At 42.0% G+C, this 68380-nt stretch overlaps 10 protein-coding genes and 2 non-coding genes across 14 annotated transcripts; 5 read left to right on the forward strand and 7 right to left on the reverse strand.

Moving 5' to 3' along the window:
* Positions 1-7391: 7391 nt before the first annotated feature.
* LOC4344010 (IQ domain-containing protein IQM2) lies at positions 7392-11049 on the forward strand. The gene is made up of 10 exons (XM_015790179.3): positions 7392-7502; positions 7622-8024; positions 8110-8224; positions 8343-8408; positions 8629-8717; positions 8827-8917; positions 9027-9173; positions 9270-9362; positions 9483-9584; positions 9691-11049. Exons 2-10 carry the CDS (start codon positions 7645-7647, stop codon positions 10363-10365), a joined length of 1758 nt encoding a protein of 585 aa, XP_015645665.1. The 5' UTR covers positions 7392-7502; positions 7622-7644; the 3' UTR covers positions 10366-11049.
* LOC112939752 (U5 spliceosomal RNA) lies at positions 10927-11045 on the reverse strand. Its single transcript, XR_003243622.1, has one exon. It is a non-coding gene; the product is annotated as a U5 spliceosomal RNA (small nuclear RNA).
* Positions 11050-11736: 687 nt separating the features above from the next.
* Positions 11737-15822, reverse strand: LOC4344011 (DEAD-box ATP-dependent RNA helicase 36). The gene is made up of 6 exons (NM_001422983.1): positions 15014-15822; positions 13470-13792; positions 12935-13138; positions 12746-12830; positions 12247-12345; positions 11737-12117 (listed from the first exon to the last, which is right to left on the reverse strand). The coding sequence occupies exons 1-6, from the start codon at positions 15683-15685 to the stop codon at positions 11995-11997; spliced, it is 1506 nt and encodes a 501-aa protein (NP_001409912.1). The 5' UTR covers positions 15686-15822; the 3' UTR covers positions 11737-11994.
* Positions 15823-17829: 2007 nt separating this feature from the next.
* Positions 17830-20071, reverse strand: LOC4344012 (uncharacterized). The gene has a single exon (NM_001422982.1). It carries the CDS (start codon positions 19970-19972, stop codon positions 18215-18217), a length of 1758 nt encoding a protein of 585 aa, NP_001409911.1. The 5' UTR covers positions 19973-20071; the 3' UTR covers positions 17830-18214.
* Positions 20072-21995: 1924 nt separating this feature from the next.
* LOC4344013 (anaphase-promoting complex subunit 13) lies at positions 21996-25553 on the forward strand. Of its 2 annotated transcripts, none has more exons than XM_015789607.3 (4): positions 21996-22170; positions 22258-22320; positions 22834-22916; positions 25278-25553. In XM_015789607.3, exons 1-3 carry the CDS (start codon positions 22077-22079, stop codon positions 22896-22898), a joined length of 222 nt encoding a protein of 73 aa, XP_015645093.1. In that variant the 5' UTR covers positions 21996-22076; the 3' UTR covers positions 22899-22916; positions 25278-25553. The 2 variants fall into 2 exon arrangements, with proteins under 2 accessions (XP_015645093.1, XP_015645094.1); XM_015789608.3 differs by having other exon boundaries at positions 22837-22916.
* Positions 25554-28536: 2983 nt separating this feature from the next.
* LOC4344014 (uncharacterized) lies at positions 28537-31035 on the reverse strand. The gene is made up of 5 exons (XM_066312130.1): positions 30973-31035; positions 30586-30886; positions 29660-29896; positions 29304-29524; positions 28537-29153 (listed from the first exon to the last, which is right to left on the reverse strand). The coding sequence occupies exons 1-5, from the start codon at positions 30978-30980 to the stop codon at positions 28886-28888; spliced, it is 1035 nt and encodes a 344-aa protein (XP_066168227.1). The 5' UTR covers positions 30981-31035; the 3' UTR covers positions 28537-28885.
* A 1309-nt stretch (positions 31036-32344) lies between these two features.
* Positions 32345-35863, reverse strand: LOC4344015 (TSL-kinase interacting protein 1). Its single transcript, XM_015790788.3, has 8 exons — positions 35601-35863; positions 34665-34841; positions 34242-34444; positions 33904-34142; positions 33607-33802; positions 33142-33519; positions 32963-33049; positions 32345-32849 (listed from the first exon to the last, which is right to left on the reverse strand). The coding sequence occupies exons 2-8, from the start codon at positions 34771-34773 to the stop codon at positions 32724-32726; spliced, it is 1338 nt and encodes a 445-aa protein (XP_015646274.1). The 5' UTR covers positions 34774-34841; positions 35601-35863; the 3' UTR covers positions 32345-32723.
* A 4942-nt stretch (positions 35864-40805) lies between these two features.
* Positions 40806-43651, forward strand: LOC4344016 (ras-related protein RABA5a). The gene is made up of 4 exons (XM_015791781.3): positions 40806-41082; positions 42243-42635; positions 42837-43164; positions 43322-43651. The coding sequence occupies exons 2-3, from the start codon at positions 42296-42298 to the stop codon at positions 43157-43159; spliced, it is 663 nt and encodes a 220-aa protein (XP_015647267.1). The 5' UTR covers positions 40806-41082; positions 42243-42295; the 3' UTR covers positions 43160-43164; positions 43322-43651.
* A 1002-nt stretch (positions 43652-44653) lies between these two features.
* Positions 44654-46175, reverse strand: LOC4344017 (uncharacterized). Its single transcript, XM_015791780.3, has 3 exons — positions 45679-46175; positions 45214-45595; positions 44654-44938 (listed from the first exon to the last, which is right to left on the reverse strand). The coding sequence occupies exons 1-2, from the start codon at positions 46090-46092 to the stop codon at positions 45233-45235; spliced, it is 777 nt and encodes a 258-aa protein (XP_015647266.1). The 5' UTR covers positions 46093-46175; the 3' UTR covers positions 44654-44938; positions 45214-45232.
* Positions 46176-46930: 755 nt separating this feature from the next.
* LOC4344018 (uncharacterized protein C24B11.05) lies at positions 46931-49392 on the reverse strand. Of its 2 annotated transcripts, none has more exons than XM_015791779.3 (7): positions 49264-49392; positions 48460-48525; positions 48310-48375; positions 48122-48219; positions 47901-48026; positions 47505-47762; positions 46931-47413 (listed from the first exon to the last, which is right to left on the reverse strand). In XM_015791779.3, exons 2-7 carry the CDS (start codon positions 48503-48505, stop codon positions 47174-47176), a joined length of 834 nt encoding a protein of 277 aa, XP_015647265.1. In that variant the 5' UTR covers positions 48506-48525; positions 49264-49392; the 3' UTR covers positions 46931-47173. The 2 variants fall into 2 exon arrangements, with proteins under 2 accessions (XP_015647265.1, XP_066168581.1); XM_066312484.1 differs by having other exon boundaries at positions 49315-49389.
* Positions 49393-52768: 3376 nt separating this feature from the next.
* Positions 52769-52840, forward strand: TRNAH-GUG (transfer RNA histidin (anticodon GUG)). The gene has a single exon. It is a non-coding gene; the product is annotated as a tRNA-His (tRNA).
* A 7271-nt stretch (positions 52841-60111) lies between these two features.
* On the forward strand, positions 60112-63884 carry LOC4344020 (pectin acetylesterase 12). Its single transcript, XM_015789186.2, has 12 exons — positions 60112-60408; positions 61035-61117; positions 61251-61380; positions 61479-61552; positions 61907-61993; positions 62086-62210; positions 62342-62402; positions 62577-62630; positions 62716-62793; positions 62895-63000; positions 63088-63233; positions 63374-63884. Exons 1-12 carry the CDS (start codon positions 60234-60236, stop codon positions 63488-63490), a joined length of 1236 nt encoding a protein of 411 aa, XP_015644672.1. The 5' UTR covers positions 60112-60233; the 3' UTR covers positions 63491-63884.
* Positions 63885-68380: the final 4496 nt, after the last annotated feature.

Below are 68380 nucleotides of genomic sequence, written 5' to 3' on the forward strand. Positions count from 1 at the left end.
CACTGAAGATCCCCGAATCGCTCTGCATTCGTCGGCGCGGCCACCTGCAAGCAGTGCTCATCGCGGATCTTCTGCGCTCTATAAATTATGGCTGCAGATCGATCGATCGATCGATCGGTGGAGGCCACACGGAACGGCGTACTACTATACGTGTACGACAGTTTAAAACCTGGACCAATCACGCTGCACGGATACACAGCTCGACTGCATTTACGACGCATTATAGTATTGATCTACTACTGCCTGCCAGCTCCAATTTGATTTATTCATTTCACTCTAAATTTAGCTGGAGCACTTTGAATTTAGAGTTACAGAGGTGGAGTTGAGACAAACAGTTTCAGTTCTATCTAAAATAAGAGCGAAACTAAATGAATCGCTCTCACAAAATAAAATGGAAAGATGGATCGGAGCTGTGTTTAAGCTGCTCCATAACTTTATTTCAAACCTAACTTCTTAAGCTAAATTTAAAAGTTTAAGCTTTAACTTAGCGGTTTAATTAATTAGCACTGGTGTATATAAAGAGCATAATCAATAATTGCTGATACCGTGATACGATCCGTAGCATGGCACACAGTGCGTGCATGCATGCTGTTAGTTGCTCTCTTGACTCTTGACATCTCACCATCCAGCTCTCCTGGATCAGAGATGAAAAGGAATGATCAGCACATATCCATTAGTCCATCCATCTAGTGTGCATATTAATGCGTGGGTTTAATTCTGCATCTATCACTGTCAACCTAATCATTCATATATTGTTTGCAGCACAAGGCAGGATCACACCGCCCGCGCGCGCGTACGTGCACCAGCTTATTGTATCTGTGTTCTAACATGTAGTAGTGCAAGTTGTTTAGTTCATACTAAACATTTGCAAGTTGTTTAGTTCATATTAATGCATGTTAAAGGAAAATATTATATTTCAGTTATTTCATTGGTTAAATTTGAAATTGTTTGAATTCTTCTCATAAGCATCTGATTAGCTGAAAATATCTGGTTTCCCATGCAATGAAATTAGTGTTGTATAAATGTTTGTATTGTCATGGAATTTAAATCATAAAAATACTTATATTTGGAGTGTGGAAGTTTATAGCTGCAGGTTCAGACATGCCTAGCTAGGTCGAGGCAGAAAACAAGCTTATAGCTAAGATTTGCTGCGGTTTTCTGTGTCGCTTTGCAGTGGCAAGATATACACATGCATAGGCTCTGTATAGTTCCTATACAAAAATTTTACACCCTGTCACATGGAACATTTGAACACATGCATTAACTATTAAATATAGGCTAAAAAATAACTAATTGCACAGATTGTGACTAATTTACGAGACGAATCTTTTAAGCCTAATTGCTCCATGATTTGACAATGTGGTTCTACAGTAAACATTTGCGAATGACGGATTAATTAGGCTTAATAAATTCGTCTCGCTATTTATTGACGGATTATGTAATTAGTTTTTTTATTAGTGCTTGAACACCCCATACGACACCCTATATAATATTCAATGTGACATGACAAAACTTTACACCCTAAATCTAAACACCCTCATAGTATAATTATTCAGAAAAAAAATACAGTAACACTACTAGCTAGTATACAGTTAGCATAGGAAGCTTCCTAGAGAGTTTCTCGTCGAAATATATAAAAACTAATTCAAATATTTTGTGCAGGGCCGTGCGATCCAGTTGCATATGTACAGTTGTACCGTTTGTACGGTGGACGGATCGATCAGTTTCTCAGCACGCCGCATGATCCGTGAGCTGCACTAAACAATGCATCGCATGCTCGACTAGCTGCTAATTTAGCTCAACTAATCCTGATTTTATATATACATACGAAGTGATAGTTAATTAACCAAGCTCAACTCAATAATATGCGCGCATGTATATGCTGCAGAAAATATTAGCTTGTGGCTACAACCTTACGTACGTAAGTGTCTCTCAGCTAATTAGTACTCTCTGTGTCATGCAGGATGCTACTGATCAGATTATCAGCTGCTAATTAATCTATTTATACTCCCTCCTTTCATAAATATTTGACGCCGTTGACTTTTTTAAACATGTTTGACCGTTCGTCTTATTAAAAACTTTTGTGAAATATGTAAAACTATATGTATACATAAAAATATATTTAACAATAAATCAAATGATATGAAAAGAATTAATAATTACTTAAATTTTTTGAATAAGACGAACGATCAAACATTTAAAAAAAAAGTCAACGGCGTCAAACATTTTGGGATGGAGGGAGTAGTTAACTAGATGAAACCAGGGCGTTGCTACGGAAGTTTTGTATAATAATAGTATAAATAACACGTAAGATGGCTGGATGATGTAACTTTATTTACTTTATATGATTTTCATCTTTGATTGACCATTGAAAAAATTTATAAACAATTAAGATGACGTGGTTTATAACAATGTAAATCATTCAAAAGCAAAACTAATATGATGTTGCTCAATTAATAACAAAATAAAATGAAGGAAGATAATATATATTAACCATCTAAAGGCAAAACTAAAGTATAAAAGAAGAAAAGAATGAGATAATTTAAACCATAAATCAATTATTCAAGGACTAGAAATAATTGAAATGATATGATTTAACGAGAGAATAGAGATATAACACATTAACTATACCTAGTGAGACCTAGTGAGGATGAACTTCGTAGATATATAAGAATTTGATTCGTTGGATATATAATTATTGGGTACTAATGGGAATCTTTAATTTCTTCTTGCTCGAACGATTCGTTGTGTTCCTCGATCGCGATCGTTTTTTTTTTCAGGGGGCCATGCATGCATTGTGTCTCTGATTCTGGGGTATGGGTAGTTGATTAGGCGTCTTACTAGCCAGCAATCGTTGCTCCATGGCTGGGTAACACACTAGCAGAACATTACGTATGGTACATCATCATATGCATCTTTAATTTGCATATGACCTCTATTATTTTGCTGTTTAGTCAGAGCTTAGTATAATTTGTCTGCTTAATTATATGATTATATCTGTACACATGTACGGGAGCATAGTGTGTACGTGCAACTAATTATACAGTTTAGTCGTTTAGATGAATTAATGGTGTTGTTAGAGAGTGTGACTGATCTGACCATAATGCAAGCATATGTACACGAGCGTTGTGAATATGACCGATGATCCGATCAATCATCAGTGGAAATGATCGATCTCTATCAGCTATAATCAATAGTGTGTTGAACTATTTTGATGAAGTGATGAAGCATATGCAGTACACCTAGCTAACTTATCCTGGTCCTCCTCCTGCGGTCAAATCATATATATGCCATTCAATTCGCCGCATCTAAATCGGATTCATTCCGGCCTTGGCTTACACATAAACAGCGATATGCGAGACGAGTGAATTTTGCATGTATATATATGAATTGTTTGAGGAATGGAAACCATTTCATTAGCGCGCGCGGTACGCTCTATCGAGCACATAGACAATGCGGTTTTTGAAAAACTTTATGGATTTTCATGGCTCGAGATGACATCCCTCTTGTTTTATGCATGTTACCGAAATAGTTAATACACCTTTTAAAAAAATAGATTAATATAATATATATGACTCCACAAACATGTAATGTTAATTAAATTCAATTTCTACACAAATTAAACTGAAACTAGTACAAAGTATATTCATAATTATAGGCTTTATTTTGTTACAACTTATAGAAGACGACTTTAAACTTATATATTTACGGAGTAGCGATAAATCTTATATTATTTTATTTGGTCAAGTTGTTTTCAATCTTTTAATAATTATTCAAGTGACAAGTAAGAAATGAGAGAATGTCCTCGAGAAATGAAAACATTCATATGATTTTATTAGAGAACTATAGAATTCATTTTTAAAATTTATAATATTTAATTAATTTATTTGTATCTCAAATCATTATTATCACAAATTATTCGACTATTCATTGAAAAAAAACACCAATAGCTCCAAGCATGTATTTGGTCTATGCAGTCTCTGTGCGTGCGTATTTACCTACTACCTTCATCCAAAAATAACTTTATTTTCACTCATATCTCACACGTATCAATAGACAAAACAAAAGCACTAAAATATCCTCTAAAAATTGTCAACTTTCAATTTAATTGTTCCTACTTTATCTAACTCAATTGCATTTTATCTCTATTTCTACAAATTTAAATAAACATGGTTGTTCAAAAACTAATTTATTTTAAGATAAATAAGAGGGATAAAGATATTTTATTTTGATAGGGGGGAAACTACCACTGCATGTACCCCGTTATTATTGCACGTACGCGGGTTCACCAGGCCCCGACCGGCTGTAAGCAGGGGGCCAGGGGGGAGCAGTAGATCGCCGACCAGTGAAAAGAAAGATTCGATCTTCTCGAGGGAATTCAGGATTTGGCCGGAGGCGGCGGCGGCGCCGGGTGCGGTGGTCGTCGTCGTCGCAGCGATTACCCACGCGGCAGTCGGCGCGCGCACGCACGCACGTACGTGTACGTGTGTATGTACTTCCTCCGTTCCACGAAAAATAAATCAAAAATTGAACTCGACATATTCTAAAACAACAAATCTGAATAGATAAATGCTCAGATTCGTTATACGTACACATTCAGTATTAAGGCTGCGTTCCCAACCCTCGCTCTCTGGTACGGAAAACGAAGCAGTAATTAGCACGTGATTAATTAAGTGTATTTATTATTTTTTTAAAAATAGATTAATATAAATTTTTGAGCAACTTTCATATATAATTTTTTTAAAAAAACATACTCCCTCCGTACTCGTAAAGAAAATCATTTAGGACAATGTTTAAATCAAACCTTAGGAATATAAATCATGAATAACTCTCAAGTTGTTGAGTTTGAAAATATAAAAATTATATGAATAGATTTGTCTTGGAAAATACTTTCATAAAAGTAATATATATCACTTTTCAATAAATACTTTTATAGAAATAAGATGTCAAAGTTGTGTTTTGGAGACCGTGTCGCTGTCCAAAACGACTTCCTTTACGAGTACGGAGTCGTACCGTTTAGCAGTTTAAAAAGTGTGCGTGCGGAAAACAAAGAAGAGAACTCTATGCCGGGACTAAAGATCATATATGCTCGCTGTAGCCACCAATGGGGACTATTGTGGATTTCGGCCGACCTATCAAAGATGATTTCTCCACCAGTGTAAGTTAAAAATCTTTGATATCGAAAGCAGCCTAAGTTAATTTTTTATGGGGACGAAAAGAGTATATGTGTAAGGTGGACAGAAAATTAATCTCAAAACTAAGCCCAGGTATAGAGGATTTAGCCGGCGCCACATTCCATCATCGTCCGTCGACAAAGTCAAACAAATTCAGGCAGGAAGAAGCAGCAGTTTGATTTGCAGATGGATGGAAGGGATCCATATCAGACGGCCGGTGTGTGTGTGTGACGTACTGCCAGACTGTCGCTGCCCGAATCATCGTGTACCCATCCCATCCATGCGCCGATCCATCCATCCAACAGCTGCACACACATCTCCACATGCGTCATGCGTGCGGTTGACTATAGAGGTCCCGTGCGCGTTGAGACGGTCACCTAATGCTTTTGCTTGCGCCCGTTCCGGTGAACATTGCTGTCTCTGCACCCACAACTCTCTCTCTCTCTCTCTCTCTCTCTCTCTCTCTCCCTCCGGCTATAGAAATACTCTACTCTCTCCGTATTTCATATGCTTCGTGTCAAACATTTGAGCGGCGAACATAAACATCTTTTCGAATATTTCAGTTGGGTATATGAAAATTTTAAAACGATACCAGTATCCAAAATGGATATCACAAATATCACATATATATTTTTCAGATCCGATAATGGTTTCCAAATTTTCAGTACAATGTGGTTTACGCTGCATATTTTCCTAACTAATCTGCCAAGCTAAGTTGCTTACAGATATATAGGGATAATGGTGGGCATTCAGTTAGAACAAAAATTTTGGTCTTTCGATCAGTTCGTTCATTGAAAAATGAAGACCGAATAATAGTGTAAAATTATCAAAACCGGTAAATTTGGTCTCGGTCTGGTCTCGGTCATGACCGAAATAATCAGAAGACAAACTAAGAAAATCCTCATAAAACCACATGAAAATCATCCAAAAAAATCAGAGAGGATTGGAGGCTAGGTCGTATTCTCAGTCAATAGCCCCTCAGCTAATCTCCAATTATCGTCATCGTTGCTTGCGCCCTCCTGCTCCGCTGTCGCTAGAGGGGAGGGAAAGCCACCAGCATGAGTGCGACGTGGTGAGGGGAGGGAAGGCCGAAGTGGATGACTGAAGGGGGAGTCGGAGGCGGGCTATATGGTGGTGGCACGGTGCGAGTCTGCGAGGAGAAGACACAAGCATGACACAGTGCGAGGAGGGATGCGCGAGCGCGGTGCGAGGAGGAGCCGTGAGCACGGTGGCGTTGAAGCGCCGTGGGGTTTGTTGAAAAGGGAATGGGTAGGAAATTAGGTTTTCTTCGCTTGGAGGGTATTTCGGTTGTCCAGTTAACCAAAACCAATGACCAAATTGACCAAATAAATTACAGTTACTTTAGTATGAAGACCGAATTTATGATCAAAATTCTTGGTCTTCTTGGTCTCGGTTAGTTCGGTTCGATCTTTTTCTGCCCACCCTTAGTAAACGATATAACCAGGAGTAGGGTAGCTAGATCTAGAGCCATATTCCTAGCCCTAAATACTCATTGAAATAACACTAAATTTAAAAAGTTTAGAAGAAAAACAACAAACCTATAAAAATTACTTCGGTTGAGTGCTGGTTCGAGAAACTTTTAGTACCCCTTTGATTTGGAGGAAAAACATAGGAATTTTGGAGGATTTCAATTCTATAGAAAAATTTCCTATGAAGTCCTTTGAAATAAAGGATTGAATCCTATCCAATCATTTGAAATTCCTATGGAATGGACAATCCTATAGAGATTTTGGAGGAAATTTAGCAAGAGCTCCAACCTTCTGGAAATTTTCCTTTGAGTCTATCTCTTTCATCAAATTCCTGTGTTTTTCGTGCGGTTGAATCAAACGGTTATTCATGTTTTTCCAATCCAGATGCAATCAAACGGTCATCAAACGGCCCTACCACGGCATACAGATACAGTCGAGCTTCAGGGGCTCAGGGCTTCCAGCTAGCCAGCCAGGCTCACCTGCTCTTTACACGCTGAGTCCGAGACGGGTCAGCGTCGCCACCGCCACCGCGCGCAACACGAGCGCGCCACGTGTACCGCTGGATCTTCGCGCATACGGACCAGTACTACGCTTTTCCGCATCCGATGGCGCCCCGGGTGGGTCCCACCACCCCCCGACTACTCGGTCTCTCTCTCTCTCTCTCTCGCCGCCGACTCGCCTCACCCGCCGCTATATATATTGCCCCTCGCCTCCCCCCTGCCACCTTGTCTACTTACCTCATCTCATCTCACACCAAAAACAACCAATCCAAAGTTCCAAACCACCACGACGACGACGAGCTAGTTGTTAGCTACACCGATTTGGTGCCAGCGACAAGGTGAGTGAGCGTTGAAATGTTGCTGTTCGTGGTGATTGGATTGGAATGGTTTCTTGTTCTTGGTTGTTTTGGGTGTCGAGGATGATATTTTGGTTGGTTTGGTTTGGTTTGGTTTTCAGAGAAGATTTTTTGGATTGAGGTGATGGGGGTGCTCTTCTCGTGCCCGGTGGACGATGAGACCGCGGCGGTGGAGGACGCCGCTCCGGTGGCGGAGCAGGCGGTGCTGAAGGCGTCGCTGGGCTCCGGGGGGAGGCTGCGGATCGAGGGGTCGCTGAGCTTCAAGACGAGGGAGCAGCAGAGTCTCCAGGTGGAGACCAAGATCCCCGCCGTCACCTCGCCGCGCGCCGCGCCGGCGCCGATGCCGAGGGAGCTCCTCCGCACGCGCTTCGCTGATGCCGCCGCCGCCGCCGCGCCGGAGAGCCCCAAGCACGAGGCCGCGGCGGTGACGCTGCAGAAGGTGTACAAGAGCTTCCGCACCCGCCGCCGCCTCGCCGACTGCGCCGTCCTCGTCGAGCAGAGCTGGTGCGCCCCCCTCCCCCCAACCAAATCAGAAACCTCGCCGCCGCCGCCGCCGCCATTGCTGATCCGCCGCGTGTGGAATTCGCAGGTGGAAGCTGCTGGATTTCGCGCTGCTGAAGAGGAGCTCGGTGTCCTTCTTTGACATCGAGAAGCAAGAATCCGCGGTGTCCAAGTGGGCAAGGGCAAGAACACGAGCAGCCAAGGTGAGAGCATTTCATGGTTTCACACCTCAATTTGTTTATTGCAAATCTTGGTCAATGGCCAGCTCTTCCTCTCGTTTTATTTCAGCTCAATTAATTTCTGATTTCCACCCAAATTCAGGTTGGAAAGGGGTTGTCCAAGGATGATAAGGCTCAGAAACTCGCATTGCAGCACTGGCTTGAAGCTGTAAGTCGTCTTCTTTTTTTACAGATCCTGTAAATATATATATATATATATATATATATATATATATATATATATATATATATATATATATATATATATATATATATATATATATATATATATATATATATATATATATATATATATATATATATATATATATATATATATATATGTTGTGTGAAGCATGTGCTAATGGTGCTTAAATTCTGATGAACAGATTGACCCGAGGCACCGGTATGGACATAATCTTCACTACTACTATGACTGCTGGCTGCAGTGCGAAAGCAAGGAGCCATTCTTCTACTGGTGAGTGATATAATAAACTGAATAACTCACCTTGAATTTTTTAGCCTCTGAAGTTTTTGATCAGTCACTGAAATCTGAAGTTGTAATTACCTTGTTTTGGCTCTTTCAGGCTTGATGTTGGAGAAGGCAAGGAGATTAATCTTGAAGACCGGTGCCCGAGATGGAAGCTTCTAAGCCAGTGCATCAAATACCTTGGTCCCGTAAGTGTTTGCAACTTTTCAGTCAATCTACAGGGTTTATCTAAACTGCTGCATCAATCATAAGTACGTATATTCAGGACTAATGAAGTAAAAAATTGAATGCGTGCAGCAAGAAAGAGAAGACTACGAGGTTGTGATTGAGGATGGCAAGTTCATGTACAAGAACAGCCGGGAAATCCTTGACACATCTGGAGGGCCAAGAGATGACAAATGGATCTTTGTTCTGAGCACATCCAAGAATCTGTATGTTGGTCAGGTAAATAATGCAGATTCCCTCATGCTGCCAACAAGCTGCAGTTGCCTTCTGTGAAATGGTTCATCATGTAACATTGCCCATGAATCTCTATTGCAGAAGAAAAAGGGCAAATTTCAGCATTCCAGCTTCCTCGCTGGCGGCGCAACGTCTGCTGCTGGCCGACTAGTTGTCGAAGATGGAACACTGAAGGTAATTGATGATCTCCTCCTAAGCATCTACAGTCTTGTAATATTTTAGAACAATTTTGCATCATCTGGTATAGATTTGTCAAACATAATGCTGATGCAATCTTGTGATTGTTCTTGACAGGCAATCTGGCCTCACAGCGGGCACTACCGCCCGACAGAGGAGAACTTCCAGGAGTTCCAGGGCTTCCTCAAGGACAACAATGTCGACCTCACTGATGTCAAGGTGAGCATGCGTATGCTGATTGCTGAAACCACTGACATTGAAATGAGATGCCACCAATTGCTTCAAGATTGCATTCTGAAGTTTAACACTTCCAATTCTGTTGCAGATGAGCCCAACTGAAGAGGATGAGGAGTTCTGGAGCAGGCTGAGGAGTATCCCTTCTGACCGGTGCGCCGATGCCGCTGACAACACTGAAGAAGAGATGAACTCTTCTGAACAAACTGTCAATTGCCAAACGCCTGAAGCCACTGAAACCCCAACTGAAGAGATCTCATCACAACACATCCAAGAAACAATCAACAATCCTAGCACAACTCTGCCAAGGGTGGCTTCATCAGAAGGCCCCGCGACATCGAATGCCGGCGACAACGGCTCGTCTGAAGAAGGAGGAGAAGATCATCATCGTCAGGAAGAGGGCGATGAGCCATCATCGCCGTCGTCGTCGTCGTCTGTGCCGAGGGAGAAGATCCTTGAGAGGATCAACTCCAAGAAGGAGGCCAAGTCGTACCAGCTGGGGAAGCAGCTGTCGTTCAAGTGGACCACCGGCGCCGGGCCACGGATCGTGTGCGTCAGGGACTACCCGTCGGAGCTGCAGCTCCGGGCGCTGGAGCAGGTGCACCTGTCGCCGAGGAGCGCCGCCGCCGCCGCCGGCGGCAGGCCGTCGTCCCGGTTCGCGTCGCCGCAGAGGTCAAGCAGCCCGATGGCGAGAGGGTGCAGCGAGCCATTGACGCCGAGAGAGGCATTCCGCTCGCATCTGCAGCAGGGAGTGCTGATCAGGTGAACTGATCATCGCTGGATGGGGAGTGGAAAATTGTGATGATACAATTCACCTGTTCTTTGCCTTGAACAGGGTGATGATACAAATTGTGCATAGAAAGAATAAGGGGTGGGGGTAAAGAAAATCCTACCCATGTAGATCTTGTAGTAGAGTCTCAAAAAAGAGATCTTGTAGCAAGAGTGATATACACAAATCAAAGCAAATCAATACAAATTCTTTCATTCTTTGTTCTTAAATAGCACAATATTCTGACTGAAGCGAATGTTTCACAATAGTACCATTTGTACTAAAAACACTAGCAGCAAAATTGGTTCTGACAATTTCGTACTAGTTTTCCAATTTTTGAAAATAACACTTGGAGGAGAAAATTTCAAATCACACGAATATACAACTAGAACTTGAGAAACATTTCAACTCACAGAATTGAAACCCATGATAATTTAAGAAAATTAAATTTTGAGAATAACAGGGGTTAAAAATTCCGAATTGTAGCCGATACCAAAATTTTAAAGTTCAAAATTCCGAATTGTAGCTAACACCAAAATTTTAAATTCTGAATTGTGGGGCCCTCTCTGAGAGAGGGCGCCCTCCAAAAATTAGCGTATGCTGCTTAATGTGGCGCGCACACGGTATTCTTTAGTAAAAGGCGAAAGAATAGTTCGCTTTGTGCTCACCACGCAGCTGCGTGCCTTTCAACCGTAGCCCGCCGCCCTCTTATATAGCCGAGCTCACTGCCCCCTCCGACCTAGCCAGGCGAGGTGGTACTAAACTCGAGTAAACCACGCGCTTCGGCGCTTCACACCCACTACCACTAGGCCACTACCACCACCAGCCCAGCTCACCAAGGAAAGCCCAAGAGCTCTTGTGGGCTTCCAGCCTTTCACGCGTTCAGGCCCACGCGCTTTGTGTGCAACACGTCTACACTCCACAGTTCCACACCAGTATCAGATGGAAAGGCTGGAAGCCTTACATTTTCTTCCCAAATACCATACCTCTGACGCAATTTAGGAGTTGTTTGGTTTATTGTCCTCTAAAAATTTTTGGTAGCATTAAAATCTAAGCAAGTTATAGCACTACCGATGTTTTTGATAGGGTAGCAATTATAAATATTGGCGTTTGCATTGTTGTCAATTAGGAGGTAAATTTTATATTATAGTGAAGAAAGTTCTAAAATCATGCCAAATTAAATATGGGCATTACTAACCATTTGGCTTCAAACCAAACTAGAACATTTACTATTCAAATTACCAGGGTATGTTTTGGCATCAATCCGAGACAGCCCTTATAACCAGACTTTAGCTATTTTAAAAATAAAGTTCATAAATTCAAAAACATATCATACTATCGAGTGCACTTTCGTTCATCAAAATTTGATATTTAAAGGTTATTAGCCGTTAAGCTGAAATAAAGTAAGTCACTGGTCAATGGTGACAAATACCAAGTGCCACTGGTAAAGACCAGTAGTACATTTGATTTGAGAGATCTAGTGATTACATGTGATTGCACCTACCTACTCAATATTACATCCATCGCTACAAAATTTCATTTCACCGTTTCTTTCTGTGATCAACACAGGAGAAGAATCGTCGAGACGATGTCAAGAGCACAAGCCAAACCATTTTATAGCCAGCTTCACTCATCGTGTTTCCGCTTTCTTTCTTGAGCTCTTTTCTTCTGTTCTTTTCTGGCTTGTACCTTGTCTTCATGGCCCTCATCTGCCATCTTCATATTCGCAAGACGCCTCGCTTTGAATACCTGTATCATATGGACAGTTAATAGTTGAGTAAAACTCAGTTATCATGAGAAAAAAAAAGATGCAGTAATAGGTCAGACAATACTAATCTAGATGCAAAACGAAAAACAAGAGAAGACTTCCTGTCACACCTTTGTAGCATCTTTATTGACATCTCTCATCTCGCCATCATATGCACCTAATTGCTTCCCCACAACATCCTCTATCTCATGTAACAGACGTATATCTCTCTGCAAAGACATCAATGTCAGTATGCAAGTTCCATTAAGAACTGGGAGGTTGCAAAACTATGGAAAGGAAACCAAGCAATGTAAATGCACTACTGCCATGTAAAATTTCTGATTTGATTACTTCTAATATTCATGAGTCAGTATAAGATAGTTTGTTGGTAGCTACAATCCATACTACACAGACTAAGATTTCTGAGTCATTAGTGAGCATGCTTCGGTTAGTATACTTTTTCCATTGAATTTTTTTTTCTAATTTCAGTTTTCTTTACAGAAAGTTCCTAGCCCGTATTTTTTTTATCAATAAATACACACTAAACTGCAATCATAGATATGAAGAAATAAGGGGAAAACAGGATGGTTGCATCAGAAAAGAACATTATCTGAACTCAAGCATACAGACCTGGGTTGTGATAAAGCTTATCGAGAGCCCTCCCCTAGTAGCTCTTGCAGTTCGTCCAACTCTATGGATGTAATCTCGTGGGTACCTACAATAAGTAATCCAACATGCACCCACCAGGCATTAGCATTCGTCAAAATACATCAACAAGGTGTACGAAGTGATTATTGCATATAAAGCTAGTTGAAGCACCTTGGAACGTCATAGTTGATAACAAGATCAACTGTTTGGATATCCAAACCACGACTGGCTACATCAGTAGCAAGCAAAACTGGAACCTTACTGGATTTGAAATTATGCAATGCTGCCAGCCTTCTCGACTGAGGCTTATGAGAGTGCAAGGAAACAGCAGGATGACCAAGCTCTTCCAACAGAAAATCCAAATATTGGCATGTCCTGTGCAACAATAGATTTAAGTTAAGTTAACATCACAAGAAAGGATTGAACTTTAAATGGACAACAAATGATAATCACAGAAGGGGCATACATCAAGGATGCAGAGGCTACATAAATCTTTATCTAAAAAAAAGAGGCTACATAAAACTTGTGTGGAGGTGCATACAATAAAAAGTCATTTTCCACACATTTGTGATAGGACATGATTTAATAAAGGTTAACCAATATACAGGGAAAAAAATAAAACAAGAGATGTGTTTGAGAGATAACAGTTCTAAACCCTGCGCAACTACCCAAAGATCAGATGATTTATTGTGTAGGAGAGGTATACCTGCAGGTTGAGACAAACACAATCACCGAACGTATATTGTCTTCGTTCATTTTTGACAGAAGATAGAAAAGATAGAGCTCTTTAGCATCAGGAGGTACATGGATATACAGCTGCTTTAAGGTATCAACCGTTTTGAACCCTTCATATGCCTCAAAAAAGTATGAATTGTTGCCAGAAAGCTCAAGCAAAGATCGCAGGTTGTCTGAAATTGTTGCTGAGAACAAAAAAGTTTGGCGCTTCTTTGGTAAAGAGCCAAATATCACTCGCAGGTCCTCCTCAAAATTAATATCTAAAACTCTATCTGCCTCATCCAACACAAGGAACTGTGACAGAAAATATAATACAAGTTAGTTATCTGAAACTAGCACAGTAGGACTGTAAGAGTATGGAAAACACAGTGCACCTTAATAATCTGAAACTTGCAGCAGTGCAAATACGGAACATTGTTAGGTAAATCTATAGAGCAATAAACACAGATAATTCAGATAGGCACACCCCTCAACACTTGCTCATAATTCCATATCCAAAAGGCTTGTTTGGTTGGGACCATAGGAGGGAACTGAAGTGAGGGAATGGGAATCAAGGTGCGATAAGGATTAGGAACTTGAGGGTCCAAGTCCTATCCTTTTACACCCATGCACAAGGTGTTTAAGATATATCCCTTCATCATAATTACATGAGGATTTCTTAAATGCTACTACCTCCATCCTAAAATATAAGGATTTTTAGAGTTGGACATGGTTATTAAGAAAGTTGGTATAATTAAATGGAAGAAGGCTGTGATTGGATGAGAAGTGGAGGTAGGTGAGAAAATTGAATGGTGGAGGGTTGTGATTGGTTGGGAAGAGAATGTTGGTGAAGAAGTTGTTATAGTATTTTGGAACAAATCCTAAAAGCTAAAAGTTGTTATATTTTGGGATGGAGGGCGTATAAATTTATCTCTCGCATTTTTCCCATCCCTTCCGGCTTCCGCCAAACAAGAGAATAGACTACAAATCAAATTTCTATGGCCGAACCCACCAGAAATTCGTAACTATGAACTCATATTTCCCTGCTCAATTGTTATCAAACATTACCTTCTAATTTCTATGTTCTATGCAACCGATCTGATACCACAAACATGAGCACGCACGATAACTTGCTCATTTTTTCTGTGATAGCATATCAGTACTATAAGAAACAAATGGAAGTCTTAGCTTCTGCCCAGAACTCCACATATAACCAAACAATATGTTTCCATGTGACTATTTTTTCACCACCACCAAGGAACCATTTCAGGCATACATCAACTGATCACTAAAAACATCCTTCTGTTCATATGACCACTTGATTTGAGAACACAGAAACTACAATTCTTACACCACTACCCAACAGATAATTTCTCGAAACTAAAATACCGTTCTGTTCGGCTCTCGTACCATAAATCTCTCAAAAAACTATGTGTTTCCAGCAACAGAAAATGTACATACAGGGTTAAGAGAAGCAATGAAGAACGAGTAAAATCCTCCAGATTACAGCTGAAGGAGATAAGTTTAGGTGCCAACCTTGGTGCGAGCGAAGACTTTGGCGAGGTCGGGGTCGTCGTTGATGAGCGTGGCGATGCGGCCGGGGGTGGCGACGACGACGTGCGGCCGGCGCGCGAGGCCCTTGGCCTGCCCGAGCGAGTCGAACCCGCCGATGGCCGCGAGGCACCTGAGCCCCAGCGGCGCGCCGAGCGCGCGGAACTGCTCGGCGAGCTGCGCCGCCAGCTCCCGCGTGGGCGCGAGCGCGAGCGCCGCGACGCCGTATGGGTCCTCGCCGAGGCGGTGGAGGATGGGCAGCGCGAACGCGGCCGTCTTCCCGCTCCCCGTCTCCGCGATCCCCAGCACGTCCCTCCCCTCGAGCGCCCGCGGGATGCACCGCCGCTGCACCGCCGTGGGGACCCGCATCCCCAGCGAATCGCACACGTCGACCAGCCACTGCGACAGGCCGAGCTCCGCGAAGGTGGAGGGCACCGCGGCAGCGGCAGCATCATCGCCGGCGTGCTCGGTCACGGCGGCGGCGGGGGCCTCGTCGGAGTCGCGGAGGTCGGGCTCGATGGCGGGGGAGGGGCTAGGGTTTGGGGGTTCTTCTGGCTGGGTATGGACTTGGGGCTCGGCTTCCTGCTTGGGTTTCTTCTTGCTGGACTTGGGCTTGGAGAAGAGGAGGAAGGGGCGGGCTTCGCCGTCGACCTCCATTGCTCGCGAGCTTCGCGGCGGCGGCGGCGGCGGCGGCGGAAGGGTTTCGGTGAGGGGAGGAAGCGAAGCTCGCAGCGTGAGGGGACACGCCCGCTAGATTGGGTTGATCCTAGCCCTTCGGTTCAAATCTGACGCTTCACAGAAGCAAACAGGACAGGACACAACGTTGGGTCGCTCGCTCTACTCCCTTCTACTTCCATTTTATATTATAAGACTTTTCGCGTTCATATACCCCCTCCGTTTCAAAATATTTAACGCCGTTAATTTTTTTTAAGTACGTGTTTGACCATTCGTCTTATTAAAAAAATTAAGTAATTATTTATTCTTTTCATATCATTTGATTCATTGTTAAATATACTTTCATGTACACGTATAGTTTTACATATTTCAAGAATTTTTTTTAATAAGACGAACAGTCAAACATGTGCTAAAAAGTCAACGGTGTCAAATATTTTGACATGAAGGGAGTATGTGTTAACATCCATATATATATTAACATCCATATGAATATGAACAATGCTAGAAAGTCTTATAACCTGAAACAGAGGAAATATTATTTTAAAAACTTATATAAAAATTAAAAAAATAAGTTTCATGTTTATCATCTAATAACAATAAAAATACTGATAAAAAAATTCAAATAAAACGGAAAGTTAAACATTGGAAACGGAAATCTACAATTATACTTAAATGGGTCAGAGGAGTACTGACCAACTTGACACGGGATAAAAAAATGCTTTGCCATAGTATGAAAAAAATTACAATGATCTTGCAGACATACTTATTTGCATACACTAACAAAACCAAAAATTTGGTAACAGAACTGCAAGGAACACGTTAAAAATTTCCAAAGACAATGGCAGTAGTAGTACCAAGGGTGTGTTTAGTTCACACCAAAATTAGCAGTTTAGTTGAAATTAGAACGATGTGACGGAAAAGTTGGAAGTTTGTGTGTGTAGGAAAGTTTTGATGTGATGGAAAAGTTAGAAGTTTGAAGAAAAAGTTTATAACTAAACTCGGCCCAAGTAGATATCCATTTTCCTTGTTTGCCAGTCTAAAGATTTCAGTAAGGCCGAGTTTACTTCTAAACTATTTCTTCAAACTTTCAACTTTTTTATCACATCAAAACTTTTCTACACACATAAACTTCCAACTTTTCCGTCACATCATTCCAATTTCAACCAAACTTATAATTTTGGCGTGAACTAAACACACCCTAAATAACTTTGCGCTAGCAGATTGTCTGAACTGTGCCCATCGTTGAGATGACTGAACCAGCAATGTTACAGAATCCAGCTGTTTACAAGTCGAGGATCCAAACAAATTTGTTCAAAAATAACTGGTCCCTTCAAACCTATATTAACTTTGCGTTTAGTTAAACGTCTAAATTCAACTATGTGTCAATAAAAGAAAAAAAGACATGTTCAACAGCAAATTCTGTGTGTGAATTCTGAGCTCTGCTTTAAGCCATTTACCACATTATCGCAGAACTAACTTCCAGGCATGTTCAGGAATTAAGGAATGGAACACAATGCATCAGCACTACAGTTTTAACCAAATGTAATCTATTTTAATTACAATCACCATGATTAACTTATATATTCCATAACTGAAAACAGACCACTAGAAATCCCAGAATAGCCATTAAATCTAGTGTATGCCTGCCTGGAAAGAATGAACCCCTTGTTTTTCCCTTCAAATGATACAAGGTGACTAGCTGCCCAGCATCCAGTCGTCTATGAAGAGAAAAGTGTGACATTGCTTGTAGTTGCAGTGCTGCTGCTTGATGTTAACACACTGAAAATGACATCTGAACTAACTGATAGTGTGCTACAGATGTTTCTAGGCAGGGTTGTCACCAAAAACAAGAGCTGAACCGGAAATACGAACCAACCTACCTGGCAATATTATCCAGCGTCTGTAATTAAATCCATTTGAGCATGGTATGACATGTCTACTATTCTGACTGTTACATGAATTTAAAATTGTCAAAATTCTAGAACTATCAAGATAGAAAACTGAAAGCACAGTTCCCAATCCCCAGAGGTCGATCATTTGTTCAAGATGCTTAGGTAAACCACAATGATGGTAAAAAAGCAGCATGTGTCGCACTTGATATTCACAAATCACAATGTCCTTGATTTGATCTAGCAGTAAAATGCTCAAGTTTAATTACGACTGCATTTCTTACTTGAAAACATTTGGCATGAGAAATACATGTATAATAGCAGATAAGTGGCAAAACAGATGTTCCCGGCTAACTCCAAGGGAATAAAGATGGCAACATTTTGCGAAGGGGCCAGTAACAAGTTACAAGAAACTTCTCAAGAGTAATACATAAATTACACAAAAAGAATGGATGGCACATAATCCAGATCAACGTGTAATGAATTGAACATGGTACGGCAGGAAATACATTAAGATGATATGCCTAATGACAAACCCTGGATGAAGTTCCTCTGAATTCCAATGCGCCAGCCAAGGAAGAGTATATGGACATCGCTAATTATCACAACACGAACTCATGTGTCACAAGTTGCATGTATTGATTCCATCCTTGCAATCCCTCGTCAAGTTGTTGAAAGTTTCAACTTGAGTCTTTGCTCTATAGAATACCTCTGTGTCCACAATCACCCTCATATATGCATCGAACGGCACTGGCCTCCCACCACTTAGCGTTGTCGTTTCATTGTACCACTCACTTGTATTCGACCAAAGCTCCTTGTAATCATCAAGCAAGTGCACATGAAAGTATGACCTGAGCTTATCAAAGTAGTTATAGAACGGCTCATTGGTCGCAATGTAGAGGTTTCTCATCGGCTGCTTAATAAGTTTTGGAACCTTATCTACAAGTGCCTCGGGTGATGTATCGGCATCTAGGTTTGGATACATTTGCTTGTTCTGTGCCTTCCACCCTCGGATGACATGCAGACCATCATAATCCCAGTCCATCCTACCAGCAATCTCAGTGACAATGTTCATCAGCCTCTTCGACTTCCAAATAGCATACCAAGGCCGCTGGATGACCTTAGCGGCTCGCCCCTCACACACCCTGTACCAGTAATTCTCAGGCTCCTGCCCATCAAACAGCCTCCAAATGATGTTGCTCTTGTCCCTCTTAAGCTGCATTGGAGTCACCTTGTACGACGGTACCTTCCGCACCGAGATCCGGCCAGGACCCTTCTTCTTGTCCCAGCGCTTCCAATCTTTCAAGAAGTCCCCTTCCTCCACCACAGACACCGACTCCTTCAAGTGCTCGAAATCAAAATAGTACCTAAAATCCTTCCCATCCTCATCCTTCCCATTGTTCGTGTGCGCCCCGGACAGACACATGTTCAAATCCATCACGAAAGTCCGGTTCAAGAACTTGGCCTCACCAAGGCCACACAAGAAGCTCCATATGAACTGGTTCATGCTCTTGCAATGGTCACCACCTCTCATGTAGTACAAGTACTTGCCTCTCCTGAACTCTGCCTCTGAACCAACAATTGGGATGGTGTCGTTGATCTCAGCGTCCACTGGCGGCGGCGCGACGCGCGGGTTCCGGTTCTTGGAACCCTTCTGACGAGGCGGGCGAGCCGCATTGGTCCCGGATCGGAACTTGCCGACGCGGTTAATGTCGAGAGCGCATCCATCGCCGGGGACAAGGACGAAGCGGCGGTAGTCCCTGTACCTGCGCCAAGATTTCTCCCTCCGGTTCCTGAACCGCCAGGCGACGTCGCACTCCCCGGGCTTGGGTCCCGGCACCGGCGCCTCGTAGCTGAGGAAGACGATGGACTTGCGGAAGAAGGCCTTGGCATTGAACGCCTTGACGGCGGCGAGGACGCGTGGGTCGGAGCAGTTGAGCGGCGCGTCCGGGTCGCAGGTGCCGTTAACCGCGGCGGCGGTGGCGGTGGCGGTGGCCTGGTCTGGGTCGTCGCGGCGCGGGGCGGAGGGGGTCGAGGAGGAGGAGTTGAAGTCCTCGCCGGTGGGGAGGAGGGAGTCGTCGGGGAGGAGGAAGGTGGAGTTGGGGAGGACGCGGGAGAGGGAGGTGGTGATGGCGGCGGAGGACTGGAGCCAGGGGTCGGGCGGCTGGTAGGTGACGGCGACGACGGTGACGACGAGGACGGCGAGGACGAAGAGCGAGAAGCAGACGTTGCTCGCCGCCTTGATGATCGACTGCGCGACGGGGACCTCGCCGACCGGGGAGGAGCGGCGGCGCGGGTGCGGGTGGTCGTCGTCGTCGCCGGAGCTGGCGCGGAAGAGCGGGGCGTCCTCGTCGTGGTCGTCCTGGTCGGAGGATGACATGGTCGGAGTTGGATCTGGGGAGAAATGGAGGCGGCGAGATTTGGGGCGGTGGGTGAGACGAGACGAGAGTGCGAGACACTCCCCCCCGATGTGGTTGGCGTCGGGGAGAAGGGAAGGGAGAGTGAGAGGAAAAGGGGTGGTTGGCGTGGTCGCTTTCTCGATGTGTCGGCGCACGCACTCTGCACGTACGCTGCACGGTCACTCTACCCGATGGGATCGGGACTACTACCCTATGTTGGGCCAGAGACCCCCCTTACAGATAGGTGTGGCCCAAATTTTTGACCCACAAACGAGGGGGAGGGCTCACAGGGCAACCGGAAAGAAAAAGTCTACTTTTGACTCCCTTAAAAGGACCAAATCTAGTTCGTACCCCTTAACCACGGAACGATAGTCCCAAACTATTGAAACCGGTATAATTTGACTCCCTTAATGGTTTTGGAGTACGGTTTCGCTGACGTGACGCTTATGTGCTGATGTTGACCTGGTCTTCCCCTCTCTCCCTTATCTATCTCCCTCTCTTCCTCTTTGACTTTCTATGGGTAACGGGGGTCGGGGCAGCAGGCGGGGCAGGGAAGGTGAGGGCGGACCAACGGCAGCATCATCCTCACTCCCCCTTTCACCTTTGCTATTGGACATGCGGAACGACGATGAGAATGGCAATGTGCAGAGGAGCTGTCAATAGTGGCAGCGGAGGAGGAGCTCCAGCGCCGAGGCCCTCGCGCTCCTCGTCGAGCTTTCCTCTGGCTTAGCATTGTGCGCTTGACAAGATCGATGTCGACAGCAACAACCCAAGTTGAACTGTTGCTCCGGGTAGGGGGAGAAAAGGAGAGATAGATTGTGGAGGTTATGTCACTGACAGTTAAGTCCCAATGTACTGTATTATTTTATTTTTTCTCTGAATGCAATGCCACGTCAGCACAAGTTGACCAAAGTCAAAGGACCACGTGGGACGATAACCAGGTCAACACTGTCACATCAGCAAAACCGCTCTCCCAAACTGCTGAGGGAGTCAAATTACACTGGTTTCAATAGTTCGGGGAGTCATCCTATCCAATTTTGTGGTTAAGGGGTACGCATTAGATTTGAGTATTTGACCCACTACTAAGGGAGTCAATGTGGACTTTTTCCCAACTGGAATCATATGGGCGAATGCCCATCTATCGAACTGATGAATTCGACCCAAATTTAGGCCGAACTCCCAATGGGCCGGCCAACCGGCCCATCAAGTTTCTCCCAAATCCGGAGCTCGCCTCCTCGGTCTTCGGTCTTTCGGTCATGAAAACTCAGGACCAAATTTCATCCAAATAAACTCAGGACCGGTAAATTCGCTATCGGTTTTTTCGGTCTCTGTCTCGGTCTAACCGAATTCGTCTCGAGACTTGACGGCGCAGGTGGGCAGCGAGAGCTGGTGGCGACCCACACGCTGCCGCTCGCCAGGCGCGCCGCGGACGGCGGCGCTCGTCGCGGTCGCGGTGGAGGCTGGAGGCGGCGCCGACGCGGACGGCGGCGGTCCTCACTGCCGCGGCGGAGGCTGGAGGCGGATGGCGGCGCTCGTGGGGGACGCTGCGGAGGCGGGAGGTGGCGCCGAGGCGGACGGCAGCGCTCGTCGGGGCCGCGGCGGTGGCTGGAGGCGGCGCCGAGGCGGCGCTCGTCGGGACTTGGGACCGCGGCGGAGGTGGGAGGCGGCGCCGAGGTGGAAGGCGACTCGATGGATGGGGTGGGGACTGGGGATGGATGGAGGCGGCGGTGCTGAGGTGGTGGGACTGTGGAATGGGGACTTACAGGGTTTTGCAATTTATTGGGTTTATTGGGCCTCCTAGGTCTATTGGGCCACAATTCGGTTTTCTCGGTTAATTCGGTTAACCGAGCCCAATGACCGAAATACCCGAAATAAATCGGTCTTTTGATGGCTGGGACCGAACTACTAGCCAAATTTCTCGGTCCCGGTTTTTTCGGTCTCGGTATCGGTCTTTTCGGTTCGATCTTATTTTACCCACCCCTACTCGAACGAACCGAAGAACTCGGCGGCGACACTGACAGTCTCCTCTTCCACCACTGGCCTAGGGCAAGAGATCGACGAGAGGAGCGGAGGGAGGAGGAGGAGATGGGCGGAGTGGAGCAGGAGCAGCTGCTCAGCCTGGGCGTCCTCATCGACATCGTCGACGAGCAGTGGATGCGCGACACCCTCCCAGCCGACGGTAACCCCTCCCCCCCCCCTCCCCCTTTCGCGTCGTCGTTCGATTTGACGCCCGGAACGATCCCCTCTTTCTTTGATGGTTGTGCAGATGTCCCCGTGCCGCCCGCCATGGCCGTGAAGACGGAGGAGGCGGAGGATCCAGCACCCGCCAGTACGTTCCCCTTCTTCTTGCACCTTTTTTTTTTTCGAAACAATTTTGGCATTTCATTCCGATCTGGGTGAATAAGATGATTAGCGGATTCTGGATGCGTGTAATGTTGTCTATTTAGCAAATATTGGAAGATTGTTTCGGCGTTAGGTAATATGTATAGCTAACAAACTACCATGCTAGGTTAATGATTCAAATTTTGAACTGCAACATTACTGGATCATATGAGCATATCTTCCCCGTAGTGAATACATCACGATGTGATCCCTCACTGTAATCGCCTAGTTAATGAGATTATTTGTTCTAGAATGTATGTCTCATCAAACTAAAACTTCTGTTTTACTAGTTCTGTTTGAGATGATAAGTAATGCTGCACAGCCTTTGTAAAGTGATGATAGTGTGAATGTGTTATAATCTCTGGACACTGTTTGCATACTATATTCTGTTTGCTGTCAGTATGTTCACTGGCTGGTATAGTATCCCAATTTTTCTGATATATGATTCTGTAATGCCCAGTAGATCAGGAAAGCCAACCAGCACAAGGGGATGTGTGGCGTGATTTCACATTGGAGAATCTCTGATCACTTGTGACCTACAAGGTAAGACATCAGTTCCTATCCTGAGTTCTTGACTAGTACAACCTTAAACAGTACTCTATCTGGACTCAGAAACATATTGGTTTGGGCATGCTTTAGTCAATTTCAAAAACTTTCAGTACCATATATTTTAACTATTTAGAGTGGACGCATGGAATCATATGTGTAGATTTTTCGCGAAAGGTGCTTCCATAGTATTTTTATTTATCGAGTTCTAGAAGTACTAGCATGAGTGCCCATGCGTTGCAACGGGAAACTAAAATGTTGAAAATAGCATGGAGCTGAAGTTCCAGAAAATTTGTTTGGAACGTGGCAATCTTTCATAAGCATGGGCATAAACAATTGGTAAACAAAATGTAGCATGTATGTTACCGGTAGAAACAATTAGAGATGTCGATTTACATGAGTATAATGGTATTTTCATTAATTAGGTATCCTTTTCATTTGTATATTCATTCATGTTTATAGTTTTATACAGAAAAAAAACACGGTACCAACCTGCGCTACATCCATTTTTAAATTATTGTATACATGTAATCTCCAATGAGATGAGATCATTGCTTCAAGGCTTCCCACGGAATCAATCACACGCGTGATCTGTCCGCGGATCTCCATTACGTACGGCATTACCTCCTCCATTAAATTGTGCTTGTAAAGTGCAACAGATCGGACGAGATGGAAGCTTAGATGTTGCTAGGAACAACGAAATCACTGGTGGCATCTATATCATGCGCGCCGATACAATAGGATATGGCATGGTGCACTTCGTGCAGATGACTAACCTGACGCTACCCCGAGCGTGCTGCGTGTACGTCTTCATCCGATCGCGGATAGCAGCGCCACTTTGTATTTGTTTGTTGGGAGATGCTATACTTGAGTATTCTCTGTTTTTCTCATAATTGTCGGTCGACTATGCCAGCCGTCGGATCTCCATCGGACGACTTCCACATTGTCTTCTTCCTCGCGACTCTTTTCTTCAGTCTATCTTCGTTTTAACTGTCAGACCGAAAGCCCGACATGCAAGAGCCGAGAGGTCCCTGTGTCGACAGACCACCGCGCTGCGCGGTGGCATCCCCACCACTGCGTCTCAGCGCCCACCTGGCCACCTCCTCCACCGAGCCGACGTCAACTCCATGACTCCTTTAAGCCCAGTAGCCTACATGCCATCAAATCCTCATCGACAGTCCATGTCCCGTTCCCTAACAATGATCGTCAAAAGCTCGCTGTTGGGACATAGATATGCAACTATAATGAGCGATACTGATGCTCGCGACTCACGACCGCTTTGGACATGGGCCTTAACCAGGGGAAGGGAATCAGACCAAAAAATACAGTGACGAAGTCGGACTCTGATGACGTGCCGTGGGGTAAGAAGCTGAATAGGACAAAAAATACGCGCATGCGGGCAAAAAAGTCGGATGACGTACGAGGCACCGGCAAAAACATCTTCAACTTTTATAATAGGTAAAGATGTGAAGATAAGTTGGTAGTCAATTCTGCATTTTGAAGACTTACGGACGACCGGATGTGACATTTTTTTTTTACTGGGGGGAGTACAATTCTACACTTATTTAGAATGCACCGTAAAAGATTGTTACAGCTGATCATTATTTTATAATAGATGTCATATGCATCATTGATCTGAAAGAGTGGAAATTCCATGCAGAGTATCATATTTTCTCAACTAAAAATATAACTGCTTGATACACACCGATTGTTATCAGCAGAGGATGTAAGCAATTCATTAAGGAACTCACGATTATGTCAACATTTCCTGAAAGTGGAATTCGTTCTTGGTATCTTGTCTCATTTTGACCAAATAATAAAAATTACATCTATTTGAGTTCTACTTAAGTTTGCACATCAGGTATTAGGCCAAGTATATAAAGACTTCAAAGTAAAGAAACCTCAAGAATATTTGCTGAGAGAGTAATTCATTCATGGTATCGAACCAAAGATACATTTTTGAGTTATACTCAAAGCTTTATGTTGGGACTTAGGCGAAGAATATTAGACTTCCAAGTAAAGAATATACTCTGATCTAGTGCAGCTGCAAAAATGTTTTCTTCAAGTGCAATGGAACTTATTTATCGATGGGAATGATCCGAATGCAAGTCTGTAAGCATTAGCAAAGCCTAATAGTATCAATGGTTTGCAGGATTGAAGGCAATTATGAATTATCATAAACCACTACATGAATATGCAGTAAAGTGAGCTTATTAGCTTAGCACTTAAAAAGTAAATCATCCAATTTTCAACATTGTAGATGACTGATGCATTGCATTCAGAGCATTGCATATTCTCCACATGTGATTATGCAACATGAGTTGGTCTGATGTACCTAACATGATATATGAATTGCAGTGCTTCCAGAGATGAATATACCATGCTGGGAATCTAGGAGCTACGTGGTCATTGCAATTTCTGAGCTTCATATAACTATAAGGTCATCTGAACTTAGCGTACTATCTGGTTTTGTTTCAGCTGTAGTTCGTCGAACCCATGCTTTAAACCGATGTAAATGCTCCAGATATTGGTAGCACATTGCTGCATGATGACACCGAACCTTGTGATGAGAAATTATATGTTGTGAACTATGATGGTGATGAGAACAGTCATTCAGATCTGGAACATATCAAATCACTGGTAGTTTGCAGTCACCACACATTGACGCATGACAAACAGCAGAGTTTCTGCCTTGGCATGTGTATGGCAACATTCTTTTTTCCAACATAGATCCTTAACCGAGCATATACAAGGAATGTTTTTGGTTGCAGCTGCGATGAAGTAACGTTATTTTGCAGCCTACACGGATCCTGTACTGTCAATGCACATTCTGAAGACCTTAATTTTGTATTCGCCTGTCACATGCTGCACTGCTGCTTCATTCATGCCTTGTGCTGTAACTTGTACGAATGGTTCATTTCTTAACTCTCTTTACAGGGAGGCACTGACCATTGAGGCAGCCGGCCTGTGGTTTCATATGCTTCTGAACTGGTTTTCTCTCTCAAAAGATGGCACAATTTGCGTCATATTAAAATGCATTTTTAGGTTCATGATTTAGCTGTCAATGTAACTATGACCAATCATGCATCTGAGCCGACCCCTTCCCAATCATTGGCCATGATTTCTCTTGGCCACTAGTGAACTTTCTTTTGCTTAACTAATGATGGCACATGCCAACTTAACGATAAAACCTAACCTTACACTTCCAAAGTTTCACCTTAATCACAGCTTATATTGTACTCTTTCGTTGATTAGCAAGAATCTCCCTACAGTTTATGGCACCTTGTTTATGCATTAAGTACATAGTTGAGGCACATCTGGTGACGAGGCCAGGCTCTCATTTTTTGGCAAAAGGCAGTTCTTCCTTTGGCCTACGGCAACGACGAAAAGCTGACAACCAGTACATGTAAACAATTTCTTGAAGTGATCATGCAATGATAGTTCCAATCATCGTAAGAAAGAATATGCTTAATTAGTGGCACGCCAATGCCATTGCTAATTTAGAATTAACACTACTGACTTAGTCACTTACTATCCACTGAACCAAAGAAACCTTGAGAGATTAGATTACACGCATTCGGTTCAGATCATGTTCATAACAAGAAAATAAAATTTAAGAATGTCACTTGTGCTCAATCTCCTATAGCTAGCTGGTCCCTATGCTTAGCATAAACGAGTAGTAGTTCTGCTAATCATAACGATATCGATGATATAATCGAGATCTAAAACAAACAAACTATCAGTAAACAAACAAAGAGTTGGATCACCCCAGCATATATTGGTATCTAGATGGGGTGATTAACAAACAGAGAGTTGGATTAACTTAGCATACATTTGAGCTTAATGGATGAATAGCTGTATAATTTTGTGATAACTGTTCTATTCTTAGTACAAATGAATAAATTAATTATTGTATTATAAAATTATAAAAATGTATTTAGAATAATTTTCTTAAAAAATCATATATATAATTTTTTTTTGATAATCTCACTATTTAGAAGACCAGGAAACACGTGTTTATTACTCCCTCCGTTTCATATTATAAGTCGCTTTGATTTTTTTTTAAGTTAAACTTCTTAAAAGTTTTGATCAAATTTATAAAAAAAATATATCAACACTTATAGCACTAAATTAATTCTATCACATCTAATTAACATTGAACATATTTCGATAGGTTTTTTGTTTTGTGTTAAAAATATTACTATTCTTTTTTATTCGTCAAAACCTTAAGTTTGATTTAGAAATAAGTCGAAACAACTAGTAATATGAAAAGCGGAGAGGTATAGAAAAGAACACACGGGAGAGAGTGATTTGCAAGTATGCCTAATCGTGGTTGTATAATGCCCGGTGGTGGAGAGCATGTGTCAAAAAAGGAATCAAGTTCGTAGGCGCCGATCGGTTGCTGCCGCTGCCGCTCGCGCCATTTTTCTTATATGGCTCCCTCCCAACTTGCATGCCATGGCGCGCGCGCGCCGCAACAACTCGTCTCCTATATATATACAGCTCTAGCTACCTTAGCTCGTCACTGACCCCAGCTGCTCGATCGATCAATCAATCAGTTCGGCTTAGTTAGTTGCCACCTTAGCTAAGCTAGCTAGTATAGCTCTAGCTTCTTCTTGCTCGCTCGCATGGGTCTCGAGGTGCTCATGGCGAGAGACCAGCTGCTGCAGCGCCCGAGGTGGCGGTACGAGCGGCTGCGCGGCGACGGCGACGGCGACGGCGAGGAGGCGGCGGCGGGGGTTTGCAGGGTGAGGCGGCAGCTGCGGCTGAGGAGGAGAGTGGTGGCCGCCGGCGCCGCCGGGAGGATGGCGCGCGGCGGCGGCGGCGGCGGCGGCGGGAGGAAGAAGGTGAGGCTGATGCGGCTGGTGTTCCTGCTCCCGGCGCGGCGGGTGGCCGCGCTGTTCGCCGAGCTCGTGCGCCGGCTGGCCGCCGCGGCGGCGGCGAGCGTCGTCGTCGACGCGGCGGCCGAGTGCCCCACCATCGTCTTCTCCTCCCAGTGGGGCCTCCCCGTCCTCTCCCACTCGGCCAGCGGCGGCGGCGGCGGCGCCGCCTCCGCCGCCCGGAACGCCAGGCTGCGCGCCTTCTACCTCGAGAGGAGCCTCTCCTCCGCCGGCGCCAGCGCCGCCGCCTCGCCATGCTGATCAACACTTCCGGCCGCCATCCAAGAAGGCATATCCATGGCGATGGCGATGGCGAGCTACAGTGACAAGCCTCGTATGCCAATCATTTCTCGCCATTGTAACCAAAACCATGTAAGGATTCTGGCAATAAGTCGAGCACATGGCGTGCAAGACTGTCGTCGCTGTACACCGTACTGCAAAAAGTACCTGAATATGACTTAAATTGAGGCAACTTGAAAGAGATTTCAGTCTTGGAAACAAGAAGATCCATGGAGATCGGCTGTGCTGGATGTATGTCTCCGCACTTAATTTTTCTTGCCGTTACATACTGGTACCAACGTTAACAATGGTGAGCAAAATCTGAAAAATATATGGGTTGAAATTGTTATAAATTCCGTTTCAACCAACACTGCAGATATGAAGGAACAGGGCATAGTAACTAGTAAGCATACACAATAATTAGATCACATGTTTGGTTAAGGGCAAGTATAATATGCAAAGCAGCTAAAAATCCACCCACAAAATGAATGATTGAAAATCCACTGCTTAGCAGTTAACACCATGACAATATTTGAGAAACAGCAGGCACACACAAATTGCTGAAACCAGTGGAAATGCCTTTTAATTTAGATAAAATCCATTTTAACACTCTACTCCCTTTTATTTTCTGTTCTTGTACTATGTTTGTATTTACATTGACTCACACTATCAATCGAACAAATCCACATTGTTGAAGTAGATTTGCACCTTATTAGAAGCCTTGCCTTCTATTTTGTTCTCTGATGACCCCTTTGTAAATCTGGACATCTGAAGCGATTGCGTGTGTTCTTACGGTAAAAGAAATTACTATACAACATCTATTGGTACAGAGCTGGAATTTGAACATTCTTGATGGTGAGCTCTGAGTTCAGTTGAGCCATGAGCAATACCGGCAGGTTCAGGGCATGTGCCCTCTGATCTTTCCATTTCATCCAATGCTCTTTTTGCGTAGACTGTAAATCCAATCGCTACAAGAAAGGCGACAGTAATAGAGATAACATTGTACACAATCTCCACAGTTGTCAATCTATGGTTGTGGTATTTCAGGCCTGCAAGTGTGAGTATCAGCCGACCACTGCAACAAAAAGGGATAAAAAATTCAAGATAAGAAGGTAATTGTCAACGGTAAGACTTAGGAGCAGCAACTTGCTCAGTGTTGAACTGTATCTGTTCATAGTACATGTCTTCCAATTTATAAGACAAATTAGGATATCTTAATCCTTACCTGTAGATGTTGACTAAGGCGTCAGGTACCATTCCAACAACTGAGCCGCATATGTAAGGGCCGTACTTTATCTGGGTGACAGTCACAGTGTAGTTAAGCATTGAATATGGGAAGGGTGAGATTCTTAACAACACAATCACCCGGAATTGCTTGAACCAACTCCCTTTGCTTGCCAGCTTAACCAGAGCTATCTCCCTAGGCCATTTCTTCTCTAACCATTCCTGTATATTCACAAACATTTAGTAGAAGGAGAGAAGCAAATTAAGATTCAAGATTGTGCCTACATACAAGATGAACTGCATCAAATGTATAACTCTTGAGTAGATTTATTAATGGAACCAAGAAACTTAACTTACATGTAACCGTTCACGGAACAATGAACCGATGAAATACGGTATCGACATTCCAATGGCTGTCCCAACCATGATGATCAAGAAACCGAAGCCATAGCCGAATATTATTCCAGTCAACCACATAGAGGGGCTAGAAGGCAGGAGGACAACCGGGAAGATGGCCAGAGAAGCAATGAGCACAATAGCCAACAGATGGCGCCCAAAAGATCTTGCCTCCCATCGCATTATCGGCAACAGCACCTACATTATCAGGCATGCAAATGGAAAATAGAATATGATAATTATATTGTACATTTGAGCTGCAATTGCTACAATCCAAAGACGAACTCATTGATTGTGTGCTTAACGGCAAAAGCCAGAGATGCAAATCATTTTCATTCTCATACCAATGGAAAATATGCAACAATGCAACACCAACAATTCAGCATACAGCAACATGATGGAATCAACTTAGAAAACTAGAAACTTTAGTGGCATGTGGTACTAGCCTACTACTATATCGTTCTTCTTTTTCCAAAAGAAAAAAAAATAATGTGGATTTAAGCATCGTCTAGATCACAAGGGATTAAATATTTCAACTAACCACATGGCTTGCTCTAAATTAAGATTTAGTCACAAAATTATTCGGTAAACAAAACACTGAATGATACGTCGACCAAATCCATATAATAGAAGTGTTATATATATTTCCAAGATGTATGGTATAATAGACTAATTAGTACTTCCTCCGTACAGAATGTAAGAATTTCTAGCATTGTCCACGTTCATATAGATGCTAATGAATCTTTATATATAATAATGTCTAGATTCATTAACATCTATATAAATATAGATACTGCTAGAAAGTCTTATATTAGTCTTATATTGTGAAACAGAGTATATTAAAAATCATAGTGATGAGGAAAAAAAATAGAAGGTAGAAGTAGAACCTTTTCTGACAACAAGGGGAGCCCCCACTCGTAGAAGGCGAAGATGATCGACCCCACAAGAAGACCTCCAACCCCCAGCCTCATCCACGCCGCGGGCGATCTCGCCACCGCCCTCGACCACCGGTAAGGCGGCGCCGCCGCCGGAGCCGGAGGCTGCTGCGGCTGCGGCTGCGGTGGCACCGCCACTGCCACGGGCGCGTCCATTCCCGCGTGTTCTTCTTCTTCTTCTTCTTCCCCGCTCCGCCGCCCCGTCCGTTCCTCGCCTGAAGGACCCGGCGCCGCCGCCGCCGCGGTGTCGCACCTGAAACCAAGAAACGCGAGTGCGGTCGAATCAGAGCGGCGGGGAGGTGTGACAAGCGAGAGCACGCGTGCTCGGGGGGTGCTTGCCTGGTCATGGCGGTGGCGCGCCGTGGACGCCGCGGTTGCTTGGATGCGGAGAGGGAAGGGCGAGGCACGCGTCATGGCGAGAGGAGAGGAGAGTGGAGAGGCCAAGGAAGGAAGAGGCAGCTGATAACGGGTCGGGTTTCGCCTCGCTTCCCCACCCCACACACCCGGACCCGCTAAGCCAGCGGGGTGAGGAGCGGGCCCCCACTGAAAGAGGCACGAGTGGGCCTGAGGTAATGAGGCCCATGGGCCAATACCATCACCGTTCGATCTAACTTGTGTGGGGCCCAGATCCATGCTGGGAAATGGGTTTTGTGGTCGGAGTTTGAAACTCCGAACCCCTCTTATGTGTTTGGCTAATAGGAAAGGGAAATTATTTCCCAAGACATCTTTAAATCCTAACTGTTCATCTTCCCTCTTTCATTCAATTCTAACCCTTCGTTCATTTTCCGATCATTTCCCATTATCCAAACACACACTAAGTTTTACGCAGCGTTCTGTTCTTCTTTTTTAAAAAAAATCCTAGAAATACCATTGATAAGCACCTAATTTTAAAAAATATCATTGATAACGATTTTGCTAGATATTTGTCATCAAATTTCTCCCCCTAATATTTGTCAGATGTAATTACAGTACAATCGTAGTGTAATTATACTGTAACTTGCATGTAATTACACTGTAACTATAATGTAACTTGTATGTAACTTTCAAGAATCTCTCGGTAACATGTTATTTCAGTAAAATAAAGGTCGTGGGAACAAATTCTTTCATATATGTGTGTGATGTGATTTTTTTCTTCCTCCATAGAACAAATCTTGTAATAGATCTAACGATTCAAAATTACGTGAAACTTACATACAAGTTACACTGTAGTTACATGCAAGTTACAGTGTAATTACATACAAGTTACATTGTAATTACACTACGATTGTACTATAATTACATCTGTCAAATTTTTAGTAGAAAATTTGTCGACAAATGTATAGGTGGTCCCCATTGATAATTACAAGTTTCATAAAATGCTACAGAGCGGGAGGGGGGAAGCTAGCGGTAGCGGAATGAAGAGGAAGAGGAGATCAAGGCCAACTGCAAGTCTGCAACTGCTGTTAATTTCTACTAGGTATCCATGGAGGAGAGCTCGATGGGTCAGATGATCTTGCTGGAGAATATGGTTTGCTTCCAGCTTTGTCTAGGCATGAGAGAAGAATGGCAGGCAGCCACATTCAGAACGAATCGCTTTTGAACATTTGCACTGGCAGTTTTAGTAGTTCACTCGACATCAACGATTCAAATGGCTTCAGGGTTTACTCTCACTGTACATTTTTTTGCGTGATCAGTTGTGTCAAAACAAGATTGCTGAATTGCACATGGCTACTACCATCGGTAGAGTGGCATATGATAATATTGAAGTATTTTTGCCAATCAGGGCAATCATACAGTTGTATTCCATTGGTAGAGTGGCATATGATAATATTGAAGTATTTGTTAGATATACATATTTCAGTTCTTCCAAATTTAGCCCATGCTTGCTGCAAGACTTTGCATGATACAAAGCAGGCGTCATATGCTAGCAACCAGCAAAAATGTTTGAATGAAAAAATTCACTAAATATCTACTGTGGCTTCAGCATTCGCCAAAGCCCAAAACGATCGGTTGTTCTCTTAATGCCCAGTTAATGCTGCTTCTTAGTTCCTCTGATCTGTACATGGTTTATAGCTTCAATTTGTCCATATAGGAGCTGAGCTTCAAAAGGCTCAGAAAACAGAGAATTTCTGGAATGCATCCAAGCTGTTTGACAGTAAACCACTTAGCCCTAAACTGTCTGTACCACTCAAAAGTCTAGAGCAATACGCTCCAAGCTCTGGCTCACCAAATTCAGGCTGAAAGCAAACAGATGAAGATAGACAAGAATCAGATCATCTTCCGAAGATCGAGGAAAAACAGCATCTTAAATTAATACATCAAAAAATTTGTGAAAGGCCCTAGTGAATACCAGTGATATGTATGGTGCCACATTGTCCTTACACGAGAGTGGTATATGAGGGCTTGGTTCCTCTTCCCAAACTTCAGTAAAGCATTGCTGCAGAGACAAGCGGTTAAGCATTGTATATTCGCATAGTATATTTGGCAAGAAAGGAAATTAGAGCAAATAAATAACAGCTAGGGAGGTACCTGGTCAACATCTGTGACACATTCTGGAATTGTGCCAAGGATGGATGAGGTAATAGCACCACTATGGTTAGGACCTGAACCAAATGTCCTGATTGAAGTTTGACTCTGCAAAGGAAATGCATGACAAGCTTCTTCAGCATCCCAAAGGGATGGGTTTGACACCTTCATTTGGTTACTTGCTTGTTGCTGACCAATCACAGAAGCAATAGCAGCGTCGAATGAATCGAAATTAATAGGGATCTGTGAGAAACTCGTATTATTTTGAGAAAGCAATTGCTTGTTGTCTGCAGAAGGTGCAGCTTCAGATAACAATTCTTCAAAGCTTATATTAGATATGCAATCAATCCATGAAAGCGGCGTTACTTTGCTTTGATTACCCTGTTTCAGAAAGCATGTGAAGAATGTCAGGTCGCAAGTGAAAATACCATTGGTGATGCTGGGAAAAAAAAAACTCCTAATACTCACCACAGTCTGTACTGCATTGTCCCCAACAGACTGCGCAGCAAAGTCATTCGGGAACTCACTCAAATGAACCGTTTGTTTCTGTTCCATGAGAACAGGATCCAGAGGCTTGTTGTCAATGATCTTGTCTACAGAGTGCACATCTTGTAAATTTGGTCCATGGCTTTGTTGCTCAAAATCAGGTTCAAACCAACCATATCTTAATAAACAAGAAAGAGCATTTTTTAGCCATAAGATCTGTATACAGCATGCATGGATGCAAAAAGAAGTAACCATATCTGGGGAAAAAGGAAACTGAACCTTAATCGAAATCTCAAAGGGCTGCCAACTGCAGCATGCACATCAGCAGCCGTGCAAGAATCACTATGAGTCCATTTTCCACTACCAGCTATGTTATCCAGTTGAGCATCATAAGGAAAGAGCATGAGTTCGCCTCTTGCACACTGAGAATTGCCCCATTTTATGTTCAGATGCTGCACAACTGAAGATATCTTCTTTCGTGGAGCTAAAGTCAATTCCAGGTAAGGATTGTGGTTTTCCTGCCACATTATATGGAGCAAAAAGACACATACTATGAAACCTGAAGAAGATTGTATTTAACAAATATATGAAACTCTTGCAAAAGCATAGGTGCTCACCTGCTGCAGAACCTTTTGAATTGCCTTATCTATCGGGAATAATTCAAGCTTGATCTTTCCAGAATGATTTGGTTGTCGGTTAGAGAAATTCTTAGAATCACAAAATTGTGCTTCCATTGTACTACCACCCTTCAACGCCATTTGATTTTCAGTGTACAATTGAGGCGGTGTGACCGCTACTCTGCACTTTGTGTTAGCATTTCCTGAAAAAGTAGTACTCTTTTTTTAGGACAGTTTGACCAATAGAACACGTTACATTATGGCATACGGAGAAGTACCTAACAGGTTCATGCAATTGTTTCAGTTGAATTATAGCAGCAGGCGTTTATTTTCCTATTCGAAACTTTGTTTGATTATAAATGCAGCAGGTAAACCATACCATATGAGTATAGGAAATTATGAACAAGACTTTTGACACTTCACCTGATGGTTTGTTGATATATTTGCCAGGTTTCAGGCTTTGCATCTTACTACAGCCTAGTTTTATATTTGCTCCTGTTTCAGTTGCTTTACGATGCTGCTGAGGCTTCATGCTTTCTGTTATTCAGCAGCAAATAGATATCCGGTGAAATATTGACTTCGCCTAAGAAATGTTAACTCCTGTAGATAGTAAGGAAACAATTAGCCTGTTCGCTGGTTATGTCCGAAAAGGACCTGTTTGTGCTGTTCATTCCCTTGAAAAAAAAGGTACCTATTTTTATTAAGAATGAAACACATTGTGCGTGGCCAGATAAAAAAAAAAGAACAGACAACTGACGTGTAATGATGTAATTATGAAATGAAAACGTCTGAAAACAACATTTTATCTGAAAGAAAAAAAATTAGGGAATGCTGAATTAAAAATTATGTACATCACATCGAAGACTATGGCCCAATTGTGTCCACACTGGGAGAAAACCCACTGATTCATCTATTGTGGTGATATAACAGGTCCTTTTCCATCACCAAGATCAAAGGTCGATAACTCGGTATTGAACAAATCTGATATAACTTTATTGACTCACTACTCTAGTATATATAAAAAATATATTTTGCACTGTTCTATGAACAAAAAATCGTAACGAGATTCGATGGATATAGTAGTATATTAGTATGTGCTACAAGCAAAATTTCTCCAAACATATTTTTTACTGCGCTAGGACCATTTATTCATGTGTTTTAAGACCAAAAGCAAGGAAGTGAACGCAAAGGCCGATTCCTTCCAGAACCTAAATCCCCAAATCATACCGTGGCCCAAACATTTTCTCAACCCCGAAAATTTCATGAACCAATTACCAATCAAACACCTCGCCGCACAATCCCACTACTCACCGATTCACAGTTTCACACCAACACAAGCGCATTCCTAGTAAACCATACCTGATCTCGAAACCCTAGATGTCGCAGACCCCCCGACCACCGGTAATCCGGAGAAGAAGACGGGGGCGGAGATGGCGGACCGGACACTGAATGCCGCCGCGGGAGGCCCACCCGCCGCCTGCTCCGCCGCGGCGCCACACGCAATGCTCGAGAACTCCGGCGGCGTCAGGCGGCGAGGAGGAGGAGAGCGCGGGAGGAGGCGGCGAGGCGACGGAAAATTTTTGCGCGGGGAAACTTGAACACCGGTTGCTTCGCTTGGCGCCACCCACTCCTCGCGCCTCTCCGACTTAAATACGCAATACTCCTCTCCTAAAAATAAAATATTCCGTATTTCCGTGGCGTATTAGAGTATTTTATACCTGTAGAGACGTAGTGGGCCTGGACTCCGCGAGGCCTAGAGAGAGATTCATGGGCTTCATTGCGAAGGCCTTTTTTAGGCCCCACCTTAGCTGGGCCCAAACGGTGAGCCCTGCAAGCCGGCCGGCGAGGAGGCGGCGCTGCGCAGCCACGTGGGAAGACGCACGCTCGAAGAAACATGAGAATGCACTACTCTGCGATATGCGTCCAGATGCATCACGGATGGATGGATCCGCAACTGCAGGAGCAGCAAAAGAGGTGTAAAAACGGTACTATCTCCATTCCATCCCAGAGTGTAATAACCATTCTAGAATTTGCTACATTCTAGAATGGAGGGAATGGAGAGAGTACAAGAATTTTCCTTCCATACCTACATCGTTTCCTCGAAACAAATATAACGACAATATCTTTATAAAACTAATATAACAGCAATATCTTTATGTCGATTCTAAAGTAAAAGAATTTAGTTTTAAAACTTATATCAGTGTCATATTAAAGTTGATACTAGGTAGTTAAATTCATAAATATGAAAAATTATTGATCGTTTTTATAAATAAAAATAACAAAGATGATATTGTTCTCGACCATTTTTCACCGTTTTCATCGACAGCCTAGCGGCAGAGGCAGAAGCTGCGGTGGCACGCATCCCACACGTGGGCGATTGCATGTCGCACACTCCATCCACTACTCCAGAGTCCAGAGCGAGCAGTACTGTGGCTTGTCTAGCTATGGCTCCTCTCATCTCACAGCTCACTCACTGTGCAGTCCATGTGCATCGACGACAGCTACAAGGAAGAGATATGCTGCTGCCTCTGCCTCTGCCTGCCTGCTTGCAAGTAGACTTGATGGTTCATGTCAATGCCTGCCTCTGCATGCTGCTGTTCATCCCCCCTTTCTTTTCCTTTTCTTCCCATTTTAAGCGTAAGGTTTCTTTGTCCAATGTTTAATCATCCATCTTGTTAAAAATTATTTTATGATAAGTATTTTATTATTGGATGATAAAACATAAATAATACTTTATATGTGACTTATTTCTTTTATAATTTTTAAAATATGATGGTTGATCAAACGTTAGACACAGAAATCTATAAATACACTTAAAAGTGTGACCGAGGGAGTACTTCTTTTCCAAGGAAGAACCGAAAATCACTTATTAGTACTCCATCTGTCTCAAAATATAAAGGATTTAGGTGGATGTGATATATTCTAATACTACGATGTGTCACAAAGTATGTCCAAATTCAAGTATTAGAATGTATCACATTCATCTAAAATCTTTTATATTTTAGAATGGAGAAAAGTACCGTTCTACTACCAATCCTCACAGCTCCAATGACAGCCTGAATTAAGATAACAACTGACGGAGATGTCTTATATGAAAAAGAGGTGGCATTAAACTAATGGCCACTGAAATTCTTTGTGCTGCTAATTAAGCTGCAGGCTTGGGCCTATCTAAAAATCATCATCCTTGCCTTTGTCCTCAAGATACTGGGCAATGTCACCATACGAGAGAGAAGCGAAAGGGGAAGGTAAACTGCATGACAAGGAAAGAATTGGATTTGGAGGCAGCTCATGCTTTCATGGACCACCCCATGCTTTTTTTTTTTTTTTGGTCCTAGAGTTGCAGTGATCGATCGATCTCCAATCAGTAGCCAGCTAGCCACCCACAAGAAGCAGCAACTAATCCAATCCTAGGTACAGTATAGTACTTTGCTTCTTACGCCTGCAATGCAAACTGGAGTAGAACTCCTATGCAAGTAAGCTAAGCTAGCTTCTTAAATTAATTACTCCAGTTAATAATCAAACCCAATGTCAAATCAACTCTCTGAACGAACGAACATTCACTGACAAATAGGTCCAGATGAATCATGATCAGGCTATCAACAGAGGTTCAAAGTTCAGTAAACTATGCAAGACAAGAAGAGGAGTAGTCTTAACTAATTAACATAGGATGTAAATTTACAGTTGTTTTTTATTTTACTGCAGTTTTTAGGTAGTGGTAAAAGTAAAAAAAAAAGAAAATTGAGGGGTGGGGGACACGGTTGTTCATATGCATGGAACCTGCCTATACCGGGGGTGGCGTTTATGACGAGTCATTCGCCGACGCATCGGCGTTGTGTTTGTTTGCTCGTGCCGGGCATATGGCATTGCATTGCTATTTGCTGGGCCGCATCGCAACAAGCCAATGCAACGCAGGACAGGAGGCCATTACCAATGGCAATGAGAGCGACTCGCTCCGTCCAATAAAATGAATGTAGAACATAAGTCACGCGTAAAGTACTATTTATATTTTATCATCTCATAATAATAAAAATATTAATTATTAAAAAATTTAAATAAGATTGATGATTAAAATTGAGCACGGAAACTCATGGTTGCACTTGAAATAGGATGGAATGGGTACAATGAATCTGGTTAGAATTATGTCCAAATATAGGGCTTGTTTGGCACAGCTCCAGCTCCAACTCCACCCCTCTTGGAGCTGGAGCTCAGCCAAACAGTTTCAGCTCCACTAAAACTGGGAGTGGAGTTGGGGCCGGTAGAGCTCTCTCACAAAATGTACTAGAGTTGTGGAGTTGTGGAGCTGCCTAAACCCAGCTCCATCTCTTTGGTTCATTCTGTGAGAGAGCTCCACCCAGCTCCGTTCCTATTTTTAGTGGAGCTGAAACTGTTTGGCTGAGCTTTAGCTCTAACTCCAGAAGAAGTGGAGCTGAAATTGGAGGTGTGCCAAACGGATCATAGTAGGCTAGCTAGGTAGGAATGCTTCACTTACCTGTCAATGTCGATGTCCCTGCACCCCGGCAATGAGCAGCCGCTTGTGTACTACGGACAGTTGCTTTGTGCTGTTGTTTGGAGTCCTCGCATGGTCCAAACTTCGGCGGGGACAATTATAATTATGCAGTGTGAATTGGCACATGTTATAACTGTAACTTTGTGGTAGTAAGATCATGCCATTAAATTTTAACCTTTGGGAGCTTAAGGCATGTTAGTTCACGAAAAGAAAATTGTTTGGGCATCACGTTGGATGTTTGACCGGATGTCGGAAGGGGTTTTCGGATACGAATGAAAAAACTAATTTCATAACTCGCATGGAATCTTTTGAGCCTAATTAATTCGTCATTAGTACATATTGGTTATTGTAGCACTTATGGCTAATTATGGACTAATTAGACTCAAAAGATTTATCTCGCGATTTTCCCCCTAACCGTGCAATTAGTTTTTTTTTAATTTATATTTAGTGCTACAAGCATGTGTCCAAAAATTCGATGTGTGATGTTTTTGGGAAAATAATTTATGAATTAAACGAGGCCTTACTATTATTTGCTAAGATTCATTGTTCAGAATGGTTTGACAGGTTGCTGAGGTTCAGATAGGATTTGCACAATGAAAACATAACTGAATTGATGAATCACCAACAGAGAAATTTACACGCTGTCGTGGGTAAAAAAATGGAGTGAAAAAAAATGTGTGGAGAATTTACTGTTTCATGATGAGTTGAGTGAAAGTAGGGAGCCGGAGGCCCGGAGCAGTGGAAGGTGGGAGAATTGAATACAGAGGAGGAGAAAGGAAGGATAGATCAACATCAGATGATCAGAGCCGAGAGCATCCATCCAACTGAAATTTTCAATATTTTATTCAAACCATTTATTTATTCAGCGCCCGGATTTAGAAACCACTCCCCAAAACCAGAAGAAAACATTAAATAAATTAAATTAAAAAAAATCCCCTCCTAATTCCTGCCCATTCTTCAATTCCTTTTCACCTCCTTTATGACTTCCCCTCTCTTCTCTTTCCATTTTGCCCTTCTGAATCTCATGTTATAATCCAATGAGTATTCCTAATAGTGAAGTCAGAATCAAAACTCGTTGGATGCGCTCCTCCTAATCTAGATGGCAACCGACATTCTTGGCCTGAGAATTCCTACTCCTGAGCTAGCCAAATAATTTAATCGAGTAGGCGATACATTGTCTACACGAGCGACCACCAAAATCGTAATATCATACTACATAGATTATTTTACCGAAGTCAGACTTAATTGTTCGAGACCGTGATTCAGAAAACATGTATTGCTGACAACAACATGGAGTGGAAGTGGATGAGCTTGATGGAGTTTGGCATGAGCTTAATGGACCGCAGGTCATCCACCATCTCCTCCACCATTGGATCTACACGATTGATACCTACAGCCACGCCGTCGAATCCGTTGCCCATTGCTTCAACGCCGGCGGGTCCACCTGGAGAAGAAGGGAAGGAGGAGGCTAGGGAAGGGATATAAGAGAACCGTAAGAAGCAACCCCGATAATTCTGAAGCGATATGGAAAAAATTAGGTTTCTGGATTCTAGTGTGTCCCGATAAAAATCAATTTTTGGGATGAGATAATGGGCTTGTCCGAAGAGCTTAAATTCCGAGAAGCAGCTGGTTGATAGACAGCTTATAAGGATATAGAAAAACTAGGTTTCTAGATTCTATAATTACAATTTTTTAGAATATTGACAAAAAGTTGAATTGTTTGGACAAAATTTCGATTCTAAGATAAGCTGGAGTTATCAGAAATTCCCCCAAATATGTCATTGGAGCACTACCAGAATAGTACTGACTATTGTTAACTTTAAGAAATACTCCCTCCGTCCCATAAAAAACTTAGTACTGGATGTGACACATTCTAGTACTATAAATTTAGACATCATTGTACTAGAATATGTCACATCCCGTTCTAGATACATTTTTTCCGGCACGGAGGGAGTATATATTTCTTCAAAAATTTAGAATAAACCTTCATATATGATTTTTTTTAGTTTGGAGGAAAGTAGGAGAGTATTTGATAGTAGTAGAGAAGAAGAGGGAGTAGCCCCAGCCCTCCGTCTAAACCGATCGCACACCCATCCGCCGGCGTCCTCAGCTCGATCTGCTGCCGAAATTCGGCGCGGCCGCCGCAGCATACACACTCTCCTCCCCTTCTTGACTCCCAACTCGCCGTCTCCTCCCTCCTCGCTGCTCTTGCCCCCGCCCCACGCGCGCGGTCCACTCCACCATCCCTTCCTCGTCTCCTCCGCTCCTCGCGCGTCAAGACGAGCCACCGCTGCCGATCTCCATCTGGCGAGCAGAGCAGAGGAGGGGATCTTGGTGAGCATCCCACATCCTCTTCCTGATTCATCTTTCTATCTCACCGCGGCTACTTTTGTCTGGAATTTGCGTGCTCGTTAACCCTAAGCTTCTCTTGTAGTAGATCTGGAAGAAGCTCTCCTCTTGATTTCAGAGCCTTAAACTTAGTACTACAAAGTAACAGTTTGTTCGTTTCTTTGTTCCCCAAAAACTGAACCCCCCATGTCCCAAGTTGGATCCGCCCCTGGGTGGTGGTGTTTTGTTTTTCCCTGCTCTGAATATGGCATGTTCAGATTTAACGGCACGTATGTATCTTAGTCCAATGTTGTGAAAGCATAATCCCATATCCAAAGATTTCTCCTTTCTTTCTCTTCTTCTTCCTGTTCTGTCCTCGATAGAGGGTTTTCTCTTGCAACTCAACTTGCTTTTATTTCTTCACCAGTTGTGTTGAAAATTTTCTAGTTTACTACTGTACTTGTCTTTTTTAGGAAAAACTTCGACATTACAGAATTTGCCTGATAATAGTAGCGTGCCTTTTAGCTGCTCTCTTCAAGAGCTGATCAGTCAGAGGAGACATTATTAACTATGCGGTTAAAAGGGGATTAATTTCCTTGCTGGTACACTAGAAAGGAAGATATTTTGCTAAAGGTGAAGCCTGCTCAAAGCAAAGCCGAATGGCACATGATGCAAGTTATGCAACACTACGCGAACTCATCCACAGTTGCTGTAACCTTCAAGTGCATAGACATTACCTGTCTGGAAACAGGCTGTACTTTTGTTCACAAGTGATTGAAAATTTTGCTTTTATTCAGACTTGCTTGTTTAGTATGCACTCCAGATATGAAAAACTCGCTTTCCCCGCGTTCTTATTCTAGGCTATTGGTTTACTTCCTGATCATGCATTATGATTCTTGATTGCTTTTGATACACGATTCTCTTCTTGGATGCATAATGTCTTACTGGCAGCAAACTATATTATGTGTATTAACATCTCTGGAGCTTAGCAGGGTGAAAACGAACAGTGTCTATCTACATTATCAAATTGACTTTTAGTTTGTGATTATTTGGCCTTATTCAAGCTATTCTGCATATGATATGTTTTGAGATGTTCTTATTATATTTAGATCATCCGCCTTTGTTCATACATTCATGTAAGTGTTCTCACTCTACAAACTTAATAGGTGTAAGTTTGTGAAGCATCAGAGGACAGTTGCATCAATAAAGTTGTCTCACGATGGCCTATGATGGAGATGAGGAACAAAGCCAGGATTATCTATTCAAGATTGTTCTACTTGGTGACTCTTCTGTCGGTAAATCAAATTTGCTGGCAAGATTTGCAAGGAACGAGTTCTATCCAAACTCTAAATCTACTATTGGAGTGGAGTTCCAGACACAAAAGTTGGTAATTGATGGCAAGGAAATCAAAGCTCAGATATGGGACACTGCTGGACAAGAGCGCTTCAGAGCAGTCACATCTGCCTACTATAGAGGAGCTGTTGGAGCCCTACTTGTTTATGATATTAGCAGGCGTCAGACTTTTGATAGTGTTGGTCGATGGCTGAATGAACTGCACAGTAAGAACCAGCATTTCACTTGATTTCTTCAGTATCAAGTTCATCCCTTTCAAAGCTTTTGCTTCCCCAGTTCGTAGTTGTTAAATGTGCTGCAGTGTTACATATTCGAAATCACTTGGACTAAAAACTTACTTGGTTTATGTTCTTTTTAGCTTCTTTCATAGCCTACCATATCTGACCCCTTCTTTTTAACTACGACAGCTCATTCCGATATGAATGTCGTCACAATTCTTGTTGGCAACAAGACCGATCTCAAGCATGCGCGTGAGGTGAGCACCGCAGAAGGCAAAGCTCTGGCTGAGTCACAGGGCCTCTTCTTCATGGAGACCTCAGCCTTGGACTCATCAAATGTCGCGGAAGCTTTCCAAACTGTAGTGAAAGAGATATACGGCATACTAAGCAGGAAGGTATTTCAATCTCAAGAGCAGAAGAGAAGCGAGCAGTCATTAAGCAACGGGAAACCCGTGATGCTGAGCGACTCCAACGAACCAACCAGTGGTGGGAGGTGGTGCTGTTCTTCATAGAGCCTGTAAGACACCTTCTCTTGCCTAACCTTGCTCTATCTCTACGACTCTACTCTTATGATATCAATCCTACATCGTGTTACCTTATTCGGCACCGCTCTGATGATCACCAAAACCAGAGATTCAGCGGCTTATCCTGATCTATTGCACGATGAATCGCAGGACCTGATGACAGAGCCCTGGTGTAATGCCATGGGATTGGGAGACACATCTGTCCATGTACTGCTTCAGGTTTGGTTTAGTGAAACAAACAGTGGTTCCCACCTTCTTCTCTAGAGGTAAGCTGGCTGAGTGAGGTTGGTTGTATGAAAAAGGCGTGTGTGCTTGCTTTCCATCAGAGGAAAAATCTCAATGTATAGTTCGATTGATCCCCTTTCTGAGGTATTGGGTATACGTGATTGTGTAAAGGAAAAAGTGTGACCAACTGGGCTGTTGTGTCATTCTCTCTACATCATTCTAGCCTTAGATTACTTGCTTTTTTGCCGTGCTTTAGCGATCTTGTATTCTTGTTGTTCTTCAGCTCAATAGCTCTACATACCTTACATGCGTCTTAGTGCAGCGAACTGCTAAACATGACAAGCAACAAAATGTATTTAAATATTATGCAACCTGGTTAGTGCTTGGCAAGTCGGCATTCAACCTTTAGCAGTTTATTGATTGCCAGGGACCACTGTCACAGTAACTGTCACTCTATGACACAATATCAGGGCGATTTTGCTAGTCCAACATTATTGGATTAGGCTAATTTCCATTTCGCAATTGCTAAATTCGATGGTTTTTTTTTGTGCAAAATCTCAAAACCAAGCCAGTTCATGTTTAATTTTATCCTTGAACAATCTTCTTCAAAACCATCTAGTATAGATGGCTGCCTCATTTCCCTGGGACATTTTACTATTTACCACTTTTAAGATGTGATATTTAATAATTTATCAAGTTCATGACATGTGAGCTTTCATATTGTTGGTAAATTGTTAAATGTCATATCTAAAAGTGACAAATAGTTAAATTATCTCCATTTCCCCATCTACCATGGATAAAGGGAGCAGCAGCAGGTGAGAAAGCAGCACACACAACATCTGCATCTGCATGGTATCATATCTCACCAAATTCAGGTACAGTACAGTCCACATCAAATGATGAGGACATTATTAGGGATATCGTCATGTTCTACTACTAGGAGCACCACCATCATGTCTTCACCAAATCATTGTAGCTCAATAACGACTGAAAGCAACCACGAAAGCTGACCGAAAGAACACCTTACCTGAAAGCCTGAAAACCGCAATGACGACTTCACTAATCAGCATCAGCGTACAATGCCACTGCTGCAATACTGCATCATCATCCTTCTCATGAACCGAAGAACAGTATTGGCACTGAATTACACAAGTTCATAAGGCCGTAAAAGTGGATGAAATGGATGGCGACGATCGCAATCTGTGTCGTTGCAAAAATGTTCAGCAGATTCAGTAGCAGTTGAATGCTTTTCCCCCCTTTTATGGCTCTCCAAATTTTCAGAAATATATTAAATCGTGGTGGTAGAGGAATATTGCACGAAGGCAAAGTCACAAGAAATGCTAGGAATATTGTGGTAGGATTTTACTATTACTAATCTAACTGATATCTGATGATTGATATTACATTATGACGAGACATTATGAGTTCATCGTCTCGCTACAATGAATAACTCACTCACTCACTGGCTGCGTCATAACTTTCCGCCTGTTCTTCGATAGCACAGGCTCTGTGAATTACAGAGCCAAATCTGAAGTCAAGTGCCTGAAAAAGTTAAAAATTGGATTTTTCATCGACAGGGATACTGCGATAAACAGAAGATGCACGCAAGCAGGTTGTGTTGATAGTTAGAACTAAAATCGTAAACATCAAACATGTTTTTTTTAACTAGATAATGGAAAGAAACACAGGCTCTATATCTCCAAGCTAAATTCTCTTGATGTACAGGAATTTAGAGAAGTAAATTCTCTAAATTCTCTTGATGTGGATTGGCAATAACAATAAATAATCAAACAGTAAATCAGGGGCAGTAATCTTACCACGATAGGAAGCTGTTCATCAAGCTGACGCTGAATTCCCCACTTTGCACTCACCATTCTTCAAACCGTCCTCCTCTGAATCATCAGCCGCAGCAATGTTTTCCTCTTCCTCCTCAAACTGATTTTCAATTTCAACGAGAACAAAATCATCGTCGTCCTGATTTGCGACGAGGACGAAATCCTCCTCCAGATCGTCGTCCTCCGACTCCGACTCCGACTCCGATCCGGCCAGCGCCGGCTCACCGCTCTCCTCGAGCAACCTGGCGACATCAGGATCGATGGCATTCTCGATCCGCGTCACCTCCACCTCCACCGCCGCCGCCGTCGCCGTGGTGGTCTCCTTACCGGAGGAGCCGATCCGAACGCGGCTCGCGTCGTAGGCCTGAATCGCAGAGGCGAGCAGGAGGATTAGATGCCGATGAGAATGAGATGGCGCGGCGGGTTCATATGAGATGAGAAGGAGACCTTGACGTCCACAGGGGGGCCGAAGTGCGCGCGGGCGTGGCGGCGGACGGGGAGGAAGGCGGCGGAGGCGCCGCCGCCGCCGGTGGAGGAGATCGAGGGGCGGATCTCGCGGAGGTGGGCGAGGTAGTCGTAGCCGTCGTCGGGCAGGCCGAGCTCCAGGATCTCGCGGCGGACGTGGTCGGGGAGGGGGCCCGTCTCGCCGGAGGCGGAGGAGGAAGGCGCGTCATCATCTCCCTCTCCCACCGCCGCGGCGGCGGCGCCGCCGAGAACGTCGTCGTCGGCGAAGCCCGGGACGTAGTAGGGGTTGTTGTCGACGCGGAAGAAGACGCGGTCGGAGGCGTCGGCGGCGCCGGGGCGCGGGCAGAGGCGGAACGTGGCGAAGTTGCGCGGCTTCCGGCTGCGTCCCCGGCCCATGGCGGCGGCGGCGGCGGCGAGATGAGATTGAGTGGTGGTGGCGGCGGTTGCTTGGTGGGGAAGAAGTGGGTGGAGGAAAATGCGGGGGACGAGGCGTTGTCTCGGCCTTGTTCTTATGAAATGGGCTGGGCCGAAATGAAGTTTTCGTTGAGCCCAAGTTAATCTGTTAGTATTTTTCTTTCTTGTTTCCTACGGAAAAATATGCAAATTTATCTTTACTTTCTTTAGATAATACTACGTAAAGAATTTAAACAAAATCCTAATAGAACAAATTTATCTTTCGTAAATCCTGATAGAATACAGATGTAACAAATTTTAAAATTTCCCAGAAAAAGTTGTACTCTCTCTCGCTCTAAAAATGTGTGTTTTTGTTATTGACGTATTACCTCTGTTAGTCTTTGATTTTTTTTGGAAATCAAACTTATTTAGATTTGATCAAATTTATATAAAAATATAGAAATATTTTTAACACAAAACAAAGAAGCTATTAAAATATATTGAATTTTAGATTTAATTGCTATAATTTTTTATAAGTTTGGTTAAACTTAAAGAAACGTCATAGCGGCTTAAGTATGAAATGAAACGGAGAGAGTAGTTTTCAATGTATATGTTTTACCATTATTTTCTCAAACCGTGTGTTTATAAAGACACTACAAATATAACTGTGATACAGTTTTTCTTCACAAATCTACCAACACGTTTTCTCTACATATTTTACATCCATTAATGAGATTTCGAGGTTTGACTGCGCGTCCTTCTGATAACGGATGTACTACTCTGCAAAGTTACTCAGTACAAACACTAATCCGCAGATAAGAAAGGGAAGAACAACAAAAGATTCACAAATGAGGCAATTCTTATTGATCCATTCATTCATTCACATCAGTAGTTCATTACATGACAGGTTCATTCATCACACAAATCACCGAGTACACCTCACGCCATTTTTCACCGTCTTCCTCCCTCTCTTGATTTTTGCAGTAAGCTAGTGTCATTGAGGAAAAAAAAATCATCCACTAATTAATTAATACCATGGGAAAGGGAGCATGCACGGCGACATGGAGGACGGCGTCTGAGCAGCTCAGGCGAGCACGGTGGTCTCGACGGCGGCGGAGCGGAGGTCGACGGCGGCCTGGGCCAGCTGGGCCTGGACGTGCTCGCCGGCGGCCTCCCACAGCTCCGGCACCGCCTCCTTGATGTTGTGGATGCTCTCCAGCGCCACGTCCGCCCCGGCCACCGCCGCCGAGCTCCCCACGATCACCGTGTGGAATCCGGCGGCCTTCCCGGCGGCGATGTTGCGTGGGCTGTCGTCGAAGAACACCTGCATGCACATATGATCATGAGAGTTTCTTTCAGAAATTCAGAGTTTCAGGCTTTCAGAGTTTCATCATCAGTTTTTGATTTGCTTTTACCGTCTTCATGGCGTCGAGCTTGGCGATCTCGATGACGGCTTCCATGGATTCCAGGGACGGCTTGCACAGGATCTTCCTCTTGCGATGAGAAGCTGAGCTGTCAGAACTGCTGCCTCCATCGGTACTGTCAGAGTCGTCTTCTTCAGGTTCAGTCGATGGGTTCAGAGTCTCGAAGCAGATGATCCCTTCGAAGCAATCCTCCAGCCCGAGCTTCTTCAGAACCGTCGCGGCGTGCGCCTTGTCAGAGTTTGTGAATATCTGCAGTTGATTATCACACACACAAATCATGCAGTGCAATCGTGTTCTGAGAAATGATTAAAATTTGAAATGCAGGTGATTTCTCTTGCTGACATGGTAGAAATTTGGATGCTGGAAAACTATCAGGTATCAACTTACAATCTTCCTTTGTGGCAGTGAAAGCAGTAGGTGCCTCAAGACAGGGTCAGGCTTCAGCTTCTCGTATGGCAATGTGCCATGAACACAAGCGTGGAAATCGTCATAGTCGAAATCATAACCCAAGACCTATAAAAAAATTAACGCAAAATTAAGAGACATAAATGGTATAGTATGCTAAAATTACTAAATAACCAAGGTGCAATGTGCTAGGACAGATATACCTTCAGTCCAGCCATTGTAGTTCCAAATTCCCTGTACAGATCAAGACACATCTTGGGAACAAGGCTCTCTTCAATCTGAAGCTTGTTCAGCATATAGTCTGAAATTTCATATATACCACTTATATGAACAAACAGATTTTACAGATCGCAAAATTTAGACAAATGTAAGTCTGAGAGCTTGATTTTACCTTGTATGTTCTTGCGGCAAGCTAAGTTGATTCCTAAGCTCAGTGGGTACAGAGTATCATCCATGTCTGTATATGTGTGACAGAATGTTAAACGTTCAGAAAGTTAGTGGCTGATAAGTAGATGGATGAAACTGTCAGGTAGGTACTTACCAAACAGCAAACAATCAAACTTGGCTCCAGCTGTGTAGGATTCCATCTTTACAGGTTTGCTAGAGCCTGCAATAAATTAACTGTGAGCACAGCAACCTTAAATCATTGAAAAATTGTATCATTTGCAAAAATAAAATGTTTATAGCATCATATTGTTATAAATATTACTCTACTTTTTTTTCCTGTTTCGATCGCATTTATTGGGAATTATAGTCCGTGCTATTATTATCTCCGGAAACTCAAAGGTTTGGTCTAGCAACACCATGGTCATGGTTATGGATCAGTCACATATCAACTAGTGTACAATACAAAAGAAGTTGCCAAATCAAACTATTAGATTGTCTCTGAAACAGCTGAAAACCGATGAAGTGTGAACAAGGGAAATACAGCCTTGCGACAATATGAACAATTAAGTAAGGGAAAACTCGAGTTATGCAAAGCATTCAGCGAATTTTGTAAGAAGAAATGGTGATCAAAACTAAATCTTTTCATAGAGACCAGTAAAAAAACTGTTTTCAGGTCTGTCCATGAACAATTAGACCAAAAAACATAAGAGAAAGCCATATGCAACTTGAAACTAGAGTAAGCTCAGAGAGGATCATGCTCGCTAATTGGTTCTCAAAGAAGCACTGAAAATAATCAAACTACATCAAGAACAAACTATAATGTCACCACTATCATCTGCTTAATTACAAATTACCAACTGTCTGAGAAAAGAAACGGAGGAAGAACACTGAAAGTCTGAAACAGCAGCAGAGAGAGAGAGAGAGAGAGAAAAAAAACAGCAAATGGACATGCATGTACCTAGATGCTAAACGGAAGCACAACACAATGCCCTGGTTGATTCCATCTCACCTAGTATCCTCTATTTATACTAATCGTTGTGCTTATTGGAAGATGACACATGGTAGAGACAGCAATGGGTGTCTGAAAGAAGCACATACACACATCTCCTCCACCACACAACCAGCTAAATTTATTCAGGTTTCTTTGCTTTATTATCTTCTGGGATTAGTTGCTTTAGCTGTCATTTTTCCATCAAGAGAGCATCAGAGAGTGCCATCCTACTCGGCCACCTGTATATGAGTACTCTCACAGTGTTGAAAGATTTGCCCAAGTTGAAAGCTAACTTTAGCTTGGATGCAACCGACATAGTTGATAATTGGACATGGGTGATGGTGATGTGGCCTTGTCGTTGCCATCATTACAATGGTGTGATTAAGGTGATTAAAACGCATGATACGTGCTGAATAGTGATTAATTTCTTGGAGTCACCCTGGCATGGACTTGTTTGGTAATGATGTGTGAAAAATGTTGAAGTGTTAGTACTAAAGTGTGTCTTCTCCTCGTGGAATTTTTTGGTGCAATGTACCGTGCAAATCACATCGCTTTCGTTCCATATCTGTGCTGTTGATGTGCCGTGGTGATGTGTTCAAGCTCAAGAGCTAACTGTTTTCAGTGTTAAGTGGAAAAAAAGCTCACTGTTTTCAGTGTCCTTTTTTGTATGTGCATCGCAGAGAAAAAAAAAAGCTGGGCTAAGTGGGTTCAGTGCACGCATGAGCTTCAGTTTAGAAGAGGAAAAAAGAAAGAAAGATATGTAATCTTATACTATTGTAATATGATATTCCTTTTGTTATATGCGTACCTTTCTTTGTTTTGGATTGTTCTCTGCGTACCAATCAACAGAACAATCAATCTGTTGAAACGACGATGAAACAATGCTTAATTGCTTCTACTTTGATAAACACCCTCTCTTGATTCTGGCTTGGTTTACTGTTGCCTCCTTCCCTTAGGAATTTATACCATAGATATGCTAATCCGAATCCGAATCGAATCCAAATCCTAATACTACTTAGATTAATAAGTAATTAGTTAGCAGTCCTTTTTTTTAATCAACTCTCGTTCACCTAGTCCTAATAGGATTAGAGTTACGTACTCCCTCCATCAAAGCAGCGTTAACTTTTTTAGATACGTTTGGCTATTCATCTCTATCTCTACTATTATAAAAACTAAAAATGTTTTTGTCTATATTTTGGTACGTCATCCGTATTTGAATCGGTTTTTAAGTTCGTTCGTTTTTGGAAATACAAATCCGTGTTTAAGTTGGATTTTAAGCTTGTTTCCTTTTAGAAGTACAGGAAATCTTTTGAAAAAACTCTCATGCTAACTTAAGATGAAATACGGACTACTAATTGCAACTCACTAAAAAAATGTCCAAGCGAATTCCCACAATGAATTTTACCCTAGCTAAACTGTATAGCAATAATAAAATTAAAATAGCATTTACCCGTTGTAACACATGGGCATATTTTCTAGTCTTTTTAAAAATTTTATATAATTATTATTTATTTTGATATGATTTGATTCATCATTAAATTTTTCTAAGCATAACTTGTATCTTTGTATGTTTGCAAAAAAAAAAAGAATAACATGGGTGGTTAAACGTATCTTAAAAAAATTAACAGCATCATATATTAAAAAATAAAGGTAATATTACAACATACTACCTCCGTTTCAGGTTATAAGACTTTCTAGCATTGTCCACATTCATATATATGTCAATAAATCTAGACACATTGACATATATATGAATGTGGACAATACTAGAAAGTCTTATAATATAAAACTTGACATATATATGAATGTGGACAATGCTAGAAAGTCTTATAATATGAAACGGAGGAAGTAATTCCTTACTCCAATCTTCCTTTTGTTCTCTGTAACCTAACAGACAAAACAAACAATCTGTTGAAACAAAACCCAATTTTCTTTATCACCGAGAAAAAGCAAATCCCATTTGTATGCCCTGCACTTACAGTTCATGAGGTTAGGTTGCATTAGGCACCAATTAGGCAATCTCTTTTTTCAGTACGATGCAAAAGCCTCAGTGGAGATGAGCAACCTGTCCACTGACGATGGCTTTATATACATATCGCAACTAACCCAGCTGCACAGAAACGAACTGTCTTTTTTCGGCTTAACCATGGGGAGACATGCCATGAGCTTCGTTGGTTGCGTTGGATCTGGACAGGTGTTCGTCCTCCTCTCTCCTTCGATAATTCGATTCCTGGCTAGACAAGCACCATGGGAGAAAGAAAAGGCAGAGTGCATTGCTGATACACACACCAACCTGTCCGTCACTCAACTCGCCCCTGATTCTCTCATCTGCACCTGCCTGACGAATCCGGCACGCTACTGGAACTGATTCAGAGAGATTAATTTGCTTTCTTCGGTTCAAAGTGATTGTAACCTGTTCTTGTTCTTGGTTTAAGACTTTCAGAGGAGGTTGAGGTGATCTAGTAGAAGCAGATGCTGATGAGATCATGAGAATAATCGATTTGTTGATGCTAGTAGCTTCTTTTGCTGGAGCAAACAACCTGAAAAATGACAAGCTTGAGGAGATTATTCTTTTTTTTCATGTTTTTGCGTCGATTATGCATTTTGCCAATCGCGAGGGAGGGGATGAAAGGGAAAGGAGTGGCGTAGGGAAAGTAGAATTTATTAGGCAGGCCACATTAAAGGCTTAGGCTTTTGGAAAGGGAATAATTAATAAAGTAACTAACATAAATTATTATTTAGTGGCAGAGAAACATCATCCTATAAGGCTACCATTATTATCATTCTATAAAAAATAAACGCGAATATTAGGGAATGATATAATATCAAATAAATAGAAGGAGTGAGACTTTGAACACAAGCCGGCGAGCTCACCACCTTGTGGAGTTAGCCGGAAGACCCCTGAATATTTATCAAAAGACCTAATATCATTATATGCCTATGAAATTATTTAGGGTCTAATTTTAGGGCCCTTTTAAATCACATAAATGAAAAAAAACGAAGAAATAGAAAAACACATGATTCTAGTAAGAATTTAAGTGCAAAACAGAGAATTAAAAAACACAAAAAAAACACACACAAATAACCGTTTGATTGAACTGCATGAAAACGCAGGAATCGAATAAAAGGGATAGACTCAAAAAAGAAAATTTTCAAGATGTTAAAGTTCTTATAAATTTTCTTCAAAATCTTTATAAGATTGTCTATTTCATAGGAATTTTAAATGATAGAATAGGATTCAATCCTTTGTTTTAAAGACTTCCATAGGAAATATTTCTGTACGATTGAAATCCCACAAAATATTTTTTTCCAACAAATCGGGGCCTTTATTAAGCTATGAATTGCTAGATATGGTAAAAACTAAGAAGACGACAGATAATCTGAGCAGCGAGAAAATGATGTCAAGGTAAAAGAAAAATGGAAATACAGCAGTTGTACTAATATCTTTTGATGTTGTAGGAAGACACAAGTGGTGGCTGTAGTTTAGTGGTGAGAATTCCACGTTGTGGCCGTGGAGACCTGGGCTCGAATCCCAGCAGCCACAAATAAAATTTTTATTATTGCTGAGTTGGGGTTTATTTTGGATGGGCCTGAGTTTGGCAAAAGGCCCAAATTTTGGGCATTATTCCTGCTGGGCCCAAATTTATTTTGGGGCATTATTCTTGCTAGGCCCAAATTATTTTATTCTTAGCCCAAATTACGATGATTGATTGTTCGGGCTAAGTATGGGCCGTCGGAGTCGCGGTCCAACTTCCCGTATGCAATTGCAGCTGCTACTGCATATGGACCAAATGCACATCACTGTTTCAGCAAAATCTTTTTTAGCCGGGTTGACCAAGAGACACGGCCAACCAAATTTTATTGAGATTATAAAAGAAAAAGGTTACAAATAAACAATTTATAAATCTAACCGATGAGAGATTGCTGGGAGAACATTGTGCCTAAATGTGGTGAAAGAAAGGCACCACGAAACGGAAAATATGTAGTGCAAACCACATTTGCAAGTTAAATTTTAACTCATGATGACGTGGACGAATCTCGGATGTCCATTTCTCGATCCAACGGTAGTTTTCAAGTTTTCACTACATATGTGGTTTGCACTACATATTTTCCCACGAAACTACAGGCCAACCAAAGCAAATAGAGGCTATCCATCAAGGGATCGCTAACTAGCGATCGATCCCTTTTTTTTTTCACCACTTTTCCTTTTTTTACCATATAGTTTTTTTTAAGCTTATATACCCAAAGTTTATACATCTAGGATTTACACATTTTTTATAGGTCAAAAGTTTATATACTGATTCAAATTTGAATTTGAATTCAAATGCATTTAAAGATGAATTTGAATATGTTTTAGGTCTACAAACTTTAGGTGTACAAACTTGTATAAACTTTAAATGTGCAAACTTGATATGTATAAACTTAGTAAAATAGGAAAGTAAAACGGTATACCGTGTGGGGCAGGGAACCGATCGCCCCAAGCGATGGATCGCGCCATAGGAGTTTCGTATCCATCAGGGGATTCGAGCAACCTTTGCGGTCTTCCAAATGGTTATCTCATCTCTAATGTCGTTCAATATGAATAATTGGAGAGGCGTTCGAGCACGCTGATTCAGCAAAAGTGAAAAACCTCCTACACTACTTGCTCTGAACATGGTTAGTTACAGCCAATGAGAGTCAACAAGCCAAGCAGCAACAGCATAGGAGTATGCGTGAATGCGATCCTGATGAATAATAAGCAGCACCAACACTCGCTCCATTTCCTTTCCTTGGCTGTTCCTGTTTTTTTTTTTTTTTTTTGGGTGGCTGTTCCTGTTCATATGCCGGCCCGGCTATAATAGATTGATGCGTTGAACTTCTTACACAGACGAGACAGCCGAACATGTTGTCTGATTGTCTGAAGACTCTGAACCTTGCTTGACCCATGCTACAGATCACTCTTCCCGGTTTCTGTATTTCTACTCGCCTTTTTTTTTAAAAAAACATTTAGCGCAAGATTCAGCGAATATAAATATGGCAGGCAGGTCACTTGTTCAGAGTTGGGAGTAAATTATCTGAAGCAGTAGCAATGCAAAATCAGGCATATGCAGAGCAGATCCATGTGCTCCGATGCAGCTTTCCACGCGCCTTCTGCTCTCTACTCCGCTCCGCCATTGACGCATTGCATGCTCGTACCTACTCATTTCTTCCCAAAATATACTCGTAGTACGATAGTATATATTATGCTTTCGTCTCGTATTTATCTAATACCGTATTTTACTAAGACGGAACTGGGATACTGTACTTCCTCGTGCTTTCTGCGCCATTCTTGAAGTACGGAATACGCTACTAATCTACTGTCTTCTACACTCCACTTCGCTACTTGGCTCTGTCAGTCACTGACTGAACTAAGCTAAACCGATCTGAGACCCTCACACAGACGATAAGATTGAGTAATTTTTTTTTGCACAGATCTGAACAAGGATTAGCTGCTAGCACTGTCAGTACGATATATAGGTAAATCCCTACTGTGATTGTACTGATGCGTGTGATTAGATAATTCATGGTCCATTAAAGAAATCTCATAGATCTACCTAACCTAATCTATCATGGCAGCATCATGCATTGTATATGTGATATGTCCCCATCGAAACACAAACAAGTGCCCATGCAGAGATTAAGCTTATCTGAACCCACCACCTCTCAAGCCTGAACATACGTACGAGCATCAGATCAACGAGCAATATGATCGACTGAAACTAATCTCAAGTACACTAGTTAGCTGCACTTGCAGTAGATCGAAGCCGATCCATCTCTTCCTCTGAATTTATACTACTAGTAGTACATCTGAAAACTGAAAATGGTTATGGTTCAGGTATGTTTTTGTCTCCATGATGAGGCCATGACCAAAGTCTGAAAGATCACTGGATATGCTCTTCAAAAGCAGGAGGAGCATTTCGCCGTGGATCCAACCCTCATCTGCTCGTGTGTGTGTGTCGGCGGGCGGCCAATTTAGTAAATGCTGCCAACTCATGACAATTGTCCAAGAACACTGAATTCTTCAGAGAATTTTTTTTTATCAGTGATCAAAATGCAGACCATTTCTTATTTCTAATGTCAATGGAGGATAATTGAGCCTGCTTTATGCGTTTTCCTTGATGTTTAAGTTTATCGTGGGATCAGTGCAGGACATAATTAGGCAGGAGGATGATCTGATCCGATGCTTTGGTCGTTAAAAATCCCTCCTTTTTCGCTGTCCTGGAATCACGGGCCAAATGCGATTCGCATCCTTTCGTTTTCAAAATGGTCCTCACGATCTATTATTTTTTGGATTAAATTTGATGGCTGCTTGATTAGCGGCAGCAGCGTCATATTTTTCTTCGCCTTTTTGACCGGAGTCCAGCGATCTGATGGTCTGATCTGCTTTCATGACAGATTGATTGATGCTTTTGAACACCAGATTTATCAAAGGGACACCGATTTGCCCATGCTGATGCATGCCTGTATGCTTGTCATGATTAAAATCTACTACTACTTCAATTTACTGCTCCATCCGTCTCATAATATAAGGGATTTTAAGTTTTTGTTTATAATATTTGACCACTCGTCTTATTCAAAATTTTTTAAAATTATTATTTATTTTATTTGTGACTTACTTTATTATCTACAGTACTTTAAGCACAACTTTTCGTTTTTTATATTTACAAAAAAAATTTAAATAAAACGAGTGGTCAAACGTTGCAAACAAAAACTCAAAATCCCTTATGGGACGGAGGGAGTACTCCCGGAAATGATTGTGCCGTGCATTATAGCTAAAAATCCATGCATTTCTTTACGAGATTATTACGAGTAATTAGTTAAGTTGAGCAAGAAGAATCTCTCTCTCTTGCTCCCTTCCTCCAAAACGGGAAAAAAATACTATCTTACTGATACAGAAATCATGAGTACATTTATTTATTTTAAGAAGGGCAAAAGCTTTGCCTTTATATATATTAATATATAAATAGAGCAGGAGAATTATGACTTCCGAATTCTGATCATACACTTAATTTGTTTCTTCATTTAAGTTTTAGATACATATAGACTACAAATATAACTAATTTATTTGAAAAAACAATCGAAATTTGAAATAATTTTGAATGAAGGGAGTATCTAGGAGATTTAGATGAAGCTGTACAGTAGTGTAGTACATCAGTACATATCCAGGGGACGTGCTGGATGGTTGAAAAGTTAGTTGGGCTTCGTTTTAGCGAGCGCTACGTACATTAATCACTATCACTAGTGAGTGATTAATTTGAGCATATTATATCCTTGACCAATGGTCCCCACCGTATTGTATGGAGATGGATTACTTGCACCAGCATTATTTATTGTATATGTGGACGTATCGTGCGTGTACCAGAATGAGACAATTACTCCCTCATATGAGGAGGGTCTGGATCCCCTACCAAGTAGAGTTGGCCAAATCTATATCATCCATTGTTTTCTACGGCTGAGATTATGCCTCATTAAATTTACCTAATAAAGTAACTCCTCAACATTAATGGTTATAGCTTGATAGGAAAATTAGTTTTTTCAACGCTTCCTCTATTTTGATTATGTTCTCATTTGTTCTTAATAAACACATACAGTCGATCAACTCTAAGCAGCAGTATATACTAACACAGTGTTTTCATATATATGCAACAGCGAACCATATCAATATTAATATATATAATTTTTTAATAAAATAGATGAAGTATGAAATTCTTGTAATATGTATAATTTTTAATAAAATAGATGAAGTATGAAATTCTTGTATTAATTCTACAATTCTACAGTAAAAAAATATCTTAAAATATCTTGTGACATGTTGTTGATGCAAGTTTATTTGTTGCACAGTTAATTACTTGTTTTAAGTATATATTAACGTTAACGTGGCTTAATCCTAACCGTTGAGGTATACGGAATGGCACATATCATGGCAACTCCACCTGGTAGAGTTGTAGCCAACTCTACATTTGGCACTGGGAATAAGTCTGGGTAAAACTTTTAAAATTCTTACTATTAGTTTTATATAAGAATGACATCCATTTGATTCAATAAGTTTGTAATGCAAATAATATTATTGAGACAACTTTACACGTACCATCCTTTCTATTTAATTTTAAGCTAAACATTTTTTAAAAATTTGTTGGATAGTCAAAACTTTAATCAAATCTTATTCTAAACATAAAATATTTATAACGGGGGGAAGTACTGTGACTTACTCTATATAATCTATATTTATGTTTTAGGTTTGAGAGAGTGCAGAAGTAAAGAGAAGTTAAAATATACTACTAGGACTTTCTGCCCCGTTCTTACCAACTATGCTAGGTTTCGGTTTTCGACGAAACCCGATCGTAAACAGTGAAATCTTGAGGTTTTGACGCAGAACGAAAGCATCTTTGAGTGAAAATTTTAAATGATTTTTTGAGAATTAAAATTTTAAACAAAAAAATCGATCGAAATTTGTTGAAAACTGTCATACCACCTAGGGTTTGGATCCGACGCTCAATCCAAAAGCGCACCATGGGATATGCTTTTAACGAGGAGAGTTCTTAACTTCTTATGATCTGTTCACTTTCAAATTGTTTTCATTCTGTTTTAAATTTTGTGAGCAAGTTATTGAATATTTTAATCCATTTGTATTCCTAATAGTTGACCATGAAATGGCACCCATACCAGTGAGTGGCTGAGTGCCACACAGCTCGCAAGTCGCAAAACGATCAATCAGTTGGTGTAGACCACTAACGTCCAAACGAGTTCTTGTGCAGAACATGTGATTTCGTCTAGGAACCTCCCCCGACAAAACGTTGCTGTTGTACCACCATTTAACAGCTTCTCTCTTTGTCTAATTAACCTCCTTATTAAGAAGCAACAGTAACAGCCACCGGTATCAAACGCGAATTAATCACCTCTATTAATTAAACCAACATTAATACGCAAATAAATACTCCTACAGAAACATTATAAAAAAGACAAAAAAAAGTCTTTGTACTTGTACTATTGACTAGCAGCATGGTTGAATGCTAAATACTCCTATTTGAGAGTTACTATCGATTAATTTGATAATGAGAGTGCAAACAAATAAATTAACTAATACTCATATAAAATATAACATAATCGATTTATAAGTATAAAATTTAAAATAATTCTTAAAAAATCATCTATATATTTTTTTATGAAAACTACACCGTCATAAATTCAAGAAGTCTCACTAGTCAATCTATAAGGTTTCATAAAGGTTGAGCTTTTTCATGGTACACAAAACAAGAAAATTCATCAACACGGGGTTAATTGAGTATTATTTATTATTTTAATCTTAAAAAATATTTTTTAAGATACATATGGACAAATCATTCCTAGAAATTGATTGTTTCTTTAAGGAAGGATGGCAGTTACCTCCGTCCCAAAATCATTTCATTTTTCACTCATCCTACACATACTAATACAAAATTAAAAGATTAAGATACCCTTCACTTTACTAAGGGCCTGTTTGGGAGCGTAAGATTCTAAAAAACAGCTGGTTGGTAGTCAGCTTCTGAGAATCTAGAAAAACTAGGTTTCCTAGCTTCTGGCTTCTACTTCATTCTCTGGATTTTACAACTATAGTTTCTCACAATCCGGACCAAAAGCTAGACTGTTTGGAGAGCTTCTGATTCTAGAAGAAGCTGCAGCAGCTAGAAGTTCCTCCAAACATGCCCTAAATTCCAATAGAATTGTCCCCCACTTTATTTATTTATAGTATATTTATCTTCTACTTTCTAAAACTCTAATTCTAATACAATGAACGCTTAAAAAGCAAACTTATTTGAAATAAATAAGAGTGACATAGATGAACTTATTTTGTGAGTATGAATAGTAGTACTACTTTTCTCCATCCCAAAATGCGAGGAATTTTAGTTGAATTGAACACATTCTAATACTACGAATCTAAATAACGAATGTTCAATTTATAGTAATGGTATGTGTCCTATTCAACTAAAATCCTTTGCTCCCTCCGTTCCACTTAAAACGCAGTGGTAGGTTTCCTTGTTCAATGTTTTACCATTCGTTTTATTTAAAAATTTTATGAAAACTTAAAAGCAAGACACATGTAAAGTATATTTATTTATTTTTTATTATCTAATAATAAAAAATACTAATTATAAAAAATAAATAAGGTGGGAGTAGTTAGTACTACAGGCTGTATAATTAATTTTTTTTTCATATTTAATGCTCCATGTATATATTAAAAAAATTGTTGCTGATTGGAAAGTAAACATGACCTACATTGCGCTTCCTCATTCATGGCCGTAGCCGACACTACTAATTATTTTGCGCCTCCCTATGAAAAAGCTGTGCTGCTTGTAGCCGCTGCAGCGAAGAAGCGCAAGCGAGGAAGTGACCAGCCTGCCTACGGCCGCTGCTCAGCTCAGCTCCCAGCTGTCACTTGCTCCAATGGAGACGAGTACGCCCACCAAAAAAGCAGTAATTGCACTTCACAGTTTTCCCCACCCTTTCGCCGCCCTCCCCTGGATTCCGTAGTTCCGTCATCACCACCACCACGTTCCGGGCGACTCCTTCCATTGCTTCTTTTCTTCTTCTTCTTCTTCTCCATTTCTACAGCCTCACAAGATAGGGAGATGCTTTGCTTCACAACTGTAATTGCACTACACGTTTTTTCACTGGAAGCACTAGTGCAGCTGCACTAGTAGCAGTGCACACCGCTCCACAGAATCTCCCAGAAGCAGCCGCTTTTGTTTTGTCAGCCATTGCCAGCATCCAGCTGCACTTGGCTCCGCGTATAACTTCCTTTCTTGCTTGGCCGCTTCTGCTCCTCCATTCTTCCCTCCTCCTCTTCCCCTTCTTCCAGATCCATTCCTCAGGAAGAAGGCAGAGGCTGGGAGTGGGAGGAAGGCCCAAGAACCAGCAAAGAAAGAAGAGAACCATCAACCATGGGTTGTTCTTGGGCTCTTGCTGCTCTGGTTCTTGGCTTCTTGGTGGTGGCAGTCCATGGCTCTGAGCCGTGGCTGAATCAGACGCAGGTCTACTCCACCAATGCCAACTCTGGTAGCAATGGCGTCTTCGTCGGGATTACGCTCATCCAGTCGGCGGCCGCCAAGGGAGCCGGTATATATGTTTCCTTGTTCCCTGAATTGTTCGTTCATTCCTTGATTCTAGTATTTTTTTTCCGGCTGCAAAGATTGCTTTTTTATTGGCCTTGCCTTGCCCCCATGTGAGCTCTTGGAATTGGGTCAATGGGGTCTTGGGTTTTCCACTGATTGAGTCATTGAGTGGTGTGATACTGTGATCCGGTCCTTGTTGAGTTGACCCTGGTTGGACAGAGGGTTCAGAGCACCTGTAAATTAGGAGGAGTGTGATTGCTCATGTTTTCTTTTTTTGGTGCCCCTCTTTTTGTTTAGGTGCTCCTTGATTGAGTGATCATGCAGTGTTAACCTTTTTGTTGGTTGGTTGTAGCATGCCATGCATCATGTGTGGATCTTGATAGATATATGCATGTGGATCTAGAGCCTTGGAATGTTTGGTGGTTGTCATGATGAAAATTTCCTTGCTACCTAGTTGGGGGAAAAGGGGACTCAATGCTATCTGTTTTCTGTTAACTTAAGTTGACATTCTTGATTGTCTAGCGAGTAGTGTATCATAAATTCTGAATAATTTGGACCCAAGTTTCCATTTGCTTATAGCAGGGTTGGTTGGCAAATCTCGATGACAGCTTTCTTTGTTTATCATGGCAGTATGCTTGGATGGGAGCTTACCAGGGTATCACCTACACCGAGGGTTTGGATCAGGGGCAAACAGTTGGCTTGTCAATTTGGAGGTGAGAAATACACCCCAATTCCCATATATGTGAACCGAGAGATAAGTTTGAGCAAATGGCACTTTGTGGCACTAGAGATTGTTGTATATCGTTCAGGCTTTAGTAGCTGATGGTGATTCGTTTGGAATTCCAGGGTGGAGGCTGGTGCAACGATGTTAAAAGCTGCGTGTTTCGCAAGAGCAGTCGGCGTGGTTCATCAAATCACATGGAGAGCCAACTCCAGTTTACTGGGATAATGAGTAACAGGCCTGAAGAAAATCCTGGTATTCTTTCGATCAATTCTGTCTTGATATAGTTCATGCGAATATTGCTATTAATTATTGGTGGCTGACAAATTATGACTGTGCTCTCTTCTTCTTAGATTTCTACAACTGGAACAGAGTGAAGGTTCGATATTGTGATGGCGGATCCTTCACTGGTGATGGGGCTGATGCGGTGAGTGCAAATTTTGTTTCTGCATTTTAGTGCGTTGGTTTCCTGATATTTAACTGGGCTGAAGGGTTTCAGAAGATAATCAAGATAACTGATCACCTAAGTTTAATGTTTCCCAAAGGAAAATGTTTTTCAATTTAAGTTTAAGTTCTCTTAGATAGTAGTAATATTTAGCGTACACGTTTCTTCCTAGTGACCTATATTCCATATTGCACACAGTGTACATTCCATTCAAACAAATATTCTGAAGAAATACATACTTCACATCCCCCCAAAAAAATTACTACATAATATACATGTTTATGTTTTTTTCTACTGAACTACATGGGTTCATTTATCAGAGTTTTCTTTCTCCAGTCTGCAGGCCTTTATTTCCGAGGTCAGCGTATTTGGCAGGCTGCTATGGATGATCTGATGGCCCAAGGAATGAGATATGCTAACCAGGTACTGATCCTTCCACAGCTAATCATGTTTTCTTTAGCCTTTTGGATTTTGGAAATAATTTATGTTTCCTTGCCACAACTCAATTCTACCAGGCACTTCTTTCTGGATGCTCTGCTGGTGGTGTTTCAACCATACTTCACTGTGACGAGTTCCGTGGATTGTTTAGCGGCAGTACAAACGTGAAGTGCCTTGCTGATGCTGGAATGTTTCTGGACTTGTAAGTTCACATATAGAAATGAGACTTGCTTTGATGCAGTTTTTCTTGCCCATTCTTTGCTATGGATGAATACTGGTAGAGTAAAAGCTAATCATCTGATATTACGTTATGGATTTAATTACCATTTGCAGTGTTGATGTTTCTGGGCAACGAGAAATGAGGGACTTCTTCAATGGTATTGTGAGATTGCAGGTATCTGCCACTGTCCACCATGTTATGATACTTCTGTTCGTCATGACTGTAACACTTCTTCTACATGTTATGCTACTATTAATTTATGTCAGAATATACGATACCTTTGAAAAAAAATATTTTCTCAATATCTTTTTTTCGCTTATGTTCTCATGAAAATTCGACCAAAAACAGGGTTCCGGAAGAAGCCTGCCTAGGTCTTGTACCTCCCGCATGGATAAAACTTCGGTAAGGAAAACATCAAGAAGTATCTAACAAAGATATACACAGTTAGTTTTTCACAATTTCTTTTTCTAATTGGTGCTCTCTACAGTGCTTTTTCCCCCAGAATGTGGTGCCAAACATTCAAACTCCAACTTTTATTTTGAACACTGCTTATGATGTGTGGCAGGTATTTGTCAGTTGTTTTGCATGTTAACGGTATGATAAAGTTGGTCCACAAATATAAACTATAAAATGTTCAAGGACATGATTTTATTTTATATTTTCCAGCTTCAACAAAGTGTGGCCCCCAAAAGGGCTGATCCGCAAGGTCTATGGCGAGGATGTAGGATGAATCATGCCTCCTGTAATAGCAACCAACTGCAATTTTTACAAGGTACTGGGCTGTTCTCCCAGATCCGTGAATTATAAACTGTCAATTCAAGTCTAGATTGGCTGACCCCCTGTGTATGTATGATGGCAGGTTTCAGGAATCAAATGCTCGATGCGGTGAGGGGTTTCTCCGGCGCAAGGCAGAACGGTCTTTTTATCAACTCCTGTTTCGCACATTGCCAAAGTGAGAGACAGGACACATGGTACGCAGGGGATTCTCCTCGTCTCGGTAACAAGGTACGCAAACTCTGCGGTGATGCCATGAAAAACATTCTCGCTTCGAAAGATTTCCTGACTGTCTGAACTCTGAGCTCCTACATGTAAAACCAGTAGTCTCATCAGACCCATCCCATGTACTTTTTTTCTTGGATATGCAGAGAATTGCTGAAGCAGTAGGCGACTGGTTTTTCGATAGGGCAGACGCGAAGTACACAGACTGTGCATACCCTTGTGATGGTACCTGCCATCATCTTACATTCAGGGGAGATTACTAAGATTCATTCTTAGACCACCACCAAATGTAGGTGGCAAAAAGAGGGGAAAAAAGGGACACCCAATGGGAATATATACAGAATAAGAGGAAGGTATAGATAGAGGATGCAAAGCTAGTGACTTGCATGGACATGTTCATCATTACTCAGATATGATCTTAGGGCAGGGCCTGGTGTGCTTGCTAATGTGGCATGATCAGGCCTCTGCATTTAGCTCCACACACCGATTGATTCTTTTCCATTGCCTGAATTCCCTGGATGATGTATCTCTGAACATTTGGACCCCAATGGTGTATCTGTATCATAAATTTACATATCCATGTACTAAACGTGATAATATGAATGAAATAAGTAATGTGCCTGCAAGAAACCCAATCATTTGTCAGGCAAATATCTACCATTTGGGTCAGTTGGTCTCCTGTATTCTCCCTGAATATCGGAAATACAATACTCCCTTAGTCCCAAATTATAAGGTTTATATTTTTTTACACGGTCTACAATGACATACTTTGACCGTTAATTTGTTAATTTATTCTATGTTACGTTACCAACAAACATGAAAATAACATCATATGAAAGTACTTTAAAATTAAAATATAAATCTAGTGATATAACATACGTAATACTTAGCATATGTATGGTTAGTATAATTATTAGTCAAAAGTTACCGACTTTGATTTTAAGAGGACGTCCTATGATTTGGGACGGATGGAGTATTATACTACATCACTTTTAACACATTTTAAAGGTAAGTTCACGGGAATTTCTGACCTTGTGATTTGCTCTGTGATTCGTGCTTGTTTATTTTCTAGATTCTGTGACTATAATTTTTTAGAATTTGGATGAAAAATTAGACTGTTAGGAAGAGTTTTTGATTATGAAATAAGCTGGCTGCAAGGATGAGGGGAGCGCGTGGACGGGTGGGTGGTGGGTAGGAGGAGGGGAGAATGGGCCTAATAGGCCTGGAAAAAAGAATGGGCCTAGTAGATTGAGAATAGGTCCAGTAGACATTAGCTTCTGACGGCCCAACCTTCCATTCTCTCGTAGGCCGCTGCAATGTCATGTGGGCCGATGGGATCCGTAGCCTACAGCCCACCACCCACATGTGGCGAATTTGACGCTCGAGAAATTTGTGCAAATTAATTGGAACCGCCTATTTGCCTTTTGATTATGAAATGGAGCAAGGAAAAGGCTACATTGAGTAAATATAATGGATTTGAAAATAAAATTCCAAAGGTCCTGTCCTATATTGAGCTACTGTGCCGCATTAATTGGCCGGCAGATGCACTTTTGAACTACCTGTGGTGTGTACGTGCTGAAACAGTTTCTTTTAAAACAAACTTTAGGTGGATCATTCGCCCTTGAAAAAATAAAATTCAATGTATCTTTTTTTGCGACAAAAAAATTCAAATTTCACTTAAATATAATTAAAAAAACTCCCAAGATAATCCTTTGATTTCGAACTACCACCTTTCTTGCACGTGCACTGTTTTAATTATCAATGATTCAATGAGTAAAATAGGTTACATCCCCTTCTATACAGTGACACACAACCACGGGATTTTTCTTAATATAAAAAACAAAATCACAATTAGATGTGTCGTACAATGGCATGGCATGGGCTACGTATGTACCACTGTACGGAGACCGACGTCCCTACGTATACGCCTACATCAAGCTATACCGTTTTCTCCAACTGCCAAACAGTAGCACCAGCCAGCACTGTACCACCCAGCCTAGCTACCGACGTTTCAGATAGGTTTTGATTGGAGAGCTCCAGAGTTTGAAAAGCAGTTTGTAAACTTATCAAAATTTAGAAAAGCTAAGTTTCCAGCTTCTTCAATCCCCTTCTAGTCAGTTTTATGGATTCTACAATTAATAAACTACAAATTCTTGGAATTTAGATGAAAAAATATAGCTAGAGTCTGTTTGGGGAGTTTCTGGCAATGACAACTTCTCCTAAAATCAAAAGCCCTTCAAAACAGTTCAACTTTTTTTTGGGATTATGAGAAGGTATAGTTGCAGAATTCATAACTCTAGTTAGAAGTTGGTTTTTTTTTAGCTTCGCAAAATTCTCAGTAATTGAATTTCTATCATCAGAAAGGTCATTAGTACACGATTAATTAAATATTATCTATTATAAAATTTAAAAATAGATTTATTTATTTTTTAAAACAACTTCTGTAAAGATTTTTTTAATAAAAAAACATACAATTTAACCGTTTGAAAAACGTGATAATGAAAAATGAGGAAGTTGGAGTTTGGAATTGAGAAAAAGAACCGGGCCTAGAATCTAAAATGGACTGCGGGGAGCTGTAGATTCGGAAAGAAATTGCATATGTAAGATTGTAAAAAGTTGCTTGGTCTAATTAAGCTAGCCCACGATCGAGGGCGCCGGCCGGCCGCCGGCGCTAGCTGGACAACGCACAGCGATGGCGACCCACGTAGCAGTGTACAAAGCACGTCGTCCTCTTCCTTAATTCCCCGCTCGCGCGCGCGCACACGCTGTCGGTCTCGTCGTCCGGCCCCCCCTCGCCGCGTTCACACCGTCACACTAGCTCGCCTCGCTCGCGCCAACTAAAGGCCGCGCGCGCGAGAGCAAGCGGCGACGGCGACGGCGACGCGCGCCCTTAACATGTTGTGTCGTTGGCCCGCGCGACGACGGCGACGCGCGGGCGAGAGAGAACGGCAGGTGGGACGTGCGCGTCGCGGCGGTGGGGGACGCGCCGTGCGTGTGCGTGTGCGTGCCCGCATGGCGCTATAGCTGGACGCGTACGTACCCTCGCCTCGCCGCCGGCGAGCGTTGTACGTACGACGCGTGCAGTGCCAGTGGCACACAGTGATCACTCACGGACATGTACAGACACACACAGCGAGAGAGCGACCACCGTACGTGTGGTCCCAGCTCTCGCATGCAGCAGCGCAAGTGCACACATCGTGGCGTCCAGTGTACTACGTACTACTACCTCCGTATCAGGTTATACGACTTTCTAGCATTGCCCACATTCATATAGATGTTATATATGAATGTGGACAATGCTAACCTGAAACGGAGGAAGTAACTATCTACTACTCTGTCTCTGTCTCAAAAAGAATCAAACTCTAAATTTGAATCTGGATACATGTTTGCTCAGATTCAAACCTAGGGTTTAATTTTTTTAGGACGGAGGAGTAGCTAGCTGTATGTTGCTACACTAGTGGCATATACTCCATCCATCCGTCCTATAGAAAACGAATCTATAATCAGATATAATATATTTTAATATTATAAATTTGAATATATGTATATATTTGTATGTAATATTAGGATATATCATATCTAGTATTAGATTGGTTTTTTATGGGATGGACGGATGGAGTACGCTGCAGGGTACAGTAGCGGTGCAACGCGACAATGGCGAGACAGCTCTGCAATGTCGGCTTGGTGCTGGCTGATCGATGCTGCATGCATGCATGCGTTGCACTGTGTGTGTGTGTGTTGCTCGCTCGCTATACTGGTCTGGAATAGTAATATTTAGCCGCCCGTGTTTGGTGGCCGGGTGGAAGAAATATTTTTGTGGCTACGATATGATGATGCCGTGTTTGGTCGCCGGCCGGCTAGCTGCATAGCAGCGGAGCCAGCGTGTGTGCGTGTGCGGGGGGGGGGGGGGGGGGGGGGGGGGGAGGAGGAAGAAGGCTGAGCCCCCCTCTCTTGTAAATGTAGCTCCGCCACTGGTTGCATGTATCCGGTTTCTGATCCCTCGCCGTCGGTTGTTACGTACACCTACGTGCATGCAGTTGGAATTTTTATACTTTTGTTATTTCACTTGCGATAGATTTTTGAGCTCCTGTCTATCGGTTTTTCGTTCGTAGCATCTTACATTAAGATTCGTGTCCCTGTATATCTAACTTACAGTTACACTCACTTACAATGCACTTATGCTCAGCTACAATGCATCAAACTTATTTTTTTACAATTGTTTCTATCTCTAGATTTACATGTTTGACATGTTTGTTTTTTTATTTCATTTAAAATAGGTTGTATACATTGGTTGAAAATTATATAAGATTTGAAACCCCTAATTCATCGAAAGATCAGTAAGTAGTCCCTTTTATATGCCCAAGTAGTCTATCAAGAACAGTGGCGAAGCCACGATTAAAACATAGAAGTGGCCTAAGAGTCTTGGAGTAGGGTCTAATACACTATTACTTAGGCTAATTACCTAACTAATTAGGTGGGGTTACGTGTGAAAAATAATTTGTTTTTTTTTAGAAAAAGGCCAGAGACCCGGCTTATGTTGAAAGCTATGAAAAATAATTTGTTGGAGGGGCCAGGCCACTGGCCGTCCTTCTGTCTCAGCCACCGACCAAGAAAGAACTACACTTTGGATGATATAGGTAATTTAACTTCCTCTCAACTGTCGAGCATCTTTTAGGCGGCGCAAGAAATTTACACATCAATTCGATATTTTAAGCATTTAAAAAAAGATTATCAGGACTATGGGCTGGATCGACAGTCCTTTCAGTTAGCCCAAAAAAAAAAATTCCATCATATATATTATGCTTATTAGAACTCGCACATACGTACATATATCATCTAGTATTTTCTGCATAAATGTAGAAATCACATTAAATATGTCTATTTTTATATAAATATCATTCATGAATATACTACACATGGATAATTGTCTAATAAACGTATAAACTTTGCTACTATCTCCATCGTCCCGCACTGAGTACATTTCTAGCTTTGTATCTGTACAACAGTACAAGCTCAGAGCTAGAAATGCATTTACTACTACAATTGTCTGCACGAGGTAATTAAAATTCTTGTTTCACCCACTCTCACTTTTCACTATGTTTTGTACTAATAAATTCCACTTTGCACCGAAGGGCATCATTAAACTTAGCCTA

The sequence above is a fragment of the Oryza sativa genome, chromosome 7 (assembly GCF_034140825.1).
Source record: "Oryza sativa Japonica Group chromosome 7, ASM3414082v1".
In the NCBI taxonomy this organism is placed as follows: Eukaryota; Viridiplantae; Streptophyta; class Magnoliopsida; order Poales; family Poaceae; genus Oryza; species Oryza sativa.

Excerpts from the sequence above, each read along its gene's own strand:
- LOC4344011 (NM_001422983.1), bottom strand. The coding sequence starts at position 15,685 with ATGGAGGTCGACGGCGAAGCCCGCCCCTTCCTCCTCTTCTCCAAGCCC. Across the intron at positions 13,793-15,013 it reads AAGTCTTCGCTCGCACCAAG|TTCCTTGTGTTGGATGAGGC; the intron begins GTTGGCACCTAA and ends TTTCTGTCACAG. Across the intron at positions 12,118-12,246 it reads TCAATAAAGATGCTACAAAG|GTATTCAAAGCGAGGCGTCT; the intron begins GTGTGACAGGAA and ends CATATGATACAG.
- LOC4344014 (XM_066312130.1), bottom strand. Across the intron at positions 29,897-30,585 it reads TCCCCTTGTTGTCAGAAAAG|GTGCTGTTGCCGATAATGCG; the intron begins GTTCTACTTCTA and ends CTGATAATGTAG. Across the intron at positions 29,525-29,659 it reads TGTTCCGTGAACGGTTACAT|GAATGGTTAGAGAAGAAATG; the intron begins GTAAGTTAAGTT and ends GTGAATATACAG.
- LOC4344018 (XM_015791779.3), bottom strand. The coding sequence starts at position 48,505 with ATGGAATCCTACACAGCTGGAGCCAAGTTTGATTGTTTGCTGTTTG. Across the intron at positions 48,376-48,459 it reads GTTTGATTGTTTGCTGTTTG|ACATGGATGATACTCTGTAC; the intron begins GTAAGTACCTAC and ends ACACATATACAG. Across the intron at positions 47,763-47,900 it reads CACTGCCACAAAGGAAGATT|ATATTCACAAACTCTGACAA; the intron begins GTAAGTTGATAC and ends AATCAACTGCAG.
- LOC4344015 (XM_015790788.3), bottom strand. The coding sequence starts at position 34,773 with ATGAAGCCTCAGCAGCATCGTAAAGCAACTGAAACAGGAGCAAATATA. Across the intron at positions 34,445-34,664 it reads ATATATCAACAAACCATCAG|GAAATGCTAACACAAAGTGC; the intron begins GTGAAGTGTCAA and ends CTACTTTTTCAG. Across the intron at positions 33,520-33,606 it reads ACAATGCAGTACAGACTGTG|GGTAATCAAAGCAAAGTAAC; the intron begins GTGAGTATTAGG and ends TTTCTGAAACAG.
- LOC4344017 (XM_015791780.3), bottom strand. The coding sequence starts at position 46,092 with ATGGGCCGGGGACGCAGCCGGAAGCCGCGCAACTTCGCCACGTTCCGC. Across the intron at positions 45,596-45,678 it reads GCCCCCCTGTGGACGTCAAG|GCCTACGACGCGAGCCGCGT; the intron begins GTCTCCTTCTCA and ends TCTGCGATTCAG.
- LOC4344010 (XM_015790179.3), top strand. The coding sequence starts at position 7,645 with ATGGGGGTGCTCTTCTCGTGCCCGGTGGACGATGAGACCGCGGCGGTG. Across the intron at positions 8,409-8,628 it reads TGCAGCACTGGCTTGAAGCT|ATTGACCCGAGGCACCGGTA; the intron begins GTAAGTCGTCTT and ends TCTGATGAACAG. Across the intron at positions 9,363-9,482 it reads TCGAAGATGGAACACTGAAG|GCAATCTGGCCTCACAGCGG; the intron begins GTAATTGATGAT and ends TGTTCTTGACAG.
- LOC4344020 (XM_015789186.2), top strand. The coding sequence starts at position 60,234 with ATGGGTTGTTCTTGGGCTCTTGCTGCTCTGGTTCTTGGCTTCTTGGTG. Across the intron at positions 61,118-61,250 it reads GTTGGCTTGTCAATTTGGAG|GGTGGAGGCTGGTGCAACGA; the intron begins GTGAGAAATACA and ends TTGGAATTCCAG. Across the intron at positions 62,794-62,894 it reads CTGCTTATGATGTGTGGCAG|CTTCAACAAAGTGTGGCCCC; the intron begins GTATTTGTCAGT and ends TATATTTTCCAG.
- LOC4344012 (NM_001422982.1), bottom strand. The coding sequence starts at position 19,972 with ATGTCATCCTCCGACCAGGACGACCACGACGAGGACGCCCCGCTCTTC.
- LOC4344016 (XM_015791781.3), top strand. The coding sequence starts at position 42,296 with ATGGCCTATGATGGAGATGAGGAACAAAGCCAGGATTATCTATTCAAG. Across the intron at positions 42,636-42,836 it reads ATGGCTGAATGAACTGCACA|CTCATTCCGATATGAATGTC; the intron begins GTAAGAACCAGC and ends TAACTACGACAG.
- LOC4344013 (XM_015789607.3), top strand. The coding sequence starts at position 22,077 with ATGGGCGGAGTGGAGCAGGAGCAGCTGCTCAGCCTGGGCGTCCTCATC. Across the intron at positions 22,171-22,257 it reads CGACACCCTCCCAGCCGACG|ATGTCCCCGTGCCGCCCGCC; the intron begins GTAACCCCTCCC and ends ATGGTTGTGCAG. Across the intron at positions 22,321-22,833 it reads GGAGGATCCAGCACCCGCCA|TAGATCAGGAAAGCCAACCA; the intron begins GTACGTTCCCCT and ends TGTAATGCCCAG.